We start from the raw sequence: 72,089 nt of genomic DNA on the forward strand, positions 1-72,089 counted from the left end.
CCTCTGGCTCTGGCTGCTCATCTTTGGGCTTAGCTTCTTCTTTCTGCTCTTCCCCTTTGGTCTTCTCTTGCTTGGAGTCTTCTTGGTCATCAGATGTGTCTAGCTCCTCCTTTGTGTTGGGTTTGTGGAGGGATATGAGGAGGTGGTGATGGTGGTGGGCTAGACTCCGGGATTGACAGTGGAGTTGGTGGCTACTTCTTGAGGTCTCGGTCCGCCTTGGTCTTTCGCTCTCTTTCTTGGCCTTCTTGCTCTTCTAGCAGTTGCCATTGTACTTCTTCCACTTCTTCTTTGGTGAAAGGAACATTCGGAATATTTTCTATTGTAGCATCTAAAATTTCAAAATTCTTGATGTAGTCTTCAAATCGATCTCTGTGCACCCTTCGAGATGATCCTGACATGGCTTCTAGTGAGGGCTTCCACAGCTCGCTTAGATCTCCCTTGCGGGCTCTTTCGGCTTTGAAGCTTTTCATTAGCCTTTCAAGCCGCACCGCTTTTTGTGACTTGGTCTCTTTGATCGGCACTTGTAAACTTTCTTTCTTTCCCTTCTTCGGCTCTGGTAGCTCTTCTAGCACGGTCTCTAGCCGACGCTTCAACCTTGTGGCTACTATTGGTGCCTTGGGCAGTTCTTCTTCTTTATCTTATTTCAGCCTTAGCCAATCATTCTGTGAAGGAGGTTCTGGTCAGTTTTCTTTGGCGTGCAATGCCCCATAAACCACTTTTGTTATTAGTGCACCCGTCACAATGTAGGTGGGATTCTTGTTGCCCATCTTCACCAGATTGTCATGGATATAAGCAGCATAATTTATCACCTTTGGCTTGCTCTTCTACATTGCCCAAATGAAGGTGGTAGCAATGGCTCCAGGCGGCATTCTGTACTTCTGTGGCCACTTTGTACACATGTGGAAGTACTGGTTGTAGAGCTGGCTCATGACAACCACTTTAGGGTTTGCAATGTCTTCAAAGGTGTAGTTGTTTTTCTTTTCTGAGTACACCTTGACTTCATTTCTTCTCTTGGTCACACTATCCCCCTTGTTGGAGATGTCTAGTGTGGCTGCCACCACTCTCTCTGTGATTACAATCATAGTATCTAGCTTGCCCTGCAGGTTAGTGACTTTGGCAACTCCATCTTCTTTGATAGTAGTTACAAACTCCCACACTCTTTTGATGTCGATTCCCGCTGGCAGAGCTTCAAAGTAGTTATGGAGATCTATCTTCTCTAGGTATTCTCCCATCTTGCTTTTGACAAACTCATTGAGCTCCCGAGGTAGCATGGGTAGCTCTATTGCATTTCCTTCAGTATCTTTGAACACGCCTTGGTAGATCTTCAAGTCATTTGACTCTAGCAAGTCATCCTGAATCCATGTGCTGGTTGGCTTCAGGGTTCCTTCTGGGATGACAAATGGCTCCACTTCTTCTAGATATTCTTTTATTGTCATTCTCTTCTTCTTTGCCGGTGATTTTGTGGCTGCTATGGATCCTGATGCATTCAACAGTCTGAAGTTTGCTTTTTTTTCCATATCAGATGAGAAACTGAGTTTTAACTATCCAAATGCCTTGAAAATTGAAAATAAAACTAAAAAGGAACTAGGAAAACTGTGCATGTGTTCACAATATCATTCTGGTCAAAATTTATCATTTAGACATCCTACGTGTAGGATGTCTATTTCATCAGTTTTTGGTGAAACTTGGCATGCTGGTGGCCCTTGACTTGTGCAACATGGATATGTGATTGGAATTGGGTTTGTGCATCAAAAAGTGCATCTTTGGGCAGATTCAGGCTTTAGGCTCACAAATTTAGAAAGATGACCTCAACAAGTGGAAAATGATATTCAAATGGGTTGAAATTTGATAACTGAGCTTCTTGCACCATGGTAATGGCTCCTATGATGTCATTTCTTGCACAGAAGGTCAAAATCATGTTGGAGACATCCTACGTGTAGGATGTTTATTTCATCAAAATTACTTGAAATTGGTTCTGTGGGTAGCTCTTGGCATGTGGAACATGGCCCTGCTCTTGGATTTTGATTTGGACAAGAATTGGTGTTGGTATGAGCATGTGTAGTGTTTTTGGGCTAAAAAAGTGCATCTTGGAGGTGTTGGGGGCCAAATGTGATGGGAATGGCTTGAAACTTGATATATGAGCTCATGAAAGTGTCTTAAAGAGATCTGGAGTTGAAAAATACCATCTGGGGGCCAAAAATGTCATTTAGACATCCTACGCGTAGGATGTCTATTTCATCAGTTTTTACATGTGACCACACAGATAGGTTGGCAATGTGCTCAGGAGTATGTTGTGCAAGTTTCATCTGATTTGGACAAGTTTTGGTAGGTCTAAGGCCCATTATTGCCTCTATGCCCTGACTTTGCGTTTTTTGGTGCACATGAGGTCAATTTTTGTCCAAATGGTGGCTAGCATGTACAGGCTATTCAAAAGCAGTGTGTGATGAGAGATGTTAGGTTTGGTGCTCAGATTTGGCCTTGAGTCATCCTACGCGTAGGATGTCTCCTGATGAAAATTTCATGGTGAGTGCTTCTGGTGCCTGCCCTAAGCCCCCCATGAGTCCCTTTTAAGCATTATTTCAACAAAAAAGTCAAATTGATAGAAGAAAACTCCCTGTGTGGATTTTAGAGTCTCCGAGCCATTTTCTGACTTTTGGAGTGCTTTTTGGCGATGAAATTTCTTGATGTTGGTCTCCATAGCTTCCCGATCCCTTGGGGATCCTTGCCATATGGTTTTTGTCGACTTTGGTTTCACCGGAGCTCCGTTTGGCAATTGTCGCTCTAGAAGCACCCGTGGTTGCGTTTCATGTCTTTGATGACTTGCGGTGGTCTACCACCATAGGACTTGGGTGTTGATGGTCTAAGAAAGCCACTCGTGAAGTTTGGTGGCAAACGGACATGCGGTTTGGCCGCGAGAGCTATTTGACGCTTTGTGTGTCTGATGCCGTTTCTCAAGTTTAGTGCCGCGTCGGGTCACCGTATGGCTATGTGGGCTATATAGACTTGTCGAGCATGTCGAGATGCTCCTACCCATGAGTTTTGGTAGCATTTGGGCGCCTTTCCGTCGATTTCCCATTTGGTGGCCTCTTGCGGGGCTCTAGGAATTAGGGTTTTTCCCGATGGTTTTCTAATGCCTTTAGTCATCCAAAAGTGGTCTCCTATGCTAGGGTAAGCTGCCGATGAAGCCTCATTGCTTTTGGGTTAGCCGTTAGGTGGTCACTTCTACTTGTAGGTCTTTACTGCTCGCTTTTTGTGTGAACCCTACGCTAGTTTCGCGACAAAACAACAAACATGCGCGAAAAGCTCAAGGTGGTGAGCCTACCTCTCATGTCTGGAGCCTGTCGGGTGGTCGTGCACGTCGTAGAAGCTGCTGGAAGTCCCGTTCGCTCTAGGTGGCAGAATCTCTCTCTCAAAAGTCAATAGTGAAATGAGCTTAAAATGAAGTGAAAATTTCTTATAATGGGGGTCCCCGAACAACTTTCCATGAAATTTGACATGTGCTCCCAACTTCTTGCGAGATGCGGTTTAGGCTCAAAAATTTCTTGATTTGAACTCCATTTGCCTAGTTTCCGAGAAATTTGACGTTTCGGTCAAAATCTGGCAAAAACACGCTTTTCGCTCCCTTCTCATAATTGCACCCCCACTGTACCATAGTCCTATAGTCACTGATCATCCCCATACTTTTGGTTTTTCATTACGACCGTTTTTCACCTGCTTTTTGTATTTTTGAAGTTTTTCTGCCGAAAATTAGTAAAACTAAAAGGAAAATAGCAAATTAAACCCAAAAAATCCCCAAAAATCATAATAAATCAAAAACATCACCGCAAAACACTATATTCACTCTCATGCAATTATTATGGCAGGATTTCTCCGTTTTATCAATATTTTGTCCGAAAAATATCTATTTTTATCTATATACACACACCTAGGGGCTTGATTTGGCGTTTGGACCCATATACTTGTAGATTCATGCTGTATAAGGACATATGTACTTGGATTAGTCCAGAAAATTTCACAATCAAACGACAATCCTTAAAGATAGTCAAAAAACATGCCCTTTTTTGCTCTTTCCGCCATTGGGTCCGCATTTGAGAATGCCTCCCCCCTGCTTAGCCGGAGTCCTCCCGGATGACAAGGTATCGCCTCGGTGAATGTGCCATGCATGGGTTGAAAAAATTGTGCTTATGCTTGGCCGTGTAATGTGGCCCTATATGATGCATACTTTGTCAATGCATAGAAAAATTAATGCTGTGCAAGAGGAGGGTATAAGCAATATGCTTATTGGCATTCGCCATCGAGGTTTCTTGTTTGTTGTTGATTTGGTTGGCGGATTTTCTTTGCAAGTAAAAGTTGTAACTCTACCGCTCTTTGTTTGATCGTCTTTCTTGCGAAAGTCGCTTGGTGTGCCGCTATTGTCGATATGGTTGTAGTCATCTTCTTGGAGAGAATTTTCGTGGCGGAATTGGCCATAGAATTTGTTTCTTTTGCTTTCCATTTGTAGATTTGCTTTGCCGGTTTTTGTAGGTTTATTGCTACGTCCTTTTTTGTCATTGTTTTGCTGTTGATTGGCACCCACATAGATCGGTTTGCCGGTTTCATATGTAGTGTGTGTGTGTGTATGTCGATGTTGCTTGTACTGAAGGGAGTTCCTTTTGCTTCGGTTTAGGGATCCAAATGCGAGTCGCCTTTAAGTTGTTGTTGCTGAGCATTTTCTTTGGGATCCATATCTTTTTTATTCCCTTGGTTTTTGGTTCAACTCTTTTCTCCTTTTGACTCCTGCTGTTGTGTTGTGGTTTGTTTGTCATGTCACCTCTATCCTTCCGCACCCATACTTGTTTTTCGTGTGTTGCTAACCTTGATCTTGGCGCTGCAGTCTGTTTGGTTGGATGTTTGTAGTGAACATGGTTGGTAGTTCCTTGTTTGTTCGCCATGTTGTTTTTAGTGGCACCCATCCTTTTGGTTCTTTATCCAGTGATTGCATTGCTGCCAGCTGATTCTTCCGAGGTTGCTGAGCAAAGGCTACCACCTATTGTTCTTGTGCCTGCTGAATTTTGACCGCATCCATATTCCAATCTATCTGCACATTATACTCTTTTTGCCAAGGTTGTCCCAACGACATGGGGTGTTGTGTGCTTTCATCCTCGACCACATAAAACTTGTGTGGGTAAATATATTGATGTATTTGTACATGCAATATAATCTAGCCCAATGTTTTTAGCGAATGTGATGTACTACTTTCCAGCACTTGTGGAGTAGGATGTAGTTGACCTTTGAGCTTGAGCTGTTTGTATAATCTGTAAGAGATCAAATTTGTTTGAGCTCCAGAATCAAGCAATGCCTTCGATTCAATTTGATTGCTACCCACTTTGACTGCAATTATTGGCTCCACTGTGTCTTTATCAAAATTCGTTAGTCGAATGGCATTGATTCGCAACGGTGATCCACATTGTTGTTGTTGTCGTAGAAGCCGTCTTTTTGCAATGCGTTCTTTTGCTTTCTCTTGAGCTTCTTCTCGTACCCTCTGTTTCTCCTTCATCCGTTGTTTTTCTTGATGGATTTGTTGAAGCATATCCTTTGTTAGTGATATTTCTTTAATCGACACCCACTAATCCAATTTGGCATTTCTTCACCTGCTAATGTAGCAAGCTTGACAGCTCCACTTTGTGATTGGTCACTAATCACAAAGGGTCCCATCCCTCGCTTTTTAAGTTTCTTGGCATGTTGCTTCAAGGTATAAACAAGTACATAATCACCTATTTTGAATTCTTTAGTGCGCACATGCTTGTCAAAAAATTCTTTTTGTCTTCTCTTTTTAGCATAGATCAAAGCTACAGCTCTCAAGCGAAGTTCATCTAGCGTTTCAAGATCATCTATTCTTGAAGAGAGCTCATGCCCTATCCATTCTAAGCGTTTCTCTACTCGTAGAGTTGGAATTAAAAACTCTATGGGTAATATAGCATTTAGGCCAAACACCATGTTGTATGATGTCATTCCTATTGATGTTTTGTAAGCTACCCTATATGCCCATAGTGTTGAGTGTAGCTGCTGATCCCAGTCTGTCCTTGACTCTGATACAATTTTAGTCAAAACCGTGCATAGTGTTTTATTTGTGGCCTCAGCTTGTCCATTTGCCTGTGGATGATATAGGAGCAGATTTCTATGTATGACCATGAATTCCTCTAGAAAATATTCAATGACTTCATTAAGAAAATGTGTTCCTCTATCACTAACAATTTCTATTGGTAACCCGTATCGTACAAAGACATTCTCATACAAAAATTGTGCAGTGGGTCGTGCATGTACTTTTTGTGTTGCCTTAACTTCTACCCATTTTGTGAGATAGTTCGTAGCCACAATGATATATTGGGTATGGGTGCGATATGCAGGGGGTGAAATAGGCCCCACAAAATCAATGCCCCATTTTGCAAATGCCCTTGCTCCCATCATTGGCCGTAGTGGCATCTCATCTCTCTTTATCGGCACCTTCGTGCGCTAACATGCGTCACAACGCTTTACAAACTCCTCAGCATCTATATGCAATGTAGGCCACTATTCCTGCGGTTAAGACAATTTTTACCGTCTTATCGCCTGAAAAATGGCCTCCACTTATGCCTCCATGTGAGTGTTCTAGAATCAGCTGGTATTGCACAAATTTTAAGTTGATTGTCCTTTCCTCGCTTATAGAGTTGGTTCCCAATTAAATTATAGTCAGGAGCCTCCAGCTCTATAGCTCTTTTCCGTGCTCTTGTTATGTTTTCAGAAAATGTTCTTGTGGTTAAGAAATCAATGATATATTGACTCCATGCAGGTGCAATGTTTACCTGAAACAATGTCACGTGATCCATTGGTTGGTTGGCACTACATATAGTACAATTGTTAACATAAGCTTGTGTGTCAACATACATAGTTGGCCAATAAACCCCTAATTGCTTCAGTCTCTGGTGTGTTTTCATTGTTGAACAATGAAACGCACAATCCTGGATGTGTGATTCTTCAAGATAACACTCGAATTCTGCCAGATTTATACATAATTGTAGAATCTGGTCCGATCCTAGATGATACAGCCGTCCTGCAATCAACTGGAACTTTTTTGTTTGTCGAATTGTTTGTTGTTTGGATCTGTCTTCCTTGTTATCAAACCTACCTCCAAAGGAAAGAACGCTAAAAATTTCCTGAGACCATTTGGGTATCATTTCAATATTGAAAAGATATGCATCAGGTATGTCATCATCTACTCCTTCAGGAGCTTCCCCGTTTTGCAGTCTTGAAAGATGATCCGCCCGTAGATGTGTTTTACCTTTTTTGACCACCACTGTGAAATCAAACTCTAGCAATATAATAAACCAGCGTACAATTCTCCCAGTATTGCATGGTTTATTTACCAGATACAAAAGAGCTTGATGATCTGCGAAGAACACAAATTTGTTTGCGAGCAAATAATGCCAAAACTTCTTTACAGCATAAATCATTCCTAACCCCTCTCTTTTGGTGGCTGTGTAGTTCTTTTCTGCACTATTTAACTGTCGGCTTGCATAACAAACGGGGAAATCCATTGTTCCGTCTCCAGGTTGAGCCAAAATACTCCCAATTGCATATGCAGATGCATCAATGTGAACATGGAATATCTTTTCCCAATCTGGTGCCTTAAGTACCGGTGCTGATACAAGGTTTTCCTTAAGCTTTTTGAATGAAGTTTCACACTCCTCAGTCCAGTCGAAACTGACTAACAAATGATACAGAGGTTGTGCGATGACTGCATACATATATCTGAATCTTCGATAATATCCGCAGTGTCCCATGAAGGATTGCACTTGTTTCACATTAGTAGGCTTGGGCAGGTCTACTATGACTTTGATTTTTTCTAGGTCAGTGGTTATGCCATTTCTTGAGACAATGTGTCCCAAGATGCGGCCTTGCCTAACCATAAAAATACACTTTTCCGGGTTAAGACAGATTCGATAGGTTCTGCATTTCTCAAATACCTTTTGTAAATGGTCAATATGTGCTTCTCGTAGAAGAGAGTGTACACAAAGATCATCCATATATATTTCTAAGAATATTCTCAGGTATTCTTTGAACACATGCATCATTAACCTTTGAAAGGTAGCTGGGGCATTGGTTAAGCCGAAAGGCATAACTCCATACACATATATTCCCCATTCTGTGGCAAATGCTGTTTTGTGTTGATCCTCTATTGCAATTTCCAGTTGGTTATACCCTAAAAACCCATCTAGAAAGAAATAAGCCCGTTTCCCGGCTACCCTCTCAAGTACATGTTCTGTGATCGGCAAGGGATAATTATCCCTTATGGTGGCTGCATTTATCTTTTTGAGGTTCACACACACTCGCAGCTTTCCATTCTTTTTGGGGACAACCACAATGGGTGACACTCAATCTGTATGCTCGATTTCATAGATGAATTCATCATCCATCAGCTTGTCAATCCCCTCTTTGACTCGTTTAGCAAATGTGTCATTATATGTGTATGGACACTGTTTGCTAGGTTTGGCATCTGCTTTCAAAGGAATTGTATGTTGGCATATCGACGGATCAACTCCTTTATGGTCTTTGTAGGACCATGCAAACACATCTTTATACTTCTTGAGAAGTTGTGTTAGCAGTTCTTCTTCTTCAGGCTCTAAGTCAGTTGCGATATAGACCGACTGAGGTTTTTCACATGGTTCAGCGAGGTCTATCAATTTTGCATTTTCTGGCCCATCATAAGATTCCTCGTTTATTCTTTCCCTGACTGGTGGTATCATTATGATTTTTCTGTCCTAGATGGTGAATTTACGATAGTGTGATGGTACATTCATGTTTCCTTTTTCTGACTCCTCCTTACCATCACTTTCTCCCTCAGTAGTCCATACCTCTCTTAAAGACCGTTTTAGTTCTTGGTACTGGGTCTTTTGTTGTTTCTTGTTTTGATTTTTGAGATTTTTTTGATTTTGTTTCTATTTTAGCTGTGTGTAAGATTCCCTTCGCACTCTCGAGAATCTTCCTGATATTTGGTCTTTTACACAATCCTCTGCTTTGACAAGCATTAGATAGTGAGTTTTATCTTTTATCCTGAGCATCAAGTTCTCTCTCATCTTGTTTTCTGCTTGTTTTCTCCTATAGCGTTCTTGGTGTCTAGGGTGCTGATTGGCAAAATCATAAAACTTAATATCCATTGTTTTCCCCCCACGCTCGCTTGAGCTGTGTGAACATTCATTATTTGCATAGTTATTTACCTCTAGATGCTCAGAGGAGTTATAAAACTCTTCTTATTCTGTTGGTTCTACATTCTCATCTCCTCCTGGTATAAGGCTTACCATGTCATGGGGTAGCACATCATAGCCATCCTTATCGCAAAATTTTGTCGTTGGGCTATCTGTAATGGTACAGACATCCAATGTTGCTAGTATGTGTTCTTATTCCGGAGGTTCCAAGGCATCTTCAGGAAAAGGTTTCGGAATATAATCCTTGTCCTCAATCACTCTTTCTAAGATGCATTCCTCTCTTTTTAAGCTCCCAAAATGTGAAGTTCACCACATCCATAGCTCTTTCTTTTGCCCTAACCATGCTGGGAGTTTGGACCCTGCCAATGTAGCTGAATCAAACTCTTCCACTGGTGTCTGGTTCACATCTTTGTAACTATGGTCTTTTAAGTGTATTTTGGTTGTAGTCTTGCCATGTCTCAGGTATATATGGTCGTAACCCCAATCTTGGACCATCTTTAATTGTCTCATGAATGGTTTTCCCAAGATGATCTCGTAATTGTTCTTTTTGTCGAAATCGACTATTGCAAATGTATGCTCATATTCGATTCCGCACGAGGTGACAATTATTTTTTCTAAGAGTCCTAAAGGCTTCTCCATGAACCCATATGCCAATTGAAATTTCATTCTAGTAGCTCTCAAAGCCGGTTTTTCCCATTTTTTTAAGATTTCCTTAGTGGCGATAGCGACTCCTGCTCCACTGTCAAGAATAGCTTTGGAAACTACTCCTTGGAATTCTACTGGTAGCGTGGTGTTTCCATCTTCTCCCTCGCAATATTCTCCAACCTTGTTTAGAGGTACTGGCCTAGTGTTTAGTTGAGGCTTGTCCAATTCTCTGATCCCTTCCTGAAGCTTCGAGGGTCTTTCACTCCAAATTTTTCTAAGCATTTGCCTATGGTGGTCCACATGTTTGGTCGTAGCCTTAGGAGTTCGGCTAATGTGATTGTACATGCCACAGGGGTGGACAAAAATTCAATCAACCCTTGTGAATCCATCACTCTATTAGAAGAAAGTCTTTGAGATGGGACTGCTCTCACCTCAGACTTGGCTTCATACTCTCCTAGGTAAGAGGGTAGAGTTTTTAACGAGTCTGGTTGGCTGTGCCCCGAACTAATTGATCCCTGGTCTCCCCCTTGCGAATGTATATCAAAGTTCATTTGTAATCTTGCCTCAAATTCTTCAATAGGAGGTAAGATCTCATTTCTCTCTTTTCTCGTGCTATTCATGTGGTAAGTCACCCTGTTAGCTTCGTTGGTATCACGGATTTGCTTCCACAGATCATCTAGACCGTTACAATCCCTACCCATTTCTACCAATGTTTTAGGTTGGAACCCATCACTTGTCTTATCTGTTGTATTTGGCACTATGATAGGCTCTCCCCTAGACTCAGAGGCATTCGTGAGTCTTTCCTTCATTTCTACTTGTTTCTCTAAATTTGGTTTGATAGGGGTTAGAGCTGGTACTTCATGCCAACTTGCAGGTTTTTCAAGCGGATTTTCTATCAATGATTGAGCTGTTTCAATCATCTTTCGATACATTTCCAACCTTTGTTTTTCTATTTCAGCATATGGATAAGTCATCCATTTTTGCTCTTGGGTTTGGTTGTTTTTGAGTCTGGCTTCGTAAGCTTTTAAAAGTGCGTCTAACTGCTCATTTACATTTTCTGTCAATACTGATCCTCCTGATCCTGCACTTTTGGCTTCAGCTATTTCCTTGGGTGCTATGGTTGCCGCAGTGTGTGAGCTTAGGCTAGCTAGATCCTCTAACCGTTGTAATCTATTCTTTGTGTTTTAACTCCTCAGATAGAGCCGTTTGCTCTCGTTCTCTCCTGGCTTTCATACACTCCTTTCTAGCTTTCCAAGTGCTTCTATGATTCTTCACTTCTGAACTTGGGGCATCGGTTTTTGGCTCTTCAATTATGGGTTCATTTGTCATTCTTTGAGCTTGGGCTCGTGTCACTGCCTTGGGTGCTATGGTTGCCGCAGTGTGTGAGCTTAGGCTAGCTAGATCCTCTAACCGCTGTAATCTATTCTTCGTGTATTATTGTCTCATTTTCTGACCCTCCACTGGAAGGCACTGCTTCCAGCATGTTTAAGTTAGTTTTTGCTCCTTTGCTCGGGTTCTTAGGGCAATCAGGAATCAAATGAGTAACTCCACACTCGGTGCAATATGCGTTGACTCTAATGATTTCATCATGAGGACATTCTCGTAGCCAATGGTCTTCACCACACTTGTAGCAGGGTCCCTTAGGATGTTGAGGTGCTCCTTGAGCTCCTCTTTGTTGGTATGCATGTCTCTGCCCACCCATGCCTCCGTTGGCTATGAACAACAATGTTCGTTCATCCAAGCTATATCTTCCTTCTCCTACTGCCTGTGCAGCTGTTGGTGGTCTTGTACTTCCTATCATGCTCCATGGTTCTGGCGTTGAGGGTTCTTCCGGTGGATAATAGAAAGGATTTGCAGCATATCCATTGGGATCTTCATAATATGCATGCATAGGCACCAAAGCCTTCTCTTTTGGTTCGGTTACTGTAGGTGTGTACCTTATGCCGACTGGTCGTAATCCTGGTAGGGGTGGTTGTTGCCCCAACACTGGTTGTGGTCTTTCTACAGCTATAGGTCCTGGTAGGTTTCCTGCTTGATACCTAGGCATCGGTGGAAGTTAAGGAGACGCTACCTGAGCCTGGGGAGCATAAGGTCGTTCTCTCACATACCCCTTGTTATAATAACATTCCTTCGTCCCATGGTTTGTCCATTTTTGTTCAATAGCACACCACTTGGGCTGTTTAGCCTGAGGTTTGACGTATAGGTTTATCTTTTTTAGCACTTCCTCTACAAGCTGCTCCTGGCTTACAGCTACTTCTCCTTTCGGTACTGTCTTAGCGGACTTGCTTCCACTTTGTTGTGAGGATGAATCGTCGTCAAGATCCTTGAATTCACCTTCTTCGTAGACCTCACAATTGTCTACAAGGTAAAGAGCCTCCTTAGTTAATTCATTTAACGTCGTGCTCCTCTTCATATGTAAGTCCTTCTGGAGATTTGCATTCCTTAGTCCTTGAATAAATATAAGCATAAGTCTGGACTGAGTAGGCAGTTCTTCCACAGGGCAGAACTTAACATATCTTTTTAGTCTTAGGGCCGTCTTTCGCACAGATTCCTCGTCTTTCTGTTTGAATTTATGGATTTGTGAGACAGTATTATGAGCTATCCCTCTTTGTGAGAATTCCTCAATAAACTCGTCAAACACCTCCTCCATAGACTCAAAGTCTCTACGCTCCACAGAGTCAAACCAAGTAGCTGCATCCTCCTCTAGTGTTAGTCCAAACCCTGCAAATTGGGTAGGAATGTCTAACACCTCTTTAGCTCTAATTACACGCACAAAGGCTGGATCTTTAGGATCTCTGTTTCCCGTGTATTTCTTATTTACCCATTTTTGCACTTGAGAAGGTCTAATTTTACGATGGTCTACAAATCTCATCATTGGATTTCCTCGTCCCAATCTATATACCTCCTCTGACCTTCGGTAGTGGGTGGGTTCCTCTCCCAATGGTGCTCCTAAGCCGTAATTTCTAACTGTTCTTGCAAGAGATGGTTCATCTCTTAAAACTCGTTCTATGAGTGGTCTTCCAGGCTCTGTTGACTCTTGAGTTTTTGGCTTACTCTCGCCTTGATATCGTGAATAGAGTGGTGGTTCTTGTAAATCCCTGAGCCCTCGTGCGGCTTGATAACCATCTCAATTTTGGTCTTGTTCTAGTGTTGCACTCTGTCTAAGCCATGCCTGCAATGATGGCTGAGTTGCTGGTTGGTTTTGGTTGTTGAATGTTTGCTGTCGGGTAGAATGTGAGGTCGCGTCATAATCTTCTGAAAAGGGATTTGTCAACTTGCTAGGGGTGTAGGTAGCTCTTGGTATTTTTTTAGGGACATATGTTGATGCTTCTGGAACTGTTGCCTTTTCTACCTCCTCTGGGAGAATACGTTTGTTTTCTCGCCCATACCTATCAACAAAAACAATATCCTTCCCCATAGCAGTTTCATAAGAGAATAAGTAAAGAACCTTGTCTTTGCTTAATTCGTTTGGGTAGGGTTCTTTGCATCGAAAGTAAGAGACTATTCCCTCGCTCTCATGCTTGTAAATCCCCACATTCTCGTTATAGGTAGAGACCCTGGTTGTTTTCTTATCATACATAAAAAGAGCTCCAGGTCAATCAATGTTTGGAGGCGGTTCTTGAGTTTCTGACACCATTTTTCATTTTGCCACGTTATCTCCATATCTATTGTAATCCTTAGGGTTACTAACTATTAGATGGTGGTTCCCCTTTTTGTCTCGGAATCTATCTCCATCATCATAGACTCGAATTATCTCCAGTCTCTAAGCGGGTCTTTCTTCAATACAATATACTTGCATCCTTGATAGTCAGAATAAACTAGGGCTCCCCTCGAGTTTGTTCCTTCTAAGAAGATTATAGTGAACTTGGAATCGTTCAAGGATTTAGGGAGGTGATTCCTCCTGGCATTGGTCCGTCATAGGTGAAACCTCTTGGCTGTTGACTACCCATCATGAAGAAGGACTTATCTGATGAAGTGTCAGTATCACTACCCTCCTCAATAATCGATGCTAGTGGATCTAGCCTTGCCTGAGTTACACTCTCCTCGGTGGACACTAAGCTACCCTGATCACCTGCCACGTTTTGGTCTCTAAAAATGTGTCTTCCTGATCTTAAATTCATCAATCGTAGCAATGCAACTTATCACAAATCCAACCACTCACATGGTAAAGGATCAATTTCCGCACAACTTCTTGCTTTGCCATTGAATTTACCTGTACACAAGCGTTTAATTTTGGCAATCGAATCACAACATTAAACCGCTAGAGGTGGTTTTAGTAATGATTGGTATAACTAGAGGGTTAACCCCAATCATTACTGTATTTTATACACTTTTGATGTTTTTGATTAAGTCTGCTAATCTGGAACTGTACTTCCCTCGGATGTTGGTCAATTTACCTAAAAAGTCTTAATTCCGTCTTTGCTCTGTCAAAAGGTCAAACAAGGTCCAAATTCACTTCTGAAAGAAGTTATGGAATCCTCAAGTCAAATGGAACATCACTGTATAACCTCAATCAAATTTTCTCTTCAATAAGCCCCTGTAGACATACTACACATAGGATGTCTCTTGCTTTATTTTGCCTGGATTTTTGCACTATGGGTTCCCTTTGATGTGCTGAGTCCACAACTGTTTTTACTTTTCGATTTGGACACCTATAAGCTAGTCAATGGATCAGAAATCTGTTTCAGCAGCCTGATGTTGGTCTGACCAATCAAATCAACTCCAATTTGGACCAAAATTGACTAGGAGGCTTGCCTCAGGCTATACACACCCTGCTATGCCTACAGTCAGTTTCTGGCTTCAATTTCATGCATTAGACAATCTATGCGTAGCATGTCTAATTGTTCAAAATGACTTCAAATGCAAAGAACAGACTCCCCTTGATGTGGTGATCACTTTGGTATGCTCAAATCTGGATTTGGACTGCTGATTCACACAAAACACATCCTATGTGTAGGATGTCTATTTGGCCTGTTTGGCCCCAGACTTGAACCACAACTTCCCCTTGATGTCAGCAACCCAGTGCTATGCTTAGATTTTGGTTTGGATTTCAAAAGACCCCAATTTTAGCTGTTCTAGCCCTTTTCAGTCAAAAAATGCTAAAGTCTGCTTAGAATCCAATTTTCTCATCCAATTGAGATGAAACCTTTCTCAATCACTCAATATATCATGCAGATCATCCTTATGCAGCCACCCTATGGTTTTGGTCTTAAAATAATGCCTTGGCATAATTTGAGTAGGATGTCTGGCAATTTCTATCTATCTGGCCTAATCCTGTCAAGATATGGTTAAATTTCCACTTTCCAGGTGAAAATAGGATAAAACCTACCTTCTGAACACACTGGTCAACTCAAAATTTCAAAATTCCCACCATATCACCATGTAGACATCCTACGCGTAGGATGTCTCCTGGCTTAAAATTTATTTTTTTCTTGACAGAAATGCTCCTGATGCTCTGCAGCTCTCTCGGAAACACTCACAACAACTTTTGAACTTCACTTCAGCTTTCAAACACTCTTTTGCGTCTTTTACAACCTTGTGATGAACCTAACATCAAGTATAACATGCATGAAGTGCTCTAGATCATGAATCATGATGTTCTACTTACGCTACTCCTACTCATCATGTGAAACGGTGATAATGGTGTTTTGGTTGCTTCCTAGCCTCTCCGGACTCTCAAGATCTCCTTTCACCGCTTCTACCACTCAAACTCCTACTCATCAACTCAACTAAGACCTAAAACTACCTAAGTCGAAGGATCTAGGCCAGACACACGCTCCCTAGACTCCCTCTAAGAACTAGAGAGTCCTCCACCCTCTGATCCTATCTAAATGTAAAACGAGACTCTGGCAATCCAGAGAATCCCTATCCTCAAGGACTAGTCTCGGTCACCTACCTAGGGTTTTCGTCCCCGGCAAGGGCGCCAATGTTGGCGGATATGCCGCGACGGACGTCAGCACAGTGAGAACTCACCTAACAAGATTTGTCAACTAAGGACGAAACTCGACCCGTAGGCAGGTGGAAGCAAGCATAGGGTGTCAATCTACACTCGACCGACTCTCGACTAATTCCTACAGAGGTTTCTACCCAATGTTTAAGCTACACCCTTCAGGAGTGCATGAGAGGAGATTTCCTACAACACTTCCAAGAGCCAAATACCCATCAAACGGTCTCGAACCGCCACACAACTTGAAGGAGACCCTACTAACATCAATAGGTCGCTCTCCCTAAAGTCTAGAACCAAAATCCCAACCCGAAACACTTGGTGCAAAATCACGTAGGATGTCTGGCTAAAATTTGCAGGTTGTCGTTTCCAAAAACTAAAGTGCCTAATATATAGCTCTACTCAATGCGAACGCGTGGATATGCTGAAATGCAAAAACGGATAACGTATGCTCACCGAATCACCAGATGAAGCTCGTAGGTCGAGCTCGCAAAAATAGACCGTAGGCACGCAATGTAGGTATTGGCGCGTAGCTCTCGTTGGGGGCAACACACTGCACTTCCCCGCACTCAATTCTGACCACCGGTGTACGCGTAGGCGTCAAGATGAAGCTCTCACTCTCTCTCGTACACAATACGCTCACTCACAGACAATGCTTTTTAAAAATGACAAAAGGTTTTTTCATTAAGGTCAAAAAGTGGTATAAGTACCTTACAATCTCAAACCCTAATGTTCCAATTTTACCATCTACTCAATCTAAATGTCAAAAATGGGATACAATCTAGAAACTTATGTAAGCCCCAATATTTACAAAGGTGAAATGTCGGGTTTTCTCAATAAATGAATAATTACAAAAAATAATAATCCGTCGAGCTGTCATTTTCTGTAGGGTGTGTCCAGTTGCTAATAGTACTCCTGACTATTAGTTGAACAACTTTTCCAAAAGGAGCCATAGACAAAAAGTGAAAAATACTGGTCAAAATACCAGAAAGGGAGTGGTTTGCAAAAAACCGAAAAACAGACACAAAACTTTGCTTCTCACTTGGAAAAACTGACCAAATCCAAAAATACTTGGGGAATAGCATCATCATACCTTGTGTGATCAGCTCACAAAGTGTCAGTCCAAAATCATGCCAAACATGGATCGCGATCCATGTACCTTTTTGGAAGTTTGAGCTGATAAAAGACAAGTACGGAATTGATAACACTTGGAGCACTTTCACCTAAAGGGCCCTTATCAGGAAATCTCAAAAAGAGGGCAAAAGGTGGCAAAAATCAGGTCAAGGGAGGAAACCACTGACATAAACCCTAAAACTGACTTTTTCCCGTCCTAAAAATCTTTAAAGCATTCAAAAACCATATAGGTAGCTCACTAGGCCAAGGACTAGCTGTGGGAAAAAATTCAGTGTATTTTGACACAAAGGAACATGGATCGCAATCCATGTTCCTCTGCCACAAATTGACACCAAACTAGTACCATAGCTAGAGGGTACCACAGAGAGTCTAGTGGTCCTTCCAGAGTTGAAATTGGGTGCAAGAAACCCCTCCAAAAGCTCAGAACTGATAGGAGCTCAGGCAAAGGGACAAAATCAACTTAGCTTCCAATCCAAAGATTCATTTCTAAATATTTTGATACCATAAGATCCCTTAACCATGCTGAAGCTGAGGGTATCAACAAAAGTCCAAATGGCTTCCCAACATGGATTGCGATCCATGTACCTCTGAGCCAGAACAGAGACAGAAACTTACCACACAAGGAGCTAGGCCATAGCAACCAGGTGCTTCTTTCAAAATTGAAATTGGATCAAAATTGTTGAGGTTGTGTAGGGAATTGTGTGCCAAGTTTTGTCGAACAAAGGCAAGAACTGACAAGAACAGCTGTAAGCTTACAACTATCAAGCACATTCTTGACAGGTTACAGGTACTAGAAGATATTTCCAGCAAAGCAAGAACAAATGGGAGATTCAAACTATTTAATGAGGTAACTCAGTTTGGATTTTTCTTGTTACCAATTATTCATGAATCTGCGATCAGGAAGATTGTACCAGAATAGGAACCACAACATCTTTGATCAAGGGAGTAATCACTCAATAGAAGAAAGTGTGAATCAGAGACCACTACCGCCTTTGGAACCCATTTTAGAGGAGAGTTTCTATGACACTTTGTTTGAGAGATCATACGGCCTCATGACTGAAGATTCTAACAAGTCAAACCCTAAGGGAACAGATTCAATGGGTGCAGGTCCTTCACATCCCACATCTGATGTGAAGTTGTTGTATCTGAAGTTTCAATTTGAAATTGTGTTTAAAGAAAAAATCTATAAGGATGGAATGGACCGCTACTGTGTTAAGTTGGAAAATAGGCCAAGCAAGTTCAAAGACCTTGTAGATGTTGATTATGACAGGGATAGGTATTTTGACCGAGAGGAAATGATGTACTTAGTGGTTCATAACCCGTATATTGTGGATAAATGGGGAATGACCGGCACCAAGGACAAAGTAGATAATGAACCGGCCGATGCACCACCCAAAATGGAGAAACAAAACACGGTACTCAAATGCACCAATGAAACTGAGCACCTTAACACAGACAAGACATATGTGGGGCTTTATAAGTTCAATAATGGAGACCATTCACTCTATTACAAATGTGACGAGCCCCGCATCAAAGAATTAACCGACTGGAAAAACTTGTATATATATACTTACAAGGAGGGTAGAAGTATTCAAGTGGTCATAATGGACAAGTATGGATGAAAGTACTCCCCAATGGACCAGAAGGAGTTAGAGAGATATACATATTTTGGAGGACTACTCCACCAATACTATGTAAATCCGAAAGCTGAAAAAACCACGACTACTCACATCAAACCTAAGACTGTACTTGAGATTCCCTTGAGAACAAGAGTGGAGGATTCTTATGGACATGAACGAGTTTCGAGAACAGAACCCTTAGGGTCGACAACGACTAGGGCTTCCATGAACACACATAGGGGCAACTATGTTCCTGAATTCACTTACACCACTTGAATCCCTCCAACTATCACAAGAGATCAAATTGATGAACGTAGGGTGGATAGGATATCACTGTTAGTACCAAGAGGAGATTACAAACCAAGAGAAGCCATCCCAGGGGGACGAGGAGTTGTTAGAATGGTTGCAAAGGCCAGGCGTATGCGACCATCCCAAGTGGCAAAATGCTTACCCAAAAAGTTTAATGGATCTGGCGATCCGTATTCCCATGTTTCAACCTTCAAACAATTATTGAGAGCGGAACAATTGACTGATTTCCACACTCAGTATGAAGGAGTTGGGTTGACATTGGAAGGTAATGCCCTGACTTGGTTTCAACCATTAAAAAACTTATAATTCCCAAGTATTGAGCAACTTCTTCGAGAATTCACTGAGGAATTCTCAAAAAGAGGGATCAAGCATACACTGTCTCCCAGATTTATGCATTTAGGCAAAAGAAAAAGGAAAAAGTGAAAGAAGCATCGCTTCGTTTCAGGTAGTACATTGAAAGATGCCCTGCTCAAGAACTACCTCATGATGAAAGACATCGTTCCTCTTCATAGAAGGAGTGCAAAATGACACGCTCAAGAAGGACTTGCACCTGAAAGCCTGTGTCACCTTTGAGCAAGTCATGAAAGAGGCATTGTATCTTGTAGATAACTACAAAGCATATGGGGAGGTGATTGAAGACACAGATCAGGGGACTAGTAGCACCTCTTCAACTACAAGTGAGTCCACGACAAAATTAGGAGGGCAAAACCCAATTGTATCGGACGTTGATTGAGTGATCGAGGAAGTGATCAGGAGGATGAACCAAGGAAATAGGATGAACCCAAACACACGACAACCGCCCACTCGAAAATGCGATACTTGTGGAGGTGACCATCCAACCCAGTGGTGCAACCTTCAACAAAGGCCAGGAGCTAACGCACAACGGATATTGAGATAGTGTGCTACATAACAAAAATGGACAAACCATGAAACTCACGAATGTTTCTACAATCGGAACTATGTTAGAGAGAGACAATACGGACCACCTGGAGCACAACAACTTCCACCCCCTCCAAGGTACCATGTGGGGCCAAATAACAAAATCTTGGGTCAGGAAAAAGCTCAACCGGTGTTGGGACATCAAACTCATTTACCCCAGGAAAATAGGTTTATGGTAAGGATTTCTCAACCCATAGAACTACCATCTGATTAGAGTATGATCTAGGTTGTCTCACACTGAGAAGATTCAAACAGTACTTATGAAAGGGAAATTGATAGGAATGCATATGCTCCAAAGGGATATAATCCATGGATAATTCTAGAAGAAATGCCCGAGCCCTCATACATAGCACAACCAACCAAAAATCATTACGTGGTCGATGAGGATATGCTAATGTTTATGGAAAATCAGGGCTACAAACCTAAAGGCTACCCTCCTAGAACATGACAACCAATGGGAGCTCCTCAAGCTTCTCCACCACCTGTAGGACCATGCTATGAATGCGGTCGGGATCACTGGGCTAGAGCGTGTCCAAACAAAGGAGAGCGGTGAAATTTTTTGGATTCTGCAACAGATGCACGACGGACCATCTTATTCCACACTGCCATAAAAATCCCGAAATAAAGGAAAAGCAACCATGAACAAAATAGGGATTGTGCCAAGCTCAAGTGGATCAGAAACAGAACGAAACATTCCAATAAAATCAATCAGAGCTCAAGCACCATGAGGTAGCAAAGAGTGTCCCGGACAGCCAAATAGAGATAGACAACTTGTCTGTCCGAACCCCTTAAAAATCCTGGAAGGCAAAACAAAACAAGATGAAAGCCAAAAGAGAAAAGGAAAAATTGGCATTGGAGACCAAATTGCAGAAAATGGAGGAACAACTTGAAAGGGAAAGAGGCCTTAAGGGCAACAATGAGAGAAAGAAACTGTTGGAATTGCCATCCGGGGGGTCAGTCCTAGTAGACAAGGTGGTTGAACCCTTGGGTGCAATTTTGAAAGCTTACGAAGCAAGGCTAAAGCCTAACCAAACCCAAGAGGATCGATGGTTAACGTACCCTCATCTAGGCTATGAGAAAGAGAGGCTAAAGATGTGCAAAGAGCTCATTCAAGCCGCTCAAGCGCTTATGGAACCATCAGTTCCTACGACTCCAAAAACCAAGGTACTCATACGAGAAAAGATTCGGGAGTTAGATGAGAGGGGAATGGAAGTGAATAACCTACCCAATCTGGTCGACGAAACACCTTTGGATACGAGGGTGGTAGCCAATACAATAGATGGAACGCATTCTCAGGTACCACTACCAATTTTGGAGGTAGAAGAACAATGGCCTCAAGAGCTATGGGAACAGGTCAGGAATAGGAAGTATGGAAGTGCCACACTTGTGTCAACTCCTATCCCGAAAATCCACCTGGAGCATGAGCTTTACCCAAATGACATTTAATCATTGTATGGAGATGCAGGCACATCGATATCGGAAGACAGTAAACCACAATCGTTGAAGACTTTACCTTCATTTATTGGTAACCTTGAAACTCGATCAGAGGTAAGGAAAGTTCCATCTCAATGGAAAGCCAATCCAAAGATGATGGACACTAAAACTTTTCAGGAGCTGATGTCATCACCTATCCGTTGTACACTGACTTTGTCAGAGTTGCTGAACATTAGACCGCATCTTTGGGACGAGGTCGCAAAAAATTTGGAGAAAATAGGAATTGTACTTCCTTCACCCGAGGTTTCTTGAAACACGCTAAAAACACAACCCTTGAAGCAAACTAAACATGAGCCAGTGCCAGTAAACAAGGTAGGGGACTATTGTGAAGGTGAAGAAGGAAATACTACCCTACTGGTAGAGTACAAGTATGTAAAATAGATAGCAATATTGGATAGTGGAGCCGGAATTGCCATAGCCACCATAGCAATGTGGAAAAAATGGGGAAAACCTGCTCTAAGAAAAACAAGAATGAAAATTCAACTAGCAGATGGGTACCTGGAGAGACCTATTGGCATCTTGGAGCAGATTGTAGTAACCTCTTGTAGAATTGCATATTTGCTATCATGAATTTCGAGGAGAGCAGCAATTTCGACATCATTTTGGGTAGACCATTCATGCATCACCTCAAAATGGTCCAAGATTGGGGTTACGACTATATCTATCTTAGGAACAAGGATGTCACTACGAAAATTAGTGTTATAGATCATAGCTATAAGGATGTAGACAGAGCCCCAGGAGAAGACCTGCATTCCACAACTGACCAGGAAGGAGGAATACCGGCCTGGCTCCAAAACAAAGCTTACCAATGGACAGGAGAAGCTTCGGATTCTCGAAGTCTAAAAAAGGAAGACTGCATTCTTGATAGGACTGCACAAGATGAAGCATACATACCAGAGCCTTTTCCAAAGGAGATGTTCGAACCGTTTGGATGGCAACAAATACTAGCTACTCTTGATGTTTGTGTCAACGAAGTGACCCTCACCAAATTTTGTGACGAGGAAGGGTACGATATCATTCCATTCCAAATGATGAATGTTCGCCTGACTTTGAAGACTGAGGAAGACGTACCTGACAAACAAAGGATGGCCAAGTGCCGACACATAGTGGACGAAATCTCTGTAAGGGACCTTGTTCAAACAAATGACGAAGAAGAGTTTCAAGACTTGACTGATAAGATGCTAGAGGATAACGTGGACGATGAGCTATCCAGTAGCACGAGCCAGAGCATCAAACGGAAGGATCGCCGAGTGATCTACTATGATTTTCCAAACCAAAACCCTCGAAGACAACGCAGATATTGAGATAAACGCAAAAACAACCACAACAAGCAGCACGAGGACTCAACACCTATGTTAACTGACAAAACGCAGTACTTGAGATTAGTTAAAGCAACTGACTGCCTCAAGGATAGGATATCCAAACGATATATGAAACATGACTAAACCAGAACAACATCAAAACATAAAACAAAAAAAGAGAAAAATATCAAAAAACCACTTAAGTTGTCCAAAATGGAATGCAAAGTCAAACACAATGATTTAAAACGGGCCTTGAAAGAAGTTTGGACAACCGAAATAGAAACTGAAGAGGAATCAAATGATGATAAATTCGATGCACCATCCCACTATAAGAAGTATACCATTCAGGATAGGAAGATAGTGGTGCAAAAACCCAAATGAGATCCCAAAGAACCAGGAACTTCATATGATGGGCCTAAAAACACGAAATGCATCAACTTAGCACAACCCGGAGAGGAGCCTCAACCGGCTTATATTGACACGGACCTTACTGAAGAGGAAGAGCAACTTCTAGTCGATACGCTCAGGCAATATAAAGATGTCTTCGCATGGTCTTACAAAGATCTAAAGGGATAGATCCGGAGATATGTCATCACATGATTCCCCTTAAGAGTGATGCTAGACCACGTAGACAACGTCCTTACACGTTCAATGAAACTTTTGCACAGAAAATCAAGGAGGAAATAGACAAATTAAAGGATGCCGAGTTTATCTACGAGATTGAGCACATAGAGTGGGTGTCCCCGATTGTGGTGGTACCCAAAAAGAATGGAAAATTGCGGTTTTGTGTAAATCTTAAGCAAGTAAATGTAGCCACCATTAGGGATAACTATCCACTGCCAATAACTGATCATGTTATTGAGAGGGTAGAGGGGAAAGAGGCCTACAGTTTCTTGGATGGGTTCTCAGGCTACAACCAAATGACGATTAAGGCGGAAGATCAGCATAAGACCGCTTTTGCGACACAGTGGGGTATATTTGCATATGGGCTAATGCCTTTCGGCTTGACCAATGCCCCGGCCACATTTCAAAGACTAATGACCCACGCAAGCCGAGGCAATTGTGGATACCTAAATGCCAAATCAATACCCGTAAAGCTACGTTGCCTACAAAAAATTAAACCATCCCGAATTGCTCACCTCTGTTGTCAAACGGCCTAAACCGATGGACCACTCTCTTCGTCATCCAATCACACTGAAATGGGTATGGAAACCAAAACAACATCGCCTTCACGATGCCTCTTCTAGTGGATACACACCTTGGGAATTTTGATGGCAACCCAAAAAATGCCAACGACTGACACCATCGGCAACATCAAAATTGTTGCAGTTCACAATCAAACACAAAGCACGCCTTCTACAATTACTATTGTTCGGGCCACGCAGCTTCCAAGGAACCTCACCACCAACAACCACTGAACATATTGTTTAGCACCTATCTCTTGCATAGCAATTTGTTTTCCCATGCATATCCTCCATGAGCATCATAGAGCCACACCATACGGCTATGCATAGACACGTGCTTTATTCCCATGCACTCTGACACATGCTCGTCGCGACGACTCACTTTAGGAAGGGGGGAAAAGCGGTTGGAGTACCACTTGTATATACCATTATTATCATCCTATTTCCTTTCTTTTCTTTTCTTTTTGTTTCCTTTCTTTCCTGTTTCCTTAAAAAACACAAGTTTTTGGAGCCTGACAGACTCTTAGTTGGCATAATCATGAGCCATACTGTCACGATCTAATACTAGAATAAGAGTATGTATATAAGGGAGGTGACACTAATTTTGGCCAATTTTTGGCCAACTAATAATCATTGTAAATATATTTTTTTTACAAAAATGCAAAAAAGACAGGTGATCAACAAAAAAATTGATAAGTCGAGCCAGGAAAGTCAGAATCGACTTTTGAAAGCAAACACCGAAACTTCAAAGCAAGGACTACAAACATGGCAAATATGCAAAAATTCAACACAAAATGACTTTTGGACCAACTTCTGAAGGATCAAAACTGCAGATCGGATGCCATTTGTAAACCGAGCGTAATGACGAATGGTTTGAACCGCAGGTGATGTGCCCAACAAGATATGAGCAATGAAGGTAAGTATAAATGGGGCATTTCGGGTAGACTGGGATCATATATTCAAAAAAGGGCAACAGAAGCTCATTTGCATTCAGAGAGAGAGAGAGAGAGAGAGAGAGAGAGAGAGAGAGAGAGAGAGAGAGAGAGAGAGAGAGAGAGAGAGAGAGAGAGAGAGAGAGAGAGCCACATGAGCATAGGGTTTTTGGATTTGCTTCTTCTTGCTGCGACCACCTCGATGGATCTCACTACACCAGATTTGACAGGTATGATCATTAACCTTGCAAGAGCATGTGTGAGATCCATACTGCATCAACAGTACCAAAACAACAAACCAAAGCAGTACAAGGTCACAAAATCAACAAACTCACAGGGCCAATGTGGGGGTCCAAAACCCATCAAAAACAAGAAAAACTTCATCAGTAGACCCCAACTACCTGGCAGAATCATCCAAACTAAGAACAATAGGAAAAGGTGCTAAAACATGGATCGCTATCCATGTTCCCAAAACCCTAAAATCAAGGAAACTTTTACAGAAGCAACTATAGAGGCCTAGGAACAAAGCCGCATGACTGTTTTTGCAAAAAGCTTCCCAACATGGATCGTGATCCTTATACCTTTTTGCCAAAATCCCGATCAAAGAGTTTCACTAGCTGGACAATGTACCAATAGTCCTGGGGTTGCAAAATGATCACAAACAATGCTCTAAAGATCATCAGATCCACCTGGATTGCTATAGCCAGTTTGTAAATGGTCTTTCAGTCAAAAGTACTGCTAAACTAATTTGAAAAACTTCAAACTTTCCTCGAAGTCTATCAACAAGCAATTGTAACCTAAAAATGCTGATGGGATCAAAACCAAGCAAAAAGTATACTTGCAAATGGTGAAGCTTGCAAGATTCAATTTGCCCTCCCAAAAGAATTCAAAGTCTGGGGAAACTTGCCAGGGAACCAAGCAAAGCTATGAACTACAGACCTCAACCATCAGAAATCAATGCAAGGAGAGATTCAGGTAAAACATGACTCCAAAAGTGGTGGCCAGAAATAGATTTGGTCAAAACTGGAAAAATATGCCTAAACAAAGAAATGGGGCAAACTATGGAAAAACATGTCCAAAGTTGAAAAAATTTCACTAGTGCACTTGGGAAACCTATAGGAACCAATGTGCACAAGAACTTTGTTCAAATGCTTCCTGACATGGATCGCGATCCATGTACCTTTTTAGCCAAAATAAGTAAAACGCATGCCATTTGATTCAAGATGATCAAGAAAGCCAAGCCATGAAGTGTCAAGCCATTTGAATCCCAAAAATCCACTTCCAAAAGCCAAAATCTCTAAATATGTACATGATTTTCAAAATTTAGCCCAAGTGTCAAACCATTGATCCAAATCCCAAACTTTTTGGACCAAGTCATAATCAAGATGAACCCTACCAGATGGTATCAGCAGTTTTCCAAAATATTGCTCAAAATGGATCACGATCCATATACCTTTAGCTCTAAATCCAGAGAAAATTGCTCAGTAGCATCCCCTTATGCCCAGGGACAACTTCCCAAAGTTAGAATTTTAAAATGCTTTCCAACATGGATCGCGATCCATGTTTCTTTTTGCCAAAATTTATCTGTTTCATTACAATTTTGTGCCTATAGTAATCCTAGGTGCACTGGTGAAATTTGGAGTAATTTTGACAGAGTTCATCTCACTTTTTTATTTTACGGTCAAGTTTACACTTTCCGACAATTTTGATCAATGGCTAAAACTTGATTTCACTTGCAAACTGGCAACAGGATGCCTCGAAGGAAAGCACAGAGGGAGTGGCATGTGGCACCCTATGAGATAACCAATATCTCATCAAATGAACAAGTACTAGAAGCAATTCCGGCAAACATTTTCATTGGAAGGTTCCAAGCCACAGACGGAGAGATTGTAAAGACCACCATATTTCCCCAGGAAATGTTGACTTTGCACTAGAAACCAGAAGTGCAAGCAGGGTCAGGTGTTTACAACTTGACCATTTCTTAAGACTACCTCCTTGGGGAAAGGGTTTCACACGGGCTCACGAGCAGATAAGCACAATTCAGTACAATGGGGAAGCAACTCTGACAGACAAGGATGGGGCAGTCGTTAAGGTGAAAATTACAGCTGAAATCATAAATGAAGCCCTCCATCTGTCGCAAGGGACGCACAACCTCTTGCAGAAAACGAAGGCAATCGACAATGATAAAGCCTTTTTGAAGCAACGCGATCACAAGCTGACATATCAGGACCTGATCTACTCAGAGACAAAACTGCCATTGTGTCTTATATCACAACATTTTTAAGTTACAGAAGCCACCCAGATATAATGAACCCTTGTTGCATATGGTAGTGGTGATGGCGATGGGTTTGGCGGAAGGTAGGGTGGTCAGTTGCGACTTTGGCAACTACCTTCTTGACACAATTGTGGAAGGGGGGTCAATGAAGTAAAGATTACATGAACGGAGGACCCATGCTCACATGAATAGCCTATCAAGCATTGGGCATGATTGATGATCTACCACCTGCCCAAGCGCAAATAGACCTAATCCACAGGTCCAAAAGAGACATGAGACCAGTGGCAAGACCTTCTACAAGACCGAATCCTGGAGTCAAAAAAATGAGGAAAAGTGCACCTCTAAGGGATTCGGACAGTGAGAAAATAGAGTCGGATGCTCGGAGCAGCCAAGATGAGGGATCCAACCCACGAGATACTCCTTCTGAGTACCAGTCTTCAGAAGAAGACAAGGATACCCCTTACACCCTGGGATACACTCGATATAAGAAAAAGGCTACACATTTGGCAGAAGCTATCCCCATCACTCATGCCCGGAGGACAATGGAAGAGGCACAAAGCATTGAGGGAAAAGCTCCGCCAACAAAAGAAAGATCACCAGCAAACCCAAGAGACAGAAGCGGATGAAGAGAAAGAAGATGATGAAGTCGAGGATGGTCCGCTGATACACAGGCAAACAGAGGCCTTGGAAAGGATCAAGCAACAAAAGAGGAAGGAAGCTGAAGAGAAACGAGAAATTGCCAGTGCCATGTGGAAAAAAATTCACAATGAGCTCAAACGAAAGATGGAGTAGCGGTAGCAAGAAGAGACAAAGAAGCAACGTGTCGATGATTTAGAATCATCTGACAAATCTGGAAAAAGTAAAGAGGAGAAAAGTCTCTCGCAAGGAGAGGGACAACACGAGACATAGGAAGGACAAGACCAAGACCTCAATTCGCCCAAGAATGCTGAGACAGTTTTAGAGAGGTCAGAACAAGAGAAAGGGGAAAGTGCAGGACAGTCGGAGCAAGGAGTCGACGAAAAGCAGACGGAACAACAAGGCAATCAACAAACGGAATCACAGACAAAGCCTGCCATGAACTCTGACACAATAGAGGGTTTAAAACAAAAGGAAAAGCAAGCTGAAGTGGTCGAGCATTCAGATTAGCAAGGGCTAAGAACGCAACGCACTCAAGCGGCCATAAAAGAAGGAATGGAGATGGTTAGCTCCTTTGATATTGACTGTCATCTAGAGTAGATCAAACTGCAATTCCAATGTCAAGGAGCTCTTTATAACCTCAAGGAGTTGGAATTAGAAGATAACAAAAAGGAGGTATCTCAAGCAACAGCAGAATCCAAGCACTTGAAGCAACAAATAGAGGCACTGAAGAACGCACAAGTCCAGGCGTAATTGGATCTGCAAAGAGAAAGAGAGAATGCAAGCTACTATTATAAAGAAGTGCAACAATTCAATGAGGCAAACTCAGCTTTATAGATCGAACAACAACGCCTTGAGGACGAGTTAACCAGGGAAAAGGAATAGAATGAGAAGCTACAAGGCTCGTATGCCGTGGTTAGCAGTTCTCTCACTCAACTCTTGGCAATACAGGAGACACCCTCCTCTTCGACTATGTCTGTAGGCTCTACTTCCTTGAGCCAGGAGATCAAAGAGTTAAAAGAAGCCCCAAAACAAGAAAAATATGATAGACAAATCATGACAGCAGGTCATAGGGCCCTACAAAGAGGCAAAGGATGAGGAAATTGAAGACTTGAAAAAGCAGCTGGCTGAGGCAAGAAAGGAAGTAAAGGATCTGAAATCAAGTCAAACAAAGGATCAAAAGGACACGGGAGAATTTGAGCAGGGAGGAAGATTCGATCACTTTGAGTTTGAAACTCAACAAACGGAGATGGCAACTACAAGCACTAGGAAAGGCACGCAAGAGTCTGCAGATCCAACCACGACATCCACCTCAGAGTCGGCAAAAGACAAAATTCAGTGTTGGATCTCACAAGTCAAAGACCCGTCACACAAGGCATATCTGCAATATGAATTAAAAGTGCTGGAATCAACTGCCCTTCTCATGATCACTCCAGATGAGGTTGTAAAAAATTTTGGGTACGAAATGATTGCACTACCGTTGATGCGGCAAGAATTTCGATTATGGCAACAAAAAATGCTCCTAGAAATTGAACCAAATAGCAGAGGGGATTAGAGAGAGGTTCCAATTATAGCTCTTCAAATTGAAACAATCCTTGACAATCAACCCCTTTGGAGAAAGAAATCGTTCGATCAGCAACCTACTGATAAAACATATTACAAGAATGCACCCCAACATCTCAAGATTGACCCCACTTACTGTCGTATCAATAGGCGGTGATCTTGGGACAGTTTTAACACTTGGAAAAGCAAAAGACCGGCACTGCTAAACTACCTTGTAATAACCAAGCAAATGAATAACAACCCCCCATCAGAGAATTACATGGTTCAAACTTTGAAAGGAGTCATCAATATGATGAAGGAGATTCCAAATCTCGCTTGCCAGATGCTGGTAAAGATTTCCGAAATGCTCATCACGTGCATTACAGCCTTCAGCGACATTGAAGCGGCAGAGCATCCATGGCAAGTGTTTGTCGAGGGCACACGGGGTATCTGCTGGAACATGGAGACTGAAATCCCCTGTAGAAATATTATCATGGGATTATATGCAAGAGTCATGTTTCTGCCATCTCAATACATGGAGACCTTTGAAGAAGCTTTCATGACAGGTTTCTTCGAAGTGGACTCTTCCATATTCAATCCAATGACGAAAGATCTGACAACCCGTCACATCGCTTAACAAAGCACCATCGCAAATAATCCCTTTAGAGAACTGGCAACCTAAGTCGAGATCGAAGCCAGAGCGGAGAAGTTCAAAAATCTCACTGCAACACTCGAAAGAAGGCACTAAAGTGAACTCCCTCAGCTGCAGCTTGCACAAGGGTGTGCAATGAATAGGAAGGGGGGAATGTTTGGTGGATACAAGTGAACAAGCGTATGCACACCAAACCCGACGGATACTTTATTTTTTTTGGCAAAAACCCTGTTATTCAGCCTAAAATGAGTTGTAATCATAATGAGGTTAGACCATACTCTTTTTTATTTTCTCCGAGTCTAACTACCCCTTGTAAGAGGCCGGATGGCCATGGGAAATCCCCCTAACTTTTAAAGTCAAAACCCTTAGTTTTGAAGAGGGGATCATCATTAGCTGGGAGAACAAAACGTGCACTGCAAAAGGTTCTTGTGACTACAATTTGTAATCATCATTTCTCTTGAATGGGTAATCAGAATTCTATTTTGAATAGTACATTGTGTTCCTGGTCTCTTGCTCTTTAATCTAAGTGTAATCATTTCCAATTCTTCTATGGTTTGCAATGAGTCGTTTGTGAGCTAAATGCATTGATTTGGGAGTTAAAATGGTTGTTTTTTGATGTTTTGACCATGGATAAGTGTTTCTATACTTAAGGTGGATCTTTCTAAGTACTTCTGTTTCAGTTTTTTGCACATTTTTTGTGATGGATCGTGATTTATGTACCTTCCCAGATGGTGATAGAAGTTGGTAGGATTGAGCCCATAAGTGTTGTGATACCTCTCCTTAAGTTTCGTGACATTCTGGATTCGTTTGGATGCCAAAACGGCGTGATTATGTTGAGTATTGAGAATGGACGCATACTGATTGTCTGACTAGGAAGTGGTTGATTTGCTTTTGTTGTAAGAACGAGCACTCTTCGAGTTCACTTTGATGAGATTGACACTCTCATTAAGTCTCTGTGCCCCCCCACCCCGAGTCTCTTCCTTGCATATTGACATTATGTTAGTACAGAAGAGCTATGCTGCTGACGTTCGTCCGCAGCGACCCGCTAACAAGGTTGTTGGGATATAGATGACCTATAGAAGAGAAGCTCAAAGTGAGTAACATTGGTATTATTAATGTTACAAGCAAATAAACAATAAAAGGTAGTCACTCACATTCTCACAAGTGCGTGGCAAAACTAGATTGTCATACCTCCATGTGTGATGCACACTAGAGTCCACCATGTAGAAGCCATTTTCATGTCGGCTAGACACATTTGCAAACTACCTGCACTCGAAGATGAAGGCATAAAAGATTCTAAAATTAACCTTTAGTATCCTTTCCATAGTTCCATAGTATGTGGCTTCATCACCATTTGTGTCAAAGTTGCTCATGATGCCACAGTCCATGGTGGTTCTACGCTCGTCAATGTGGTGCATATTAAAGTGACAACTGACCACATAGAGTTAAAGAAAAGGCACTACAAAATAGAAAAATATATTTTATCAATTACAAAGATAAAATCAAGAAAAAACTATACAATATGGTTTTGCTATATGAGTACTCTACCTTTGGTACACATCCTCGTGTGCATACTCCCATTCTTTGTTGGTGATGTCTTCTCAGCACGCTTTTGCTTCGGTCATTCTTTCATGAATCCACTCTGCACTAATGAGATTTGGGAAACATGGAAGGAATCTAGGCACTGGGGGTTCGCTCCTTCCTCCATTACTTGTTTCCATGCTTCTCTCTCTTGCAAACACCTTGCCTTTGCCATTGTCCACAAGTCCACCCACTTGGTCATAACCTTTGCATTGAGAATACAAAAGTTATTGACCACTCCGGATAGATTCATATCCATGTTAAATAAATTTCCCTTTCCACTTGGCAAGTGTGAAGTCATCCTTGCATCTTCCTCGTTTGAGCACATGCAAGGCATTGAAGGATCAACTTGTGCCAAATACACTGAGATGTAAACAAATGCCTCTTCCACGATCAAACCCTTTGGCCATACATGCCTCTGGTTGAGACCGTAGCCGCACAAAATCTTTGAGAGTCTTTAAAAAACTCTCTAAAAAGAACATCCATTGTGTTTACACTACTCCACATATAGAGATCTCCTCCACCACATGAACCAAGAGGTGGATTTGACTAAGAAGGACCAATCGAGGAAATGCATCCTGAATGGCGCACACATTTTTGCTGCAAGTGTTTGAGTAGCAGGGATAGCATCTATTTCAATTTCCTTAGAGATTACAAATCTACAAGAAAACACACAAGAATACACTAAGTGCAGTTGAGGTTATTGTGTACATAAAAAAAATGTAGTTGAGTGAAGTCTTGTGGTGTACGTTACTAGCTCTCCAAGTTTAAAAATAGCATCCGTGACTTTCTTGTCCCAACATATACACATACTCATCGGCATAACAAACTACAATGTAAATTAGGGAAAGGGAAGTGAGAGAAATTCATACACACAGACAATAGATAGAGTAGAGAAAGGGACATTACTTGAAGCATATTGTGCCAATCATGGGACTTCAACCCATACAATTGAATGCTTCCACCTTTCTTTGCTTTTGTGAAAGCTCCCTTTAGCAACCTCATGTATCCTATTGGTGTGCAAATAGAATACCCTTCACTTTATCTAATTATTCTTTGGCTAGCATCCATGGCATTTTAGGAAGCATAATATTCCCTTTGGGGATACGGTGTGGAGTAGCAAAGGCGGGGAGATGGTTCAAGACCCTCAAATCCTCCCTCGCCCCCAATGAGTCCTTCTTGCCAATAATGTGGTCCCACAAGGTGTGGGCTACATTTTTGAATATGTGCATGGGATCCAAGAGGTGTTTTATTTTTAAGTCCTTACAATATGGAAGCCTTAAAATATGAAATACCTTGATATACCTTTTGGTGGAGTACTTGGAGCCGGATTGTTGTTGTAGTGCTCCTCCCAAATGGTTGCCCAATTTGCCATCGTGAGATTTAGGGGTGTCTTCCCATTTGTTGGAGCCTTGTGCTTGCTATAACCTTGGGATCAAAAACGATGGTTGTTTGGATAGATTACCTTGCGCAAGGGATCCGGCCTCTTTGTCAGCAATTATGGCCCGCACATAGGACATGCATTGTGACCCGATGTGGACAACCCTGCATACATATCATATCATTAGAGAGAAGCTTCAAACTAAAGGGGGAGAGAATAGAAACAAAAGGAGAAGGGAGGCACCAAAAATATCTCCAAGCCCAGGATAGTCGTGCATAGCCCACATAAGGATTCCACTCACAATGGCTTCTCTCCCCCCCTTTTCAAGTGAAACATCTACAACATGGATGCCTCTCCATAACTCCTCCAACTCCTCAATGAGGGGCTTGAGGTATACGTCAATATTTGACACTTTGTACTTCCTTGGAACAAGCAAGGAAAGAAGTATATTGCCCTTCTTGGTTGTCTCCCATGGTGGAATATTGTAGTTGACGATCACCATAGGCCAAGTGCTCCATGAAGTAGACTTAGTGCCAAAGGGGTTGACACCATCACTTGCTAACCCAAGCCTCAAGTGTCAAGGCTCCAACCCAAAATCTGGCCATTGAGTTTCAATGTGCCTCCATGCATGTAAACCGGTAGGGACACACATCATTCTATCAATTGAGTGGTGGTTGGCGTTTCGCGCGAGAAGCTCCACGATAGACCTGCTTTTAAATTTGTGTTGAATGAGAGGGATTAATGGAAAATGTCTCAATACCTTGCGGGGTAGGTGCGCTCCGCTCACTCCAGTCTTGTATCGTGCTTCCCCGCACACCAAACAAGAGGTAGCATGTGCGTGCTCATTGCGGCGTAGTATGCAATCGTTGATGCACGCGTGGATGTGCTCATACTCCATGCCAAGTGTAGTGACATACGATCTAGCTCCTTGACGATCCGGAGGCACGATCCGGAGGCATGTGGTGAAATTTTGGAAACATTTTGTCATCAAACTACAACAAACAAGCATATTAATACAATTGCAAGGAGGCACCATGAAGCGAGAGAGATGTATAAAAAGCCATATAACGAGCTTACCCAAGGAGTGCATCGACACTTGCATTGCACCATGAAGTGAGAGAGATGTATAAAAAGCCATATAACGAGCTTACCCAAGGAGTGCATCGACACTTGCATTGCTCCAATAGAGTTTTGCTTGCAAGTTAAGGACTTCCAACAATGCTCGGAGCAGGGAGCACTGTGCACCATCGTAAAGAGGTGTTTGGGCACTTGCTAGCAATTTGTCCTCCATTGCCGCTGTCCGTCGAGTGCATGGTTGGCATTCCTCCTTGCACATGTTATGTTCATAAGCCAGTAACTCATCACACATGTCGAGCATGTGCTCATCGTCTACCTCAAAGTGTGATTGAGACGCCAGAGGAGGAGCTTTCGAAGTAGAGCTAGTGGGAGGATCACCATGTTGTGCGTCCAATTCATCAAATAGCTCATCTCTGTCGTTCGGCCTTGCGTGTTGGCACACCACAATGGAATGCAGACCAATGGGGCACCTCCTCAAGCAAGGGGTTAGTAGCGCTTTCATCTCTCCAAGCGCTTTTTCGAGGATGCTAAAGCCCTTTGTTCTCCACGTGCTCCAATGTAATGCGCCTCAAGCGAGGGATTTTCCTTTTGCACTTGGCGCAAGGACAAGGGAGATTTTTCTTGAGCCACCGATCGCGTTCAGGGCCGTTTGAATGGCCACGATCATCCCATTTGACGTCCTGTACACGTGCAAAATAGAGAGGATATTTAATTCAACAAATTTATATTTAGTCATATGTGTCCTAAAAAAAAACAATTAATTAGAGAAAATAGTGTCAATTACATATTTCAATGAAAAAAGAGAGATAACTAAAAATGCAAAGATAATAAAGTGCAATGAGTGCTATAATTTTTTAAAAATAAAGTGCAATCAGTACTTTCACTAAATGGTTTAGTTTTTTAATTGCAAATGTTACAAAAATATTAAAAAATGCACTTTAAAAACATCTAAAAGTCCTACAAAAATAAGTACTCATAAAAAAAATCAAAAGTACTCATTAAAAAACCAAAAGGCTAAAAAGGACATCATTGATATATAATGGTAGAGGGGGGTGGTTTGTACCTTCCCTGCTACCTTGGATACCTTTGTATCGGTTTGAAATGACTTTACGAGGTAATAGACGCGGCAATATCCACGGTAATGGACGCGGTAATAACTGCGATAATCACTAGCGCCTAAAAAAGAAAGAAGGGCAGTCTGTCGCATTTTTGCGACATAATCTGCCGTCTTCTTCTCCATCGTCGCACCTGCACCAAGTCCCCCCCTCCCTACTCCACCTCCTACACCCTCTACCTCTCTCTCCCTTGTCCATCACTCTCCACCTTCTCCCTCACACACACACACACACACACACACATTTTTGGTTCGTTTGCAAAGGAGTTTTGGTTTGTTTGCAAAGGAGTCTTTGAAGGGGGCTTATCACGATTGTCATAGGACCATCAACCTAATGGTAAACCATATCTACAACTTAAGGTAATCACAAAACATTTCCCCCCCCCCCCCCCTCTTTCCCTATTGTATTCTACACACACACACACACACACACACACACACACACACACACACACACACACACACACACACACACACACACAGAGTCATAAAAACTAATATCTAATACTCCCAAATGATTTTGTCATGTTAATCTGATCATTTAATATGGGGAAGTACCAGGAGAGTAAAAGCTAGAATATTGATAAGGCTGCAGACCGTTCTCTGTCAGCAATCCAAAGGAGGGAAAATAGGGATCCGAAGGGGGATAGCCTGCAAAAGAGCAATGTGCTTCAATGGGGCTTAAAAGACCTAAGGTTCAACTCCATTAAGACTTCCATAGGCAAATAAAAAAAATTTAAACTTTTATCCAATGACCAAAGCATAGGGGAATTGGATGGTCATGGGGGAAGACTAAAAAGTCTTCCCACATCCCTATGAATGAGGGGACAAGCCCATTTTGTAGGGGATGAGAGAGAAATACACACACACACACACTCACACTCCAAGGCTTCCCCTTTACACAAAGGGAATACTAGACACATGTCAAGCTCCTAGGCCTGTTGCCCCCAACCTCCCCTCAAATCCTATTGGATGGCCATAGAGGTGGACCAATGAGAATTAGGCTAGAGTAAATTTACTCTAATCAATTTCAAAATGCTTGATAAAAGAACCAATAGAAATTAAGCTCCCTAGAAGACTATTGGACAGTCTACCAAGGGTCCAATGAGCATCCAGCAGCCCAGTGGCTTTCCTGATTCCTATAGGCCAAAAGACAAAAAGGTCCAATGAGAGTTTAGATGAATTATTTAAATACCTAAATCTCTCACAAAAGGGGAAAGGGGGACACTTGTCAAAAGGCTATCAACTATGCTTCTAATTTGTGATTGGCTAAGCTTTATAGGAGCCAATGGGAGGCCATCATGAGCATTTAGCAAGAGGGGTCGACCAAGATGAGAGAAGGGGCTGCATTTTACTCATACACAATGCAACACACACACACACACACACACACACACACACACACACACACACACACACACACACACACACACACACACACACACACACACACACACACACACACACACACACACTATCTACTGGGATTTAAAACCTATTACTTGCAATTGCCATGACCCACTACTCTAACCCACTACACACTACCTCTAACTACACACTACTTATGGGCCCCCTTGACAAAAGGCCTTTAATTCAGCACAATGTGAACTGGGACCTAAGGGTAGGTGAGTACATGGCCATTTTCCCTAAATCGGGCACTGTCTTGGCTTTTACTACTGGCATTCTGGTTTGGTTGCATACTCTACCTCTCTTGCTCTCTCTTTCTCTCGTGTGCGCGCACACTCTCTCTGCCTCTCCTTTTGTATGGGACGGAGCCGAATACCCTTTACTCTGCAGGGCCTGCCATGACATCCACAAGCCATCCGGGTGCTGCTGCTCTCTTGTGTATATAAATAGGTGAGCTACTCTATAGCTCACTTGGTATTTGTACTGGTCCTTGCCTGTGGTGAGTGTTTGCAATTCAAGAGAGGGGGATATGGCTAAAGGCAAAGAGAAACTAGCCATAGTGGAGCTGGATCCTCCAAAGCAAGCTCAGGTAATCTTTTCTTTACATGCACAAGTCTTGGGCTGACAGGCGCTTATGATTACTTGATGTTGGGCCACTTTACCACTCTAACTTCTTAGCTAATTGATTCGAGTAATGGCATTTGAATGCTCCAATAAACATTTATAAAGTATAAACGGTTCTGTTCTTTTTCACATTCACATATTGGAAGGATTGTTGCTAGTGGGCACCTGGACCCGCACCATTAAAGGTTTTTAAAAGAAAACTATGAGCTGATCCCTGCAAGTTTACATACTGCTTTTTAATTTTTCTAATCTAAATGGCAAATGACTCCTGGCTTTTCTGACTTCTTTGATTACTTGGATAAAAGTATCTGACTACTACAATGATAAGGTGGTAAACCGTACAAGGTTCCATATGAGTATTGGAAGTAATACACTGAATTTCTGGATTGCATTCACATGTACGGGCTGGGAATATGATAAGTTTCTGATGGTAATGAGGCACCTCTGCCTGGACGTCTGAGTTTTCTTACTAACACTTACTGCTGGTTAAATTTTCTCGTCGACATACCATGACAAACTGACAAGGCAAATAACTCCCTGCCTTTCTGACTTCTTGGCTACTTGGATTGAATAAGGGTATTTGACTACTGCCATGATAGGGTGGTAAACCATACATGATTCGGTCTAAGTATTGGAAGTAATTTACTATTTTTTTGGCATGTAGTCACTTGTACATTCTGAGAATGTGTTTAGTTTCTGATGGTAATGAGGCATCTCGGCCTTGACCTTTGAGTTTTCTAACTAACATTCACTACTTCAAAAGCATTCTTAGGCTTGGCTAGGCACTTATGCACTAGGGCCATAATGAGTGTTGGGTGTTTAGTCTTTTGGTTTGGATACTAAACCTAACTTGATGATGCATATAGAACTCGGTTAATTAACTGTGGTATGCCTGCATCAGAACTGAGCTTCATTACTGTTCAGTTTTACGTGGTTTCATGGCAACTCTTCTCCATTCCGTTAAGGCAAAGCATGGCTGAGAACTTGGTTCATATAAATATATATTTTTTTGGCATCTTATTGCAACATTCTGACATGCATACTATGGCCTGTTGTTTTGGTAAGACATGGCCTGCTGGAGCATCTCTGGCTTGATTGATATGACGTATGGTTTGGTTTGAGCTGGACCTGATGGAACTCCACTTGGTTTAGCTATGGATATGAGCATTTGTGATATTATGGTTGGGAGCAATGCCGCCTCTCGGTTTGGGGATGAACTGCCTCTGTTTGATGTCTGTGTAAAATCAGGCTATATTAATGTGCTGGCTAAAGAGGACTAATGGTGACTGAGGTCACCTTGGTACTGTTGCTAGTCTAAAAAATCTTTTGGCTTCTTGTGGAGAGGTCACTGCAGTGTTACTCAAAGCATGAGAGAAGTTACATAAGGAATGAAGTGTGTTTTCTTATGCAAGTTTTTTTACCTCTGTATTGGGCATATAGTAGGAAATAAAGCTCTCCTTTGCATCACATTATCCTTGAAGAAATAATGGTTTTGAAGGACCTAGCATTTATATAAGTATGATGGTAGACTCACATATTGTGAGCCTAATGATGTGGGCATCAAGTAGCTTAATTCCAAGCGATGCCTGTCAATCATGTTCTGAAGTTCTACATGTCATACCTTACACTAGGGTGCACCCTGATTCTATTATAGTTGACCCTTTGGCCTCCTTACTTTGCATACAATAGAATATAAGGCTCCTCTTTGCCTGAACTTAACCCTGAAATAGCTGAATGCACACTTAGTAAGGACCAACCGACTTAGTATTAAATTACACATGACCTTCTTAGTGTTGAACCCATCTGACCATGAGGTAGGAAACTAAGCTTTTCCTTGCCTTATATTGACCCTGTAGTACTTGGACTATTTTGGAAGCACACTTATTTGGATTGTTTAAAAGCACACTTAATACTTGTATGTGTACAAGAAACACCGAAGTATACAGTGACTGCACGCATGAGCACCATCACTGAACTGGCAAAAATTGCTGCCATTAATGCAAACCTCTGCAAGGTGAAGAGATAGGAGTACATGGATCACTTTGGGACAAATTTGGCCTCCAAATCGCGTCTTCGACCCTTTTTGTTGAGGGCCTGTAAAGCTAAATAGGGTTCTACACATTGTCCTTGTTAGCCTTTGAAATACATGAATCCGTTTTAAAAGATACCATCTATACTGTCCATTCTTTAACTACAAACTAGTTAAATGACATCTATAATTACACGGCTCCCCCTCTAGCAAGGTTGTAACTTGATATGGTTGATATTGTCATGGTAATTTGTTAAATGAAGGTACATGCATATTAATCATTGACACATAAAATGGATATACATGGTACTATGATCATTGGTTATCTATTACAATGATAATGGTTTCATACTTTTTTACATTTTTTTTAATAGCAATCTAAAGTTGGGTGACATCGATAACAAGTGGGATACCCATGCATCACCTGTTAAGTATGGAGCCTGATTTACCCTTGTAATTTTCTGTGGTAAAAGCGCACATTTGTAAGGCCCCCACTATGATGAGAAGCCATTGTGCGTGAAGAAAAATTACTCGCCGGAAACCAAAATTTTCATGGCCAAAAAGTAGGGGCAACTTTTCACCGGAATATTCCTTTTTGCCAGAATATTATGGCCGGACGGCGGTCGGAAAGTGGTCGGAAAACAACCGGTCGGTTGGCCGGTGGTCGGAAGTCAATGGCCGGTAGCCGGTGGCCGAATTGAAAAGCGGACTTGTCTTCTCAAGGGCGGTCACACATGGGCGGATTGAAGGGTCCAATTTGGACTTATCTACACAAGGGCGGCTACACATGGCTGCCTCTCATGAGAGAGGGAAGCCCTTTTGGCCTATAAAACGAGGCCATTTATACACACATTTTATAGTGTGAAGTTGATGCAACAAGGTGAGTGTGAGGTGGTGAGAGCGAAGCAAGGCGGGAGCTCCATTAAGGGTATAATCCCTTTGTAAACTACTTCTTGTTTTGAAGTACTAAGGCCATTGAGTGGCTGCTTTCCCGTGGACGTAGCCCACATTGGGTGAACCACGTATATCGTGTGTACTCTCTCTCTCTCTCTACTCTATAATCTCTTTTGTGTGAAATCTATCTCTCCCATTAAGTAATCTAGTCAAATATCTATTTAGCTACGTCATATTTCCTAACATCACGTGCATACAGTGCCAATACTAACTGAGTGTTGTATTGTTTCTATGGATGTAGGTGAGGGTTACCTTCTCAACTCTAGCTATCAAAGTATACTGCTTTGAAGATTTGCAGGACTTGTATCTCTTCAATCTTACTGGGAGGCTCTTAGACCTCTCCACTGTTGTATAAGACCATTCTAGACAATGAAATGGAATTATACACCCCCTTCCCTGACATAGTCTCTAGCTGTCTTTTGAAATTGTTCAAATTTGTTGGTGTGTATGTATAATGTTATTGGAACACACACACACCTAATACCAAGAGTAATAATGATATTACTCAAATACCTAGTGGCTATATTATGTTCCCATACCCTTCCTTGGTTCGTCACTAGAGAAATGGTATTGGGGAACGGGGCCATCTTCACACGACCCTTATGGGATCACGTGGTCGGTTGATGGTTGAAGTGGCTACCATGTCTCCTTTTTTTTTTGCTGAATTTTGAGCTAAACCTTTACTTCTTTCTTATGCAGACTTTGGCACTCTCTCAGGGCCTTGAGCTCCCTATTGAACCCCTGTCAAAAGCCTCTTTACAAGTGATTAGATGCATTCAAGACCCCACTGCCTCCGATCTAATTGCAGGAGCCTCAGTAGACCCTGCTAACTCACTTGTTCAAACAATGTCATTTGACAAATGTGTCCACACATGAGCCCAACTGGTCAATAATCCAAAGGAAGGAGTGATTGGCATCTCGGATTTCATTAGTAACATCCCGGCCATGACACTTGCTCACAAATCTGAGTTGATCAAATTCTCCTCAGAAGGTTCCAAATTGGTTAACTACCTACCCAGGCTGTGTGGTCTTACACCCGGGATTGTGTCTACACCCTCCATGCCAGTGCAGACATGTTGGAATTAGGGTTGCAGAGAAACGCACACAGCTTGGAGAAGACGAAGGAAGCTCAAGGCACACAATAGAGTGCGTGTTACTTAGTGTGAAATGGAAAGATAGATAGCCCTAGAGTGATGGGCGTAAAAAATCCAAAAGAGGGAAAAAATGCCCCGACGGTCCTAGTGTGTTTACACACATCACTACCACATGTATATGGTAACAAATCCCCCCTGGAGTGATGCGGGGAACAAGAGCTGGCACATGAGTAAAGGGAAGTGCCATGCCCTAAGGACATGATCAGTCCACAAAGGGGAGTAAGCCCAAAGCTTTGCGGAAAGCTTCAAACTTCTCACGCGACAATGCCTTTGTGAAAAGATCTGCAAGGTTGTCCTGTGTTGGCACATAAGCCAAGCTGATCCCTCCTGCTGAGAGGCTCTCCCTGACATAGTGGTAATGCACCTCAATGTGCTTTGTGCGAGCATGAAAAACTGGGTTCCTCGCAAATGCCAATGCGCTCTGACTGTCAGTGTAGATAGTGTTGGCAGTGTCCTATCCAACACCCAAATCAGCCATAAGGCGTCTGAGCCATACACACTCAACCGTAGCTGTGAAGACTGCCCTGTACTCAGCCTCACAACTCGAAGTGGCCACAGTAGGTTGCTTCTTGCCCAACCATGATATACATGAACTGCCAAGCATGAAACAAAAACCACTTGTGGACACTCATGTGTCAAAACAACCAGCCCAATCTGAGTCCGAAAAAGCATGTAAGTCTGGCGGCAATGATTGCCCCTTGGGATAAAACAAGCCAAGATATAAAGTGCCACTAAGGTAGCGGAAAATCCTCTTGACAGCCTGCCAATGCTTAGACCCTAGGCTATGCATAAATCTGCTGACCTGTGAGACTGCAAACTGAATATCTGGCCTCGTGTTGCATACATAAATGAGGCAGCCAACAGCAGTTTGGTAAAGAGTGATATCAGTAGGATCGCCAGCATCATGTAGACTCAACTTCAAACCTGTTTCCATGGAAGTGGCAATAGGTTTGCAATCCTCAAGTCCAAACTTACATAGCAATGTCTCTATGTAACTTTTCTGACACAAGGAAATACCACCATCACACTGCTTAAACTGTATACCCAAGTAATGATGCAACAGCCCCAAATCTTTCATCTTGAAAGTACCATTTAAATCAGCCTTAAATTCAGCAATATGTCTCTCATTTGGTCCAGTGATCAGCAAATCATCAACATAAAGAACCACAATGAGAAGTACATCACCTTCACGCTTTACATACAATGTGCTTTTTGTTGGACTGTTATGAAAGCCTCGTTTAACCAAATGAGTGTCAGCTTTCTCATACCAAGCACGAGGAGATTGCTTCAACCCATACAAAACCTTCTTACATCTGCACACTTTGTCCTCTTGTCCTGTTATGACAAAATCGCGAGGCTGCGTTACATAAACTTCCTCAAATATGTCACCATTCAAGAAAGAAATAACAATGTCTGATTGATGTACATCCCAACCAAAATGAGCTGCCAATACACATAGAAAACGCACAGTAGTCATACGACAAGTGGGAGCAAAAGTCTCTTCATAATCTATGCCTTTTTGCTGTGCATATCCTTTTGCAACAAGTCGAGCCTTATGGAGATCGATCTCACCATCCACCTTGCGTTTCAACTTGTAAACCCACTTCGTATCAATGGCCTTTTTGCTAGGAGGCAAATCACATAAAGTCTATGTGTCATTTTCTATAAGTGCATCATATTCTGATTGCATGGCAGCCATCCAATTTTCTGAATTCTGTGCTTCATCAAAAGATAGAGGCTCCTCAACATCATGTAAACTAGACACATCCAAATCATAACAATCTGATGCATAAGATGCATGGCGAGAGCCTGAACGAGTACGACTAGACAAAGGTGCATCCAATTTACTGTCACGCAAAGTGTGCACCACCCATTTTGGCATACCTCTAGCCTGCTCATTTTCAGCCCTTTCCTCATCAAGTACATCATGTACATCTGCATCAGTAATAGGCTGATCTAAAACATTTTCAGAAACCCCCATAGGCTGTACATTTGCCTGATTGGAACTTACATTCGTATTTACACCATTGAAAAGAGGCAACAAAGTGTCATAAATGTCCTGTGAGCTTACATTACTGTCTCTAGTACATGACAGCAAGGGCTGAACAGAATCTTCCACAAACACTACATCCCGAGAAACCAGAATACATTTTTTTTGCAGATGATACAACCTGTAACCTTTGCTTTCAACACTATAACCAACAAAAATACATTTGACAGCCTTATCATCCAATTTTCTGCGCTGCACTTGTGGCACCAAAGCATATGCCTATTAGCCAAAAACACGCATGTGCTCAATAGAAGGCTTTCTATCATGCCATGTTTCATATGGAGTAATAGACTGCAAAGCTTTCGTAGGACACTTGTTAAGTACATAAGTGGCACACATGATGGCCTCAAGCCAAAAAGAATGCGGCAAAGCTTGACTTTTGACCATACATCGTGCCATTTCCGTCAGTGACCTGTTTTTCCTCTCAGCAACACCATTTTGCTGAGGTGTATAAGGCACTGTACATTGGTGTTTTATCCCACGACTAGCCAGAAATGCATTAAATTCATGTGACATATACTCCCCCCCTCGATCGGAACGGAGGGTGCCCATAGAACGGAGGGTGCCCATAGTACATTTCGACACATTTTCAGCCATAGCCAAAAATTGTTTGAAGCACATAAAAACTTCGGACTTCGCTTTAAGCGGAAATACCCATGCATACCTGGAGTAATGATCAATGAAAGTCATGAAGTAAAGGTAATTGCCCAAGGAAGTAGTTTGCATGGGCCCACAAACATCACTATGCACAAGCTGCAACCTGCATGTGGCCCGAACTGAACCATCCTTTGGAAATTTAGAACGCTGCATCTTACCCAAAATACAGCCTTCACAAACATGTTTGACAGGTGCTTCAAGAGGCGGCAACGAAGCAACCATATCAGATTTCTGCAAACGCAGCAAACTGGCAAATTCAGATGACCAAAACGTGCATGCCAAAGTTTTACATCTGAAATAGCCCTTGAATCTGCAACAACATTTGCAAAATTTTGTCCACACTTGTCATACAAAGTGAGCTTATACAGCCCACGACACAAAAGGCCAGATGCAACAATTTCATCACCAAAACTGAGATCCTGAACTGTACATCTGTCATCCACAAATTTGACTACAAGTCCAAGTCTGGCAAGTGCGGATACAGATAAGAGATTCTTCTTGATCCCAGGTACATAAAGTGCATCAACAAGTGTGAAGGAGCTGCCATTAGCAGCAGTGAGCACAATCTTTCCAACTCCCTGAACTGGATAAGAGGCGTTGTTGGCACAAATGACTGAATTCCTTTGAGGGACAGACTCGAGAGAGGTAAACAATTCATGATGTGAGGTAATGTGCTTTGTAGCACCACTATCAAAATACCACACATGTGAATCTGCAGCAAACTGACAAGCATGCATCATGGACAACAGGATTGTAAGTGCACTTTGCGCTAAAAGCCTATTCTGCATCAACATCAGCAACGCAGTCTCCTTTCACAGAAGACTCAACAATGGCTGCATTTGTAGTGGAACCAACATTTGCAGTGGAACCACCCTCTTTCTTCTTAGCCTCTTTGGCCTTCAACTTAGGACACGACTTGATCAAGTGATCATTGGCTTTACAATAATGGCAACGCATCTTCTTTTTGCCCTTATCACCAAAATTTCCAGGCGAATTGTTGCCAGCAAAAGCATTAGGGATAGAATTTTTTCCACTCGCACCAGAATCATAAGAAGTGGGTGCATTACTGTTACCACCCTTTCTTTGAGAAGCAATAAAAGCTTGTTCGACTGCACGCTATCTAGTCCTGTTTTTTCTAGAAAACGACTCTTGCAACAGCAATGTGCATAATGCATCAAACTTGACAACTTCTGGATTTCCTTGGGTCATAAGTCTCCAAGTACTAGCAAAAGTCTGGTAAGAATCTGGTAAGGCATCAAGAACGGTCTGCACAAGTGAACTGTCCGAAATGACTTCACCTGCAGAAATAAGCTGCTCATTGATATCCTTAACACTAGCAAGGAAAGTGTCCATATCATCTTCCTCATGCATAATCTTCGACTCCAGCTCTTTACGCAGTGAGGCTGTCCGGGGCGGGCAACAAGAAGAGAAACCTCTAGACACCCTTCAAGGCTCCCGTGCTGCTCAATGGGGCTGGGGCACAACACAACACAAACCAAAACAACAAACCCACAGCCAAATCCCAACTACACAAGGGGCACCACCTTGTTTAAGAGCGAACTAGGACGCAAAATAGGAGAATCGTTAGAGCAACCCACAAACAAGCAAGGAATTTACACTAACCCTAACACCAATGGAACACTCTCACACACTAAAACACGAGAGAGAGAGAGAGAGAGAGATGGTGCTCGGGCTGCTTTGAAGTGTATCGTTAATGATCAAGCAAACATAAATATATATATGTAAGAAAGAGAGAGAAGGGGGAAGGGGGTGCGTGTTGCACTAATGCCTTCTTACAAATCTGTCATGACCAATCAAAGTGAGACTAGTAGTTGTTCAACATAGCCTGAGTAAATTACACCACAACACATCACAAGAAAAAAGCCACCCCAATCACTGTCTTAAGGCCAGGGGAGTCCTCTCCACCCTGTCGCCCTCTTACAACATGTGGGATTTATGGCTAAATTGATAACAATACCCGGAGACAAGCTATCAAGAACTTAAATAAAACACCAAGACACTTACACATCATTATTTTCCATGACTTCACGTTGGAAGGGAGACAAGGTATCCATGCTTAGTCCAAATTCACCCTCCTTGATTCAGCAAATGTTGGGCTTACACTAGTAGGACAAATGATAGATTTCCTACTCTCAATTTAATGATCCCTCTCTCTTACAATGGCATAGAGTTCCCTTGCTAATCACCCCTAATACAACACATACATATGCCTATTGCCAATGAGATTCCACTCAAGGGCTCCTTCTCAAGAGGTTGAGCTTGGCTTCTCAAGCTATAGCATAGTGCTCTTTCTTCTCCCCCTTTTTTGTGCTAGCTACACCCTCCTTTTATAGCAATTTTGAAGGCTAGGGTTACTCCTCTAACCATGGTTGGGTTAGATTTTTAGCAATTTATCTAATTTCTTTTGCTTGGAATTATCAAGAAGTTGGTGGGGAAAGAGAGAGGAGAGAAATGGAGGTGATAGGACTTTTCATAGTGGGTTAGTGTTAGTAGAGTTAGTATTAATTTACAAATGGAATTGGATATTTACAATGGGAGTATCCATGTAGGATACAAATAAGGAAGAAAAACTCTTAAGAGGTAAGAAAAGGTGGATTTCTTACAAGGTTGATGCTCCAAGTGTCTTGAGTAGGGCCAATTTTGACGCTTGTTGACGGTCCACTAGCTTTGACGGTACATTTTTTCTCCACTCTTGACCTTCCTTGAGAGACAAGGTAATTGAAGCTGAGTAATCAACCACCATGATGCTGTCTTTTAAGAGAAGAGGCTGAATTTTGTGGTTTATTTGATAGATATGGGTAATTTGGAGGAGGAAAAATGAGACTAGGTGGTCAATTTTGGAATGGAATTGTGTGTGGGAGATATGAGTTCACCATGGTTTCTCTTATTCTTCAAGGTTGAGGAGAAGGTGAGTAGGGTGCAGAGAGGAGTGGTGAGAGAGGTGGGGATGATGAGTGGAGAAGTGTGTGTGAAAGAGGAAAATGATAAAGTGGAAGAGAGAGTGTGGCTGCATAGCATGGGAAAACTAGGGTCCACTAATAAAATCATAGCTCACAGCTCGTAGCTCAAAAAAATATGAAAAAATTTGAGGCAAAAGTTTAGTCCACGAGCTACAACTTTTGTTTGTATCACCTTTTCAAATTCGGAGAGCAAGTGAACTTTAAAAATTCAGCAAAACCGACCGTTTTTCTCCACTGCACAAGGTCCTTGTGGGGTCCTTCTTTGGATGATTCTTTTGAATACCTCCAAGAGTGAGCCCTCCATAGTGCATGTATGCATGCCACCTACCCTTGACCTTATTTGGTAGGTCTATAATTGAAGATATTGTTGAGATCATGATATAAGTGAATAGTACAACTAAGAAAATCAAATATTGAGGGGTCTAAAAAATATGTACATGTCAAATATAAATAATATAAGTGGAAAAAATATAAAGGGGTCAAAAGAAATCTCTCTCATTATGAGGCTATCATAAAAGGATAAATATTTTTGGTGTTCTAATTTTTTAGAAAAAAAACAAAATAGATGTAGGAAGGGAAAAATCACAATAGTGAAAAAATATACACATAAATAAAACTAGTTTTTTTGGATTTTTGTTGGGGTGGAGTTACACCAAATATAAGAGAAGCTTACATGAAAATATTTCTATATGGAATAAAGAGTATGAAAAATGGTAAGAAAAATTGTGGTAATGGTGAGGCAATGTACAGAGCATAAATAACACACACCTAGGTAGAAATATTTAAATAAATACCAAAATAATTATGAAAAAATCTTTTATTTAGGCCCTATATACAAAGAAATATTTACATACACATGGGCCATAATATACTTATATTTTTTATTTTTTTGGCTCAACTAGCCCAATGACTAGCTAATTGAGGGTTTTTTATTTCAGTAAGGAGATATGGGAAAAGTCCCCTAACTCACACGCACCTATATACAGTGAAAGGGTGAGGGTAACCACAGTGTTGGAGTGATTTGATAGGGTGAGATAACTCACTATGGCAATTACAGAGAGCCGAAAAAACGGCTATCAGCAGCAAAGCAATTTTAGCCTCATTGCGGCTTGCATAAAGACCTGCTAGAATATCCCAAGCCTGTTTTGCAGATTTTGCTGAATGGATGTGAGGAACAATGGTGCGCTTCACAGGCAACGTAATCAATGCATGAGCCTGCGCATCCTTAACATCCCAACGAGCTTGTTCTGCCGTAGGCAAAATAACTCTAACAGCTGCAATCCTTGCAGCAAGACCTGCAACATCCTCAACATCGCCTACATCCTCAGAACCCGGACGTACATCAATGCCCTGCACAATGTTCCAGACTTCCTTTGACACAAGAACATGTTGCATCATATAAGCCCACATAGGGTAGTTGTCCCCATCCAACCTGTCCTCAGCAGCAAACATCTTGAACAAATCTGTGTTGTTGTCAGCCATGGTAAATGCTGCACCTGATGTGAAAACTGCCCGAAAATAGGAGAAACGGAGCGGGAACAACCTGTGCTATATAGCACAAACCGTAGAAGACTATAAGGCACATGTTATGCAAAAAATGGCACTGACAGAAATTCTGCACAAAATGACGAAATAGCATATGCAGTACTGCCTGTAGTGGAAACGGAGGCCGAAATGAGCCCAAATCAAAACTCTCCGAACGCTCGCCAAAGCTCACTAAAATCGGAGAAAGTGAGCAGGCATGTGCTGGAGCAGCTGGCGACTAAGCCCGAGAGGACGTGACCTGCTCTGATACCAATTGTTGGAATTAGGGTTGCAGAGAAACGCACACAGCTTGGAGAAGATGAAGGAATCTCAAGGCACACAATAGAGTGTGTGTTACTTAGTGTGCAATGGAAAGATAGATAGCCCTAGAGTGATGGGCGTATATACAATGCACGGGGGAAAAAACCTCCTAAAGAGGGAAAAAATGCCTCGAGGGTCCTAGTGTGTTCACACACATCACTACCACAGGTATATGGTAACAAGACAGTCTCCAACAGTCTCTTTTGCAGGGATCCCCTTGATGTTGATGCAGTAAAAGCATTCCAAAAGGAAATGTGTTCTCTCAGTGAAGGCTCTCTTATGGATATGGTTCCTAAGGTGTCACATGTTTTTCCTTTTTTGCCCCCTAAACAGGTAGAAATTGAATCTTTAGGAGTGGATCACCACCTTTGGACCCTCCCTAATAAGGTTTTCTGGCACCCATCTCCATCGAAACTTGGGTATTTCTGGCTAACCTTCTGGCGTCATCCATGGAAGATGCAAGATTGAAGGTTCTGAGAGGTGTCCAATCCCTTGACAAAGGAGATCTCATCAAAGCACCTTTCACTATGAAGTTCCTTAACAACAAGAAATGTGGCTCAAATACAAGTTTGTACGTATGAACAAAAGGTTTGATGGAATTTGCCAAAAGCAATTCCGAATACTATACGGAATCTATCTGGAACATCTACAAGCCGTATGTCAAATGCACCTGTCGGTTTCTGGACCCAAAGGCCCCCTGTGAATCTAGTATTATATGGTTCTACCATGCAATATTGTATGCTCTTAATAATCTGGACTTTCTGTTTCTAGATACCCTTGCAGATCATTACCTATCTCTGTTTTGTTCTTGGTTGGGAAGCCAAGCCAAAGAGGCTGTACTTGCCCAAATGGCCTTCATTCAATTTCTAATTTTGATGCTAGCTCTTCTGAAAGAACTGGCTGCTGAAAAGCTTGGGGTATTGCTGACTACATACGTTAATCATCTCGGAATTAAAACACTCCTAGGGTTGCTAAAACCCAACACTGATACTAAAGACTCACCCAACCTCAAAAGGCCTAACTCACTCATTTCCCCTACCTCCTCCTACACCTCTTTTCTAACCCCAGCCGCATCTTCAACTGATTCCTATGGAGGGAGAGGGAAGGCAAGAAGTGTTATTAGAGGGAGAGGAAGAGGATATCCAGTTAAACACCTTTTGGATTTATGATTTTGCAAGTACTCTGTAACAGTGTGGGTAGACGGCATCTTGCTGCAAATGAAGAAAGCATGGATGGATTTTTTATACATTGTGTCTTTGCCAACAAATTACTTGAATTTTTTTCTCCTCGGTTTATCCTTAACAAATGTTTTATGGCCAGGTTCTGCAGCCTCGAGTTACTAAGTAAAGTAAGAGTTGGATGGAAATTTACTGAATCCATTTCACAATTAGTATATTCAAATGAATTCCTTAGAAGAACCAAACCTGTGTCGTGTGAATGTTACCTCTGGGATGGCTATTCTAGGAATTTTGGAGATATTGGTAGACATGTGTGTACTACTGACCTGTCTATCATTGGAAACACAACAGTACAGAGCCTCTTATCGAAAGGCCTCAATCATATCCCCGCTCATCCACTTAACCCTCAGATCGCTCTGAAAGCACTCAATGAGTGTCTGACCGACTTGGTAAGCAGGCTTCAATTGGATCCTTCAATTCACCTTGAATTGAAAAATATTATGACAGCTATGTTTACTAAGCTTGTCTCACAGCTCCCGTCTAAATGGATACAAATGAGTCTACATGGCTCACCTCCAACCTTGCCTTAGCCTTTCGACAACTTAATGATAAATGGTTCATTGTTGGTATGGATAAAGCATCGAACACAACTTCCATACTGTGCAAAAGACTTACCTTTGAAGATGCGGAAACACGACTCCATGGCAATGAATTCCATTACATTGGTAACAATCTCGATATAATTATAGAAAACACATGTAAAAGCATCTCTAACTTAGGATATCAGACTGAAACTACTAAACTCCCCATCCTATTTCCCACTTATAAAAGCCACAAAAATAAGTTCCGGTGGATATTTGATGCCTCCAATTGTCTTTTTACTAATATAACTAGCCATGTTACCGCTGGGCTTAATATGATAAGTGAGGAACTCAAACAGATCTGTGCAGACAAAAGCGAAATCTTGAAACAGTTTTCAAGGGTAGAGATCCAACCATTTTGGTTAGTTAACAATTCAGCTGAAATGCTCTTAAATATACCCTATGCAGTCTACTGTATGTATACTGCTGACATTACACATTGCTATGAGAATATTCCACTAGTCGGCGAGTATGGACTTATCAATGTGCTGGACACACTGATTGACTTAGCCTTCTACAATAAAGCTAGCCATGGATTCTCCGGCCTATCATTTGTTAACTCTGTTAAGTGAATTAAAACACTTAGGAAAAACCCCCCACTTCACATGACCCGTATACAGTTTCCGGAGGTAGTGCAATGGGTTCTAAATCGCTACTATATAATAATTGGAAACAACTGCTTCCAACAAATGAGTGGCATCCCTATGGTATTCTCACGCTCCCCTGCCATGTGTAATCTCTACTTACTCTACTATGAATATAAATGGGTTATCAAACATACCACCCAAATAGAAGGGTTAGCCATACTCACACGATTTAATCACACCTACAGATTTATGGATGATATCTTGAGTATCAATAATCCCAGCTTTGCCCAATTGGCTACAGATATCTATCCTCCCTGCTTGGCCATTGAAGCCACTTATTTAGAACAAGACAAATTCAAAGATATCTCTTTTACCAAACGTACTAATTATTTATCCATTGAGATCACTATCTTAAATCCCCTTGATGGCTTATTTACCACCCGATTCTGATCCCTGCAAGTTTACATACTGATTTTTAACTTTTCTAATCTAAATGGAAAATGACTCGTGGCTTTTCTGACTTCTTTGATTACTTGGATAAAAGTATTTGACTACTACAATGATAAGGTGGTAAGCAGTACAAGGTTCCATCTCAGTATTGGAAGTAATACACTGAATTTCTGGCTTGCATTCACATGTACAGGCTGGGAATATGATAAGTTTCTGATGGTAATGAGGCACCTCCGCCTGGACGTCTGAGTTTTCTTACTAACACTCACTGCTAATTAAATTTTGTCATCGACATACCATGACAAACCGACAAGGCAACTAACTCCTGGCTTCTCTGACTTCTTGGCTACTTGGATTGAATAAGGTATCTGACTACTGCCATGATAGGGTGGTAAACCATACATGATTCGGTCTGAGTATCGGAAGTAATTTATTGTTTTTCTGGCATGTAGTTTGTACATGCTGGGAATGTGTTTAGTTTCTGATTGTAATGAGGCATCTCGGCCTTGACCTTTGAGTTTTCTAACTAACATTCGCTGCTTCAAAAGCATTCTTATGCTTGGCTAGGCACTGTATGCACTAGGGCCATAATGAGTGTTGGGTGTTTAGTCTTTTGGTTTGGATACTAAACCTAACTTGATGATGCATATAGAACTCGATTAGTTGACTGTGGTATGTCTGCATCAAAACTGAGCTTCATTACTGTTCAGTTTTACGTGGTTTCATGGCAACTCTTCTCCATTCCGTTAACGCAAAGCATGGTTGAGAACTTGGTTCATATAGATATATATTTTTCTGGCATCTTATTGCAACATCCTGACATGCATACTATGGCCTGTTGTTTTGGTAAGACATGGCCTGCTGGAGCATCTCTGCTTGATTGATATGACATATGGTATGGTTTGAGCTAGACCTGATGGAACTCCACTTGGTTTAGCTATGGATATGAGCAATTGTGATATTTGGAGCTATGGCTAGGATCAATGCCGCTTCTCGGTTTGGGGCTGAACTGTCTCTGTTTGATATCTGTGTAAAATCAGGCTATATTACTGTGCTGGCTAAAGAGGACTAATGGTGACTGAGGTCCCCTTTGTACTGTTGCTAGTCTAAAAAGTCTTTTGGCTTCTTGTAGAGAGGTTGCTGCGGTGTTACTCAAAGCATGACAGAACTTACATAAGGAATGAAGTGTGTTTTCTTATATAGGTTTTTTTACCTCTGTATTGGGCATATAGTAGGAAATAAAGCTCTCCTTTGCATCACATTATCCTTGAAGAAATAATGGTTTTGAAGGACCTGGCATTTACATAAGTATGATGGTAGACTCACATATTGTGAGCCTAACGATGTGGGCATCAAGTAGCTTAATTCCAAGCGATGCTTGTTAATCATGTTCTGAAGTTCTACATGCCATACCTTACACTAGGGTGCACCCTTATTCTATTATAGTTGACCCTTTGGCCTCCTTACTTTGCATACAATAGAATATAAGGCTCCTCTTTGCCTCAACTTAACCCTGAAATAGCTAAATGCACACTTAGTAAGCCTACCAGCCGACTTAGTACTGAATTACACATGGCCTTCTTAGTGTTGAACCCATCTGACCATGAGGTAGGAAACTAAGCTTTTCCTTGCCTTATATTGACCCTGTAGTACTTGGACTGTTTTGGAAGCACACTTATTTGGATTGTTTAAAAGCACACTTAATACTTGTATGTGTACAAGAAACACCGAAGTATACACTGACTGCACACATGAGCACCATCACTGAACCGGCAAAAATTGCTGCCATTAATGCCAAGCTCTGCAAGGTGAAGAGATAGGCGTACATGGATCACTTCGGGGCAAAGTTGGCCTCGAAATCTCTTCGACCCTTTCTGTGTAGGGCCTATAAAGATAAAAAGGGTTCTACACATTGTCCTTGTTAGCCTTTGAAATACAATCAATCCGTTTTAAAAGATACCATCTATACTGTGCATTCTTTAACTACAAACTAGTTAAATGACATCTATAATTAGTCGGCTCCCCCTATAGCAAGGTTATAACTTGATATGGTTGATATTGTCATGGTAATTTGTTAAATGAAGGTACATGCATATTAATCATTGACACATAAAATGGATATACATTGTACTATCATCATTGGTTATCTATTACAATGATAATGGTTTCATACTTTTTAACATTTTTTTTAATAGCAATCTAAAGTTGGGTGACATTGATAACAAGTGGGATACCCATGCATCACCTGCATACAGTGCCAATACTAACTGAGTGTTGTATTGTTTCTATGGATGTAGGTGAGGGTTACCTTCTCAACTCTAGCTATCAAAGTATGTTGGTTTGAAGATTTGGAGGACTTGTATCTCTTCAATCTTAATGGGAGGCTCTTAGACCTCTCCACTGTTGTATAAGACCATTCTAGACAATGAAATGGAATTATACACCCCCTTCCCTGACATAGTCTCTAGCTGTCTTTTGAAATTGTTTGTTGGTGTCTATGTATAATGTTATTGGAACATACACACACAACTCATGTGTGCAAGAAGAACTCCCTTTCCTTCTCCAAGCATTGTAAAGTAGAGGCCTACAACAATAACTCTTGGCTTTGGAATGAAAATCCATCCAAGAGCCAAGCTTCAATGGCGTGATCATTTCGTCTACCATGATAATTAATAAGCTAAGCTATGCTATTAGAGTGATTATGTGAGGAGAATACTTCTTTCTCATAAGATACCTCTTCTTCCTTTAAATCTATCCTCATTCCTTGCTAGCTCTGACCATTTTTGAAGGTGTGTGGGGTCTTGGGACTGAGGCTAGGGACACTAGGTGTGTTTTTCAAGCATAATTTGGTGTATGAAGCTTCCATCTTCATTATACCAACCAGGTTTATTTACATTTTAGCCTGCCCACTAGTAGTTGGTGTTTTCTTTTTAAAAAAAGACTTGATATTATGGGCTACTGCTATTTGCGTTTTGGAACTGGTTGTTTTGAACAAGAAAGGGGCTATATTACTTTGACATCACTTTGGTAAGGAATGCTATCAAAAATGCATTCGGTTACATCTTTTGTAACGGTTCCCTAAATTTGGCCAATATACTGTTATTGTTATGGTGCTAATACTTTAAACATGGTATATCTTTTCCCTAAAAAGAACTTCATGGTTCGGAGTAGGGCCTTGCTTTTTAGCAATGTTTCTTGTCACTTGGAATGCTTAAGAGAAGTATATGATACATGATGTACAAGTTAAGGGATGATTTGGAGTCCATTCACTATGATGAGTTTCTAACATAATAGCAAGTTTAAACAAGCTTGATATTTTATATAAAACTGAAAATAAAACTTTTTATAAACTTCATTTAGTCGAGCTTTCATAACTGATAAAATTGTTGAAAATATATAGATAGGGGGGATTCTGACACTTGGATTAGAAGGGGTGATGGCCTTCTAAATCAAAATGATACTCTTTAACTAGAAACTTTGGGATTTTGTTAGGAAATTAGAGAAAATTTATATTTCTTAACTTTGGACTAAGCTTGTAAAGTTTTAAAAAGTTTGTAAGATGGACATGGATAACAACTGGTATAGTCCATTGATTCCTGTAAAACACATCCAAGGCTAACTGAATTGTTGTTTTGTTTGGATGGATGCAGGTAAGGACTCTATCTTATCTTGGAGGTTTTTTTTGACTTTGGAAAGCTGACCTACATTGGATTGCACACTCACTTATGGTTCAGAAAGTTTTTCTAATATCTGTATATTGAAATGGGACCTCATTCCTATAACATTGTACAGAAATGATTCTAATACTGAGTTGTTTCTGTACTTATCTTTTCTTTGTTCCATAGCCAGCTGTCTTTTGAATGTGAAAGTTCAATTATGTCTTATTATTTAAGATTAAACAGCTACACACACACACACACCCACACACCCACACACCCACACACACACACACACACATACATGCATACAGATATAAACAATAGGAGATTAAGAAGTGCACATACCTCATTCATTTGACCAATTGATGGAATAGGGATTATCATTATCGATTTTTTGACGTAGGTTGCTTACTAAATAGATGCAATCTTCTTGCAAGTTGTTGTAAACTTTTTTGCTTTGTTTGCAAATGGATGTAAGAGGTACATCTGTTGGCAAATGGATTGTGAGAAAAATAGATAAAGAAATTGGTTGAAGTAAATAAAATAGGAAAAAATTTGAGAAAGAGAGGGAGAGAGAGAATAGAGAGAAAGAGAGGGACAGAAAGAGAGAAAGAGAGGGAGAGAGAGAATAGAGAAAGAGAGAGAGGGACATGGCATACACACACACACACACACACAACACACAGAGGGTTGGGGAGGGAGAGAGAGAGAGAGAGAGAGAGAGAGAGAGAGAGAGAGAGAGAGAGAGAGAGAGAGAGAGAGAGAGAGAGAGTTCTATTATCGTCCTCGGAGGTCAAATATGACCTATGGGACCAAATAAACATGTTGCATGGTGTGAGTGGAGGTCATAAGTGACTCTCGATGCTCAAAAATGGATGAAATGAGCATCACAATAGAGCGTCCACATCGTGGTTGGGAGAGGAAGGTATGTAGGGAGAGCTCATGGTTGAATATATGGGAAAAAAAGAGCCTATGTGGTCAAAATCTGAGCACTCAAGTAGTGTGTGGTACTCACTCTCTCGCACTTGACGAGAGCATAAGGTGCAAAGTCGATGAGACTCCTTGCTAGTGCCCCAACATCCTGTCACGCAGCATAGAGAATGGGAGCTAAGACAAATGGAGGCAATGGTGCGGATCACACTCAACGAGATGGGTTCAAGGATGTAGGGATGGGTTCGGCTATCTCGTTCGGAGAAGGAGAGAGATTTGTAGTTGGGGCAACGTGTGTGGTGTAATGGATGAAGTGAGAACCTCCAGATTTCTCCCAAGCCATGATACATTGGCATTGTAAGAAGGCCTCGTTAACTTGGGGGTTAATCGAGCATCCTTGACCAAGTGACATGCATCCCATCTTCCGAACCATTTCTTGATGTCAAGAATCCACTCTGAACTTAGTATTTTGCTCTTGCATGTCTTTTGGATCTTTTGACTTGCTTCATATGCGATTCTAGGAAGTTGATACAAAGGGCTACGTTGTGTCTTAAGCATGTACTCTACAACCCTTTGCATACCCAAGACCTCAATGGGAAGCGATCCGGACTCAAGAAGTAAGAGCATGTAGGGTGTTTTTGTCTTGACTTGGAGAAAGTTGGTGAGAAAACGCTTTTGGACATTCTCAAACTCTTTTCAAGTAGACTTCCCGATGCTACCACCCCACACCTCCACTCCATAAAGAAGCACCGGCATCACCAATGTGTCAAAGAGGTACTTTTTGAGAGCCCAACACTTGACCTCTCCAGCATTTCACATGCTCTCAAATGCATAATAAGCCTTCTTTCCGGCTTCCAAGCGACACATTGCACAATCCTTCCATTTATGATTGGATGGAACCTCAAGGCCAAGGTACTTGAAGCTATCTACCACTTCAAGTTGCTCAATGTTGTAAACAATGCATGGATTTTTGTCATTGAGGGTCTTTACAAGCATAACCTTGGTTTTGGATCCATTCACGATCAACCCGCTATGTAGGCAAAAGCATTCCAAGACACTTATAAGATTTTGTGTATCTTCTAAAGTATGTGCCAAGAGCACCACATCATCGGCATAAAGCAAATGCATGATCGCCGCATTTCCGATCTTGACCTCTTCTATGCCTTCTTGCTGCATAAAATCAAGAACCATGCATTCCAATTCATCAATGAGTAGCCCAAAGAGGGTTGGGGAAAGTGGGCATCCTTGTTTGACACCAATGCAAAAAATTCTAAAATTTCATCTCCCACACGTAGTCGACATATCACTTTTTGGTAGATGCAAAAGACTGCATGCATAATTTCTCTCAGCACTTGAAGGCTTTGCATACGTCTCCAAAGATTTCCTCGCAGTACTATGTCAAAAGATTTCTTGAAATCCACAAAGCAACAATACAACTTTTTTTCTTTCAACAATCAAGACGCTTTTATAAGAACACGAAGAGTGACAAGGTGATCAATAGTGCTATGATGCTTTCAAAAACCTGCTTGGCCAAGCGCACGTTTGCTGTTCTTTTCAGCCCATTCACTTATCTTCATCTCCATGATACATCAAAATAAATTTTCCGTCAAAGAATCAACCATTATAGTGCGATAGTTGTTCACATTTTTTACATCTCCTCCTTTGTGCAAAGGTTTGATCCAATTGGCACTCCAATCATGAGGCATGCCATGCTGAAGTGCAAGGTTAAACATATAACGTATCCAATATCATGTTTTCTTGCTTGTCCAATTAATCATTTCAGCCTTGACACCTTGAAGGTCCCTTGCCTTGCGAGCAGCAAGTTTCTCAAGCGCGTGGCATACATCTTCAATGGTAAAGAAGGGAGGCATAATCGGAAGAGACAACACTCCATATTATCAACATTGGGTTGCTCATAGAGGTTCTTGCAATGCGTATACAAATCCTCAAGAGTGAAGTCACCAAAGCTCTCAATACGCTTGCCTTTTAGATTTTACCAAAACTTGCCACATGCATGTGCTTTCTCTTGCACTAAAAGAAGTTGCTTTTTGACTTCCCACCTTCTCCTCTTTTTTTGAACAAGTGCTTTGTATGTGTGTGAACGTTGCAAGTAAACTCCCTTGTCTTTGCTTGAATCCAAACTTAGCAAGTGTTTTTGAGCTTGACTACATTCCATGTCCAACCATTTCTTCTTGGTGCTAACCTTCTTAAACCTTTTGCAAGACATGTGTTTCACGGAAAAGCATTCCTTCGCACAAGAGCAAATTACTTCTTTGAAAACTTTCCACTTGCATTCTAATGTTGGGCTCTCTTGATGCTCTATCATGCTTAACATTTGGTCCACCATATCGGCATATAAAAGTCTAGACGTAGGTATGAATGATTTACATCATGATTGGAGGCTACATGCTCGGGTCTTTTACCGCACTTGAGGTCAATGCATAACATTCTATGATCTGATTCCGGATTCCATTCACCAAGTGTAAAGCTTTGTATGCATTCTAGAGTGGCTTCTGAAAACAACATATATTCAATCACGCTATCACCATTGTGCTTTCTACATGTAAAGTCATTGGTGCCTTGCCATAAAGATACACCATTTTCAATGAGCATTCCGATACTATTTGATTTTCTTCATTGCTTCCCAATGCCTCTTGCTAGGGTTTGCCATGTACCTACTAACCACTCCCACGGCATGTGCAATGTCTCATCTTTGGTTACCATAGTGTACATCAAACTGCCAATTGCCGAAGAATATGGCACTTTCACCATTTCCTCCTTCTCAGCCACTATTTTGGGAGAATCTTCCTTGCTAAGTTTGGAGTATGCTTGCATTGGGGTACTCAATGACTTCCCCCCCTGCATACTAAAACGTTGCAAGACTTTGTGGATGTACTTTTCTTGAGATAATTCAAGAATTCCACGTTTCCTGTCTCTTTTGATGTGCATACCAAGAAAGTGATTGGCATCTCCCAAATCCTTCACGAAAAATTGAGTGCTTAGCATCTTTTTGTAAAGGGGAACTCCAACTACCTATATCACAGAAGGTGTCTCAACATTTGAGCACCCCCCAGCTCAAAATAAACCTCATGCTATTGACCCTCCAAGGGCTAATGCAGACACAAATGGAGTAGCCACAGTCTCAGAAATGGCTCTTCCTATCCGAATCTTAAAAATGGTCGGGAAAAAATGCCAAAATAGCCAAAAAATGGCTCCACACGTAGTACAATGGGCAGCGTCCGCAACTCAACGTACATGAGTGAACCGTGCTCAAACATGCGCCAAGAACTACAACATGCAATAAAAGTGATCCCTATAGGGATATCTGCTCTCAAAAGAGCTCAGTAGCACTAGGTGTGCTCACACAAAAATGTATCTGTCAATGCATCTATCTGTAGAGAATATGTTGTCGAAACGACTGCTAAATCGCCTATGAAAGCGTTGTGTATGGTACTTTGGAGAATCTATGTGTGAATAGGCTAAAAAACCCCCTATAACCTATAACATGTTGCTATGTGCCGATTTTTGCTGTCGAGCAGAAATACGCTAATCGAATAGCCGCCAAAGGTGTCGTAGCTAAAAATTTTGTCGTACAACATGATCGGTGCGCTCGATGCCGATGTCGAGTATCACTCCTCTATGGTAGAGGCACCTCAACCATGTGTGTGGCAAGTACAGCTATTGATCGCGAAAAAAATCATCCGCGTAAAACCGATGTCATGTCGGATGTCAAAAAATCCGCTGCAGTGTGTAAGAATGTCAAGCCGGTGCGCAAGAAATGGTGTCGTAAATTGATGTATCGATGCAGAGCAGCAAATCGTTGATGTCGGTGTCATCTCCCACCGCCACATGAGAGTGGCTAGCCGAAAGCACGATGCTCAAAGACCGAATTCGGGCCGATGCCAGATAGCGTCGGGCTTACTCGCCCGCACCTGCACACGTTGGTGTGTATGCGCATGAGCGCACGCCAAAGAATGGTCAGTTTCTTATTCCTTTTTTCGCTCACTTTCTCTTTTTCTCTCTCTCTCTCTCTCTCTCTCTCTCTCCCCCCCTCTCTCTCTCTCAAAAGGCGGTCTGTCTCTCTTTATGGACTTGGAGTCAGCATCGAGAGAGCCGAGGTCGAAAGTCAAAAGATGAGAGGGGGGAGGGGGGTGTGTGAATGTACCCCTTACACACACACAATGATTTTTAAGGCTTAAAAAATTTTAAATTTTTCTGCAACTGTCTGTCGGCTTGTGACGAAGACTGCCAAGCTTGAGTGTGTGTGTGTGTGTGTGTGAGAGAGAGAGAGAGAGAGAGAGAGAGAGAGAGAGAGAGAGAGACAGAGCGCTGCTGTGTTGAGTTCTTTCCAATTCCTACTCGCAATGTCTTGCTTGCATTGGGTGTTCTAGAGCTTCCTCACACACACAGTGTGTGTGTGTGTGTGTGTGTGTGTGTTGCTCTTTGCCAGTGCTGTCTGCTACAGCTCTACTGCACTCTCTTAGGCTTGCTCGAAATTGCAAATACCCGCTCACGGGATTCTCTATTGCCCGGCTTCTTCAATTGATGCTGCCCGATGCACTACAAGTCCCTATTGAGAGTGTGTGTAGCTTCCCTGCTTGTCGATTTCTGCAGCTTGCCTCAGCCTCAAGCTTCAATGCCAAGCACACATAGTGTGTGTGTGTGTGGATGCTCACTACACACACCTCCTCGCTACTCTCGGCTCTGTTTGAAATCCTATCCGCTAATGGCCTTGCAAGCTTCAAAGGCATTCAATTCCCTGTTTGCCGGGTGCTACTGGCCCGATTTACTGTTGAATTTTGCCTCTCAATGGCTCGTGAGCTCCTTGCTCAAGTCCCAAAGCCTTGCAAAGCTTTTAATTGCTCCCACTGCTCATCTACTTGGCTCTATCCAAGCTCTCTTGACCTGGTGAATTCACTTGCTTTACAAGACTTCCAAGGCTTTGATCCAAACCTTCAACCTGGCTGTCTGCGCTTCTGCAGAGCTTGCCAAAGCTCTCCAAAATTTCCTCCTGATGGAGTCATTGCACACGGTGATTACTTGGGATCGAGATCGGGGTGACCTGAGTGCTCTGATATCAATGGTTGTGGCACGGAGTGCGCGTGTGCAGAGTGTGAAAGAGAGGGAAGGGTAAAGAGAATTGGTGAAGAAGAAGCTGCAGAGGGAGTTGGGTTAGTGGAGAGGAAAGTGAAAGAGTAAAATTAACTCTCTCACTTTCTCTCCCTATATTCATTAGGTAGAAAAGTGAGTAAGGGTGGTTTCCCACGGCCACCTGGCCTACACCCCAACAAAAGATCTCAAGCCTAAGTATAAAGTTAGATTGGTTGTTAAAGAATTCGAGCAGAAGAAAGACATAGATTTTGATGAAATGTTTTCCTGAGTGGTCAAGATGATTACACTGCACCTTGTGCTCGGTCTAGTAGCCATAGAGGACATGGAATTGTTCCACATGGATGTGAAGACGGCATTCGTTCATGGGGATGTCCAAGAAGATGTCTACATGATGGAGCTAGAAGGTTTTAAGATCAAGCCTGAGAAGCCAGCCATGGCAAAATTGGTGTGTAAACTCAAGAAAGCTTTGTATGGACTAAAGAAAGTCTCAAGGAAGTGGTACATTAAGTTTGATAAGTATATTCAATCCCAAGGTTATGTACAGAGCCAAAAAGATCATTGCTTGTACACAAGGAGGTTGAATGATGGTTCCCTCATCGTTCTAATCTTGTACATGGAAAATATGCTTATAGCCAGGAAGTCAAAAGATGAGATTGCACTTATCAAGGATGCCTTAAACAAGCAATTTGCCATGAAATATTTAGGCAATGCACATCACTTTCTTGGCATCCATAACAAGACAGATCGTAAGCATGGATGAACTATCACACGAAGAGTATATTCATTGCAACGTTTTAACATGCAAGGGGGGAAAGCATTGAGTACCCCAAAGGATGCATATATAAAACTTAGCAAGAATGATTGTCCCCAATTGGATGTTAAAAAGGTAGAGATGGAAAAGGTGCCATATTCTTTGATAGTTGGTAGTCTCATGTTCACCATGGTTAGCACCCGACTAGACATTGCATTTGTAGTGGAGGTGGTCAACAGGTATATGGCAAACCTGAGCAAAAAGCATTGGGAAGGAAAGAAGCATATATTGAGATACATTAAGGGTTCAAATAGCAATTACTTACATTTTGGGAGCAGTGATGCATCCATAGTTGGATACACTGATTCTAATAACGCGGGGTGTGTAGACACAAGGAGATCCACATCTAGCTATGTTTTCTTGCTTGTTGGAGAGGCGGTGTCTTAGAGATTGTTTCTCCAAAATTGAACTTCATCTTTCATCATTGAAATTGAGTATGTTGCAATTTCCAATGCCAGCAAGGAAGTTGTGTGGTTATCTCGTCTAGTGGGAGACCTTGGTATACACCATACTCCAGTGTTACATTGTGATAGCAAGAGTGTGATTGTGCTAGCAAAGCACCCCATGTTTCATTCTAAAAAGAAACATGTCAAGGTCAGGTATCATGTGATTCAAGATATTTTGGCTACCAAATGCATTGAGTTAGCCAAAGTCCACATGGATGAGAACCCAACAGATGCTTTGACAAAGAGTTTACCTTCAGAGCGATTTGTACATTGCATCGAGATGATGGGGATAGCGTGAAGTTGTGGGCATGCTTCAAAATTGTATAGTTGTGCATACTAACCCTTGCACTTACAGCCACTTAGGCCACGTTGGCATTCAAGAGGGAGATTTTTAGGGGTTGGGCTAACTAGCCGGCCACCCATCACTAATCGCTAACCATGTAGACATCTCTTTATGGTCTTCATAACTCCACATTGCATCATGCTAGTGTCAGTCATCGTAAGATTGACAATCCTTGTTGCAAATGTTCCCACTACAGCTGCTAGGTTGGGCCTTGACAGTAGTAGGTCATATATGAGATGCCAAATGTTGACAAAATTTGTGAAAACCTGGCTATTTTACTAGCCTCTTTAGTGCTATCTGCATGCATTGCATCATCAAGATGACTCATCACGTATGAATTTATCATCATTGATACTAGGATGGATGTGTCCCTCTCATCCATAGGCTGAACATGTGTCTAGAAATTCACACATCAGTCTCTAGCATGAGCATATCAAAGAGCTCCATGTCCGTCATCTTAGCTTGTATCTCTAGGGAGCAAACATGCTCTCCCTCTGTATGCATAGACTCCACTGCATACAATCTAATGACATAAGATGTGTCTTACTAGAGCATTTCTGCTCTAACTCTATCTCTACAAAGTATACAAAGTCTACAATAAAAAATTTGTGCCAAAATGGCCACAAAATGGGAGATCACTCGATTACTACATCGATCATAACCATAAACAAAGTCGTCAAGACCAATGCTCACATATACATAAATTGGTTCCACAATCTGCAAGCATAAACAACGTCACTAAACTAAGTGAGCCCAATTTGGAACAAATAGATCAACTAAGCATAAAGCACATAGCCATATACACAAGTATCGAGCAAACAGGGAGCTCAAAACGCATCCCACAAGAAAACTTCCTACAAAGATCTAACAACAGTCCAAAAATCTATATGTTAATCCCATGACTGCCTATAATTTGCAGCCACAAGAGCATATGCAGCTCTCACTCTTGCAAGAGTAGGTACAAAGAAAATCCATATCGAAACTGACAAAACCTATTAAAGTGAAAGTAAAAACTTAATCACTATCAAAGTGGGAGTCACGCTTGACCACTGAACCATCACAGAGTAAGCTACAACTACACATAAAGAATGGCAAGAATTTGAGAAAAATCTAACAAAGCTTCCAATCTCAAAAATCCCACCAAAACTGCATGAACCATGAATAAATATTCGGTGTCTCAGTAGCAAAACCACATATGGCATACATAAACTATCAAAACCTTGGCAACGTAGCTCACTCTTGAAAAAGCACCTCTATGGACAATTGTATCTATCCAAAAACTCTTTCAACCTATGAGTTTTCCACTTGTGAGCTTTACCTAGCTCATGTTATTTTTGCATATGCATACATAGCATAACCGCACAAAATCATGCTCAAAATACTATTGGAATGACCCACATAGTCATACATGAGCACAACACTTGTGCTACATAATCTACACTAGATAGAATGCATGTCCTATGAGAAAAGTGCCAAAATTTGGCACACACTACCTCGTTGGTTAGAAACTTTTTAATGAAAAATCAGGCACATAGAACAATCAGCCACTCATGGCCATAAAAGCCATCCAAGAGTCAAACTTGCTCATGGAAAATCCACTCGAGACTGGTCGGTTGGAGCCGGATGTGTCAGATCTGTGTCGCAAAAGTAGGAACTTTTGTTGGCAAGGAGACTACATTAGACTCAAGCAGCAGGATGTGGGCTAGAGGAGAGTCAATGCCACTCTCTCTCAATCTGTCTCCTGGTATGTCAAGGCCGGGATGCCAAGGAGAAACCGTTTGAGAAAAACACTTTGAATGAGCGTGGGAGGAGATTCGATGGCAAGGATACACTAGATGAGAGACAAAAAAATGTTGTATCTTGATCTCTCTAAGAGTGAGCCAAGAAGAACACTCGATGCCATCTTCCACCGTTGGGCGGAATCATGCCAATGACATAGTCTTGCTGATGCTCGAAGCTGATAGTCAACAAAAGAAGCAGATGCCAAACCAATGGGCCAAAGCCAAAAAAATGCCAAGAAGAGTGCCAAAAGCAAAAATACATGATTTTCAATGCCATAGAGAGCGTGCTTGCCGATATCAAAATCGAGCAGAGAAGAGCCAATGTCGCTCTCTCTCTCTCTCTCTCTCTCTCTCTCTCTCTCTCTCTACCTATATTTTGAGGTCACCTAGTTGATATTGAAGCCAAGAATTGTCATTGCTAATATTGGGAAGGGGGAAACATAGGGAAAAATACACCTTTGGTGTACCAGGATGTGACCTCCACCATCAAAGATTTTGGGCTAATGCTGAGGGATACCAAGGCTTACTTGCTCGTGTGCTAGCCGCTCGCATGAGCCACTTTTGGTTGCCTATGCTTGAGCCGCTTTTTACCGCATGAAGGGGGGCTTGAAGAGATTTTTTGATTTTTTTTATTTCACAAAAGAAAAGCAAAACTCTGTAGCATTTTTGCTCTGCACAGCTTCACCCTCAACTCCCAATCACTTCATTCTTTGCTTGATTCTATCTCTGGCTAGATATTGTGCAGAAAAATACTACTTTGTTGCTTGCTCGATTCGTATTATTACTGTTCTAGAACACCACACACAACACAAAATTGAACAAGGCAGGGTCAGGCGTGACGTTGCCCCTATGTTGTTGATTTGCATTGGGCCCAATTTGTGGGATTTAATTTGACAGGGACAAAATGAAGATGTATGGGGCTCTACTGATCGTTGTTGCAATTGTTTAATTCAGCCGCAAGCTATTGAACATGTCATTTGCAAGAAATTAAAGCGTAAGTATATATTTGGCTTATCACTACAAATTGGTGCTGAGGTAGATATGTTTGAACCAAATTCATTGTCAAAGGCTATTAATTTTGTTCTTAATGCGGAGAAGAAGAAGGGTGGACAATCCTCTTACACCGAACAAACTGCTAACACTAATCGTAACAAGAGAGCTTCTTTCTCTCCTAGCTTTGATAGGAACAAACATCAAAGACGTACCTTTTCCAAGAGATGCAAATTTGACAATTCTACCATAACTTCTCAACCTAATGGCAACAACCACATCAACACACAACAACAAGGCAACCAAAATTCTTCCAACCAACATCCTGCTCAAAACTCTAATGGTGATAAAAAGGTAAAGTGTTTCAAATGTTTTCAGTATGGTCACTATGCAGATAAGTGCCCAAAAGGTCTTGCTAAGAGCAATGGCAATCCAATGGAGTCACCTGAAATCCAAATTAAAGACCCTTCGAAAACAACCGCCCCAACGGTGCTACTGTTAACCTTATCGAAGATGCTAATCCCGACGATAATGAAGTGGAAGCTAACTATAGTGAGGGATATGATCCTAAGTGTGATCACGATGACAACCCATCTTCAAGTACTCCTATATCTCCTCACACTTTGTTTAAAGTGCAAGGCACAGTCAAGGGTGAAAGTGTCACCATTCTTTTATATGATGGAAGTAGCCATGGTTTTATTTCTGCACGATTGGCACAACTCTCTCTCTCTCTCTCTCTCTCTGAAATTTCTTCACCTTGCAAAGTTAAAACTATTTCTAATAATCAACATTTTAATTGCAAAACTTGAGTCATTGTTGAAGTTTGCATTGGTCAATTTACACAAGTACATACATTTTTGGTAGCACCATTGCATGGTCTTGATATGATTTTAGATATTATATTGGTAGGGAATGTAATGTACCCAACATTTTTTAATAAAAGTATTTTATTTACTTTGCAAATATTTGAGGTTTGCATTTTTTTAAGTCAAAGAGCATTCTAATGGAATGATCGGATAAAAAATCGTACTTTAGAACTATTAATTATGACCCTTATTCACTTGAAAACAATAAGGTTAATGAAAAACTTAAGCCTCAAGACTGTATCTAGAGATAAGAGTTGACTTAAAAAAAAGAAGGAACAATTTTAGGAAAGGAGGAGTAATTTTAGAAGAGAAGGAGTACTTTTAGGAAAGAAAGAGAGGAGGAGTTTAGTTTAGAGCTCTTTTCTTGGAAGAAGCCAAGTTTAGAGCCAAGCTTCTTCTAAGAGGCTGAGAAATCACTTAAAGAAAACAATTGCTAAAAGAATATCTTGTTTCCAAGTGGAACTCGCGGTTAGCGAGGTGATTCCGCGGCTAGCGGAGAAAAAGCTGAGGTTATTAGCTCACTTTTTTTGTCACTTGCGGTTAGCAGGATGCCTTGCGGTTAGCGAGATGTTCCCTTGCGGTTAACAACTGGGAAAGTATGTGCATTTCGCGGTTAGTGAAAAGGTAATTCCTTTGCAAATGCTCTGTTTGTTAGACAGAGAAAGTCCGTGGGTAGCGGCAACTCTTAAGAATAATTGAAAGATTAATTTTTGTAGAATTATAGGACTGTCTTCATTAGACCATGTTTGAGAAGGAAATATTTTGGTGATGTTTGAAGGGCTGGATGAAAGAACTTGTGCCTGAAATTAAGAAAAGAAGTGTATATGGAACAGTGTGGTAGTAATTAGAAAACAAGCTAAAAAGTGTGAGTGTGGGGGTAGTAAGTGGGGGCTGGTTCAGGTTGCTAGTCAAGGATGGGTGGTATCGTATAGTTTAGAAACTCTCCACTCCCTCTTATTAAGAGAAGTGAAATTAGAGACTCATTGTGTCAAGAGTCGATACGTCTCAAATCTACGTGCCCCTAAAAGCTATGGACCCAATTAGTCAGGTACTTTTCAGAAGATTACTAGTTAGTTTAGATTAAATCTCATATCATATTTATGATTTATGGATGGCAGTCGTGCCTCTTAAACATGGGGAAAAAGGCATTGTTTATAGATTCTAAATATGTCAATGGGATTTCATCTTTATGTTAGGAAACATCTTTAATTAGAATCCTAGATTTATCGACCTGGCTTGTGGCGTATGACCCTTATAACCACGTAAATGATGGATAGAGGACTTGCTCTCTTCTGTTGCTTGTATCTCTACTTTGTTAAAACGGAGTAGGGTGTCGTCAACGGAAAAGGAGAATAAAGGAAGGCCATCTATCAAGTCGCCCCAATCTTCTCGGGGTTGGGAACCTCACAATTGGTATTAGAGCCTTAGGTTTAAAGTTTGGTTTCTTAACCCTGTACTATTCTTGGGCTTGATTGCATGAATAATTGATTTACACTATTACCCTATCCGTTTTGTAGCACAAGTTTATGGACGCCAACTGTTTAACTATCTTTAAGGTAGTATATCACACTGCCTGCCAATCACCACTATTTGAATTTCAAGAGAATGTGTTCCGCATTCTTGACAAGCTTTTTGCATCTCACATCAATTTTGACCCACCAAATACATGGTTATATACAAGTCGTTGGGTTCGTGGAACAACCTTTGCTATCCCAGCATGTCACATTGAACACTTGGAGATTGACCTACACTGAATCAAGTGGGCTAAAGAATTGAAGTTGGTTTCATACTTTCAATTTTACGAAGCACCACTGACTGTCATGGCCCCGGATGGAGTCACAATTCATAATCGATGGGTTTATGACAAGGTGACATCAGTTATTCCTGCCAATCGAGTTGTTATTGACAATCACACTTGACCGACCTTCAAGGAAAAAGTTTTCATTGGCTACCCCGAGCTTCCTCTTGTGTTTCACTTCTTACATCCACATCACCAACCGCCAATCTTTTACGACATGTTAGTTGATGTATATTACAGTTATGGTTGAAACCTCTATCATATATTCTCATGGAGAGATATTTGGTAGACCCCTATATGGCTTTTGATGAATTTATGGATAGTAATGTTTTGCTTCAAAAGAATTATTTGAATGGTTAAGTCATTTGATTGAGTTGTTTTTCTTCAAAAATAAATAAATTTGTATGACTGGTTAAGTGATTGACAAATGTCATGACTGGTTAAGTCTTGTGAAGTTTTGATGGGCTGGGCAAGTCGTTATTGGTTAAGTCATGTGACTGAGTTTTGATGGATTGAATACGTCAGGATTGGTTAAGTCATATGGTTCAGTTTTAAGTAGAATGAATAAGTCATGATTGGTAAAGTCATGTGATTGAATCTTTAGTGGACTGGATAAGTCTAAGTCTAGAAAATACCCTAGTATTTTGGGTTATTATGAATATTAACGTTACTATATGCGTATACTCAGGAGAACCCTCAATCACTCCTATAATGGAAAACCCTCAGAACCATGCTATCTATACAGAGATTCAAGAGAAGAAGTTATTGTTGAAACAAATGCAACCACCTTCTTTTAAAAGAGAGGGTGCTGATATTGAGAAGGATGCAAAAGTATGGATCAAAGCTATGGATGATTGTTTCTTGCTGCAAAGACTGCACCTGCAAATCAAGTGATGCTAGGGATGTTGCACCTCTCTGGTGAAGAGAAATTATGGCGGAAAACAACATTGTCGTGACATGGGAGTATTAGAGAACTCCCAGAGTTGGAGGGAAATTAAATAGGCTGTGAAGGAAAGATACCTACCTCTTGCACACGAAGCATTGAAGATGAACGAGTTCTTTAGCTTGAAGCAATACAATTTAACCTTGGAAGAGTACTACTCAAAGTTTGTAAGGCTTAGGCGTTATGCTCCACCAATGACCATAGAGCAATAGGTAGCCCGTTTTTGTCAAGGTTTAAGAGAACCAATTAGCTCGCGATTAGAAGCCATGAAACCTACTACTGTGCAAGATGTTTTACTATGAGCTAAGCCCTCAATGAAGGAGCAAGGGGTTAGAAGAATAATTGAACAAAATCAAAGCTATAATGGAGCGAGACAACCAAAGGCTTCCGAATAATAATGGACAACCACAAAGAGCTTATGCTGCTAATGCTCAAAATCCTTCACGTTTGGATGTTTGATACTGATAGCCGTTTTTTCGGCTCTTTGTAATTACCACAGTGAGTTACCTCACCCTACCAAAATCACCCAAACACTGTGGCTATCCCTACCATTTCACTGTACATAGGCGTGCGTGAGTCACGGGACTTTTCCCATATCTTCTTAAAAAACCCTCAATTAGCTAGTCATTGGGCTAGTTGAGCCAAAAAAAATAAAAAAATAAAAAATAAAAAATATAAGTATATTATGGCCCATGCGTATGTAAATATTTCTTTATATATAGGGCCTAAATAAAAGATTTTTTCATAATTATTTTGGTCTTTATTTAAATATTTCTACCTAGGTGTGTGTTATTTATGCTCTGTACATTGCCTCACCATTACCACAATTTTTTCTTACCATTTTTCATACTCTTTATTCCATATAGAAATATTTTCATGTAAGCTTCTTTTATATTTGGTGTAACTCCACCCCAACAAAAATCCAAAAAAACTAGTTTTATTTATGTGTATATTTTTTCACTATTTTGATTTTTCCCTTCCTACATCTATTTTGTTTTTTTCTAAAAAATTAGAACACCAAAAATATTTATCTTTTTATGGTAGCCTCATAATGAGAGAGATTTCTTTTGACCCCTTTATATTTTTTCCACTTATATTATTTATATTTGACATGTACATATTTTTTAGACCCCTCAATATTTGATTTTCTTAGTTGTACTATTCACTTATATCATGATCTCAACAATATCTTCAATTATAGACCTACCAAATAAGGTCAAGGGTAGGTGGCATGCATACATGCACTATGGAGGGCTCACTCTTGGAGGTATTCAAAAGAATCATCCAAAGAAGGACCCCACAAGGACCTTGTGCAGTGGAAAAAAACGGTCGGTTTTGCTGAATTTTTAAAGTTCACTTGGTCTCCGAATTTGAAAAGGTGATACAAACAAAAGTTGTAGCTCGTGGACTGAACTTTTGCCTCAAATTTTTTCATATTTTTTTGAGCTACGAGCTGTGAGCTATGATTTTATTAGTGGACCCTAGTTTTCCCATGCTATGCAGCCACACTCTCTCTTCCACTTTATCATTTTCCTCTTTCACACACACTTCTCCACTCATCATCCCCACCTCTCTCACCACTCCTCTCTGCACCCTACTCACCTTCTCCTCAACCTTGAAGAATAAGAGAAACCATGGTGAACTCATACCTCCCACACACAATTCCATTCCAAAATTGACCACCTAGTCTCATTTTTCCTCCTCCAAATTACCCATATCTATCAAATAAACCACAAAATTCAGCCTCTTCTCTTAAAAGACAGCATCATGGTGGTTGATTACTCAGCTTCAATTACTTTGTCTCTCAAGGAAGGTCAAGAGTGGAGAAAAAATGTACCGTCAAAGCTAGTGGACCGTCAACAAGCGTCAAAATTGGCCCTACTCAAGACACTTGGAGCATCAACCTTGTAAGAAATCCACCTTTTCTTACCTCTTAAGAGTTTTTCTTCCTTATTTGTATCCTACATGGATACTCCCATTGTAAATATCCAATTCCATTTGTAAATTAATACTAACTCTACTAACACTAACCCACTATGAAAAGTCCTATCACCTCCATTTCTCTCCTCTCTCTTTCCCCACCAACTTCTTGATAATTCCAAGCAAAAGAAAATAGATAAATTGCTGAAAATCTAACCCAACCATGGTTAGAGGAGTAACCCTAGCCTTCAAAATTGCTATAAAAGGAGGGTGTAGCTAGCACAAAAGGGGGAGCCATAAGCAAGAGCACTATGCTATAGCTTGAGAAGCCAAGCTCAACCTCTCTAGAAGGAGCTCTTGAGTGGAAGCTCATTGTCTTATGCATGTGCATGTGTTGTAATAGGGGATTAGCAAGGGAACTCTATGCCATTGTAAGAGAGAGAGTGATAATTCAATTGAGAGTAGAAAATCTATCATTTCTCCTACTAGTGTAAGCACAACATTTGCTGAATCAAGGAGGGTGGATTTGGACTAAGCTTGGATATTTTGTCTCCCTTCCAACGTGAAGTAATGGACAACAATGATGCGTAAGTGTCTTGGTGTTTTTTGTTAAGTTCTTGATAGCTTGTCTCTGGTGTTGTCATCAATCTAGCCATAAATCCTACATACTGTAAGAGGGCGACAGGGTGGAGAGGACTCCCCTGGCCTTAAGACAGTGATTGGGGTGGTTTTTTTTGTGATGTGTTGTGGTGAAATTTACGCAAGCTATGTGAACAAATACTAATCTCACTTTGATTTGTCATGACAGATTTGTAAGAAGGTATTAATGCAACAAGCACCCCCTCCTCCTTTCTCTCTCTTTCTTAAATATATAGTTGTGTTTGCTTGATCATTGTCGATACGTTTCAAAGCAGCCCGAGCACTATCTCTCTCTCTCTCTCTCTCTCTCTCTC

The sequence above is a fragment of the Adiantum capillus-veneris genome, chromosome 12, assembly GCF_014529385.1.
Source record: "Adiantum capillus-veneris isolate H3 chromosome 12, ASM1452938v2, whole genome shotgun sequence".
In the NCBI taxonomy this organism is placed as follows: domain Eukaryota; kingdom Viridiplantae; phylum Streptophyta; class Polypodiopsida; order Polypodiales; family Pteridaceae; genus Adiantum; species Adiantum capillus-veneris.